This window comes from Mustela nigripes, chromosome 2, assembly GCF_022355385.1.
Source record: "Mustela nigripes isolate SB6536 chromosome 2, MUSNIG.SB6536, whole genome shotgun sequence".
Taxonomy (NCBI): Eukaryota; Metazoa; Chordata; class Mammalia; order Carnivora; family Mustelidae; genus Mustela; species Mustela nigripes.
The window spans coordinates 215366735-215432971 of record NC_081558.1 but is presented as its reverse complement, the minus strand read 5'-3'; the positions used below and the strand labels follow the sequence as shown (position 1 = coordinate 215432971).

At 54.5% G+C, this 66237-nt stretch overlaps 2 protein-coding genes across 5 annotated transcripts in view; one reads left to right on the top strand and one right to left on the bottom strand.

Moving 5' to 3' along the window:
- TMPRSS2 (transmembrane serine protease 2) overlaps positions 1 to 29808 on the top strand; it is a 33966-nt gene extending 4158 nt beyond the window's left edge. For 2 of the 3 annotated variants that reach the window (XM_059392385.1, XM_059392387.1), the window contains exons 2-14: positions 4736 to 4806; positions 6753 to 6975; positions 11663 to 11749; positions 12458 to 12577; positions 17943 to 18069; positions 19216 to 19326; positions 21541 to 21584; positions 22891 to 23062; positions 24220 to 24395; positions 25281 to 25376; positions 27029 to 27171; positions 27609 to 27761; positions 28334 to 29808. In XM_059392385.1, the coding sequence (XP_059248368.1) occupies positions 4792 to 4806; positions 6753 to 6975; positions 11663 to 11749; positions 12458 to 12577; positions 17943 to 18069; positions 19216 to 19326; positions 21541 to 21584; positions 22891 to 23062; positions 24220 to 24395; positions 25281 to 25376; positions 27029 to 27171; positions 27609 to 27761; positions 28334 to 28345 (1479 nt within the window). In that variant the 5' untranslated portion in view covers positions 4736 to 4791 and the 3' untranslated portion in view covers positions 28346 to 29808. Of the gene's footprint in view, positions 1 to 4735; positions 4807 to 6752; positions 6976 to 7199; positions 7304 to 11662; positions 11750 to 12457; positions 12578 to 17942; positions 18070 to 19215; positions 19327 to 21540; positions 21585 to 22890; positions 23063 to 24219; positions 24396 to 25280; positions 25377 to 27028; positions 27172 to 27608; positions 27762 to 28333 lie in introns of those variants that run through there. The other variant, XM_059392386.1, reaches the window with a different exon arrangement.
- Positions 29809 to 34598: 4790 nt separating this feature from the next.
- Positions 34599 to 63684, bottom strand: MX1 (MX dynamin like GTPase 1). Of its 2 annotated transcripts, none has more exons than XM_059392382.1 (15): positions 63602 to 63684; positions 59839 to 59919; positions 58610 to 58721; positions 54589 to 54781; positions 53394 to 53531; positions 50592 to 50746; positions 49773 to 49911; positions 49011 to 49209; positions 47458 to 47536; positions 45781 to 45903; positions 45296 to 45437; positions 42720 to 42878; positions 41071 to 41147; positions 39424 to 39675; positions 34599 to 35260 (listed from the first exon to the last, which is right to left on the bottom strand). In XM_059392382.1, the coding sequence occupies exons 3-15, from the start codon at positions 58697 to 58699 to the stop codon at positions 35030 to 35032; spliced, it is 1977 nt and encodes a 658-aa protein (XP_059248365.1). In that variant the 5' UTR covers positions 58700 to 58721; positions 59839 to 59919; positions 63602 to 63684; the 3' UTR covers positions 34599 to 35029. The 2 variants fall into 2 exon arrangements, with proteins under 2 accessions (XP_059248365.1, XP_059248366.1); XM_059392383.1 differs by lacking the exon at positions 63602 to 63684 and adding an exon at positions 61844 to 62042.
- Between the last annotated feature and the right edge of the window lie 2553 nt (positions 63685 to 66237).

Below are 66237 nucleotides of genomic sequence, written 5' to 3'. Positions count from 1 at the left end.
GTGGCATCAAGCGGACAGACGTTTGACAGAGAAACGTCTTCAAGCGAGAGGAGCTGGAAGGTGGAACAGGTTTTGCGTGGGCTCGAGACCCAGCGCCAGCGTCCCCCATGGTCCCTGCTCCCCAAGGGGCCTTCCTGGCGGAGCACCACACCTGACCTCATTTCAACCCTTGATCAGAACTTGGTACGTGGAGCCTGTGTCTACGGATGTCGGGTTTGGAGCTCCTTCTGTGAGTGTCTGACCACAGGCCATGTAAGATCACCCTGCCTGGCCCCCAGCCAGAGCTCGGTTCTGTTCTAGAATCTTCTGGGATAACATACACGTGGATAGCTCACCTTCCATGGTGGATCAGATGGTTCACAGTTTGGTGAACACGGTTCTGTCCAAGGCAACTCGTCGATATTTAAACTTGCATTGCTGGAAATGTGGTTTTCTGGGTTGAGTCAAATCTGCCTTTCTGACGTGGCTGACCATTTGGGTCCTGCTTTCTTTCGTCCTCTGCCTTGCACAGAATAAGCTAGATCTCTTTTGGACATAACCATTCCTCCAGGGCCAGCAGGTGAACTGTAGTTGCTGTCATGATGTTACTATCGTGTGTGCCTATCGTGCGTCTTGGCCACTGCTGGACACAGTGTCCTTGAAACAACCCTATTCATTGATTATCCCATTCTCTGGATGGGCGTGGGCGAGGTCTTTAACCCTTAGCCGTGGCCTTCGCAGTCTCAGGACTCCTCCCTCCCGGAGGGACCTGGGAGCCTCTCCAGCCCGTGTCCCATTAAGTGTGTTGTTCACCTGCGCCTGGGAGGTCACGCACGTCCTCACCGTGGCGGCTGCTTGCGTCCAGGGGCGCTCGCTCTCAAATTCCATCTTTCTTACTTGGCCTCCGGAACTCAGAAAATATCAGAACACTCTTGTAAGCTACAAAGCTTAGCTTGGAAGAAAGCAAACGAGCAAAAAGAACCCTACCCAATTCCTGCCCTAAAAAGTTTGCAATCGCACCGGGACAATGAGGCATTCATGGAAGAAGAAATGGGGAAGATGCTGGCGGTGCCTCTCCCAGGTGATGTCTCTGTCTGTCTCTGTCTCTGTCTCTCTCGTTCCCGTGTGAATCACCGCGCAGGCTTTCCGTCCGGTTGTCTCATACTTGTTTGTGTGGAAGGGTTGATCAGACCCACCACTGTCCCGTAACTGACGTCTCACAGCACTTTGCATCCGCGACAGGATATGAGAGCATCTTTTCGTATGATGTCATGTTGGGCCGTGGTTGAGACACAAGGAGCGTTCAGGGATCACTTGTTTATTGGACAGGGCGTGTGTGTTGGTGTTGCTTGCTTCGGAGTTTGAAGGAGGGGGGTGCGGGGGTCCAGGACGGTGGGGCCTCGTCATCCTGTCACACCCCGTCACTCCCCCGGCGTCTTGAAGGCGCCCCGTGGGGCTCCGCGCAGCTGCAAACGCGTGAGTGGTCGTGTGCGGTGGGATGGGCGGGGATGAAGGTATGAGGAAGACCCTGGGCCCCCAGATGGGAGTCTGGATCTATGAGATAGACCTCGTGTGCATCGGTTTGCTGGTTTTCAAAATACAGCAAGTGCCTCCTGAGATCCCCAGAGAAAAGACTCGTGGTTGGAAATAGCTTCATCCTGTCGTGGGGCACAGGCAGGATGTCACCGCGCGGTCCTGCCCTGGTTGCGCAGGTGCTCGGGGATGACTCAGCTCTCCGAGAAGAGAGCCCGGAGTGACCGAAACTGCCGTGTAGTGTTGTGTCGTGTGACTCAAGTGGGCCACTTGGTCGGTGCTGGTGTGGGAGCAGGCGGAGGACGAGGAGAGACGAGGAACTTTGTCACCCATTTGCTCTCTCGCCACTTGTAGGACGAGCCCTTTGTAATGGCGGACTCTCCGGAATCAGGGACAGTCGTCCGTGTCCTCTAAGTGACAGGAAAGAGCATTTGGGCGTCGAGCTCTCAGATCTTGGCTGCCTTGTTCTGCTCAAAACCCGGTTGCAGAGATGGGCTTCACTGCAGGAATGCCTGCGGTGTGGGGTCTGTGTGCTTTGTACTGTGTGTTTTTTGGACGCACGACGTTATTTCGGTAAATGGCCTGTTTTGAAAAGGAACCCGACCCGGTGTGGCTCCCGGGCCTGCCAGACGGCGGTGGTTCTCGCAAATCCGGTTCCAGAGGGAGGCACGTCCCCCCTTCTTGCTTCTTGGCCAGAGAAATTACAGGCAGCACGACTCCCATCTCCTGTTCCAAAGTCCGCGGGGGCCCATCTGGGCGCACTGGGTGTTTCTGGCTCTGAGGTTTTTGTGGGCCGTGGGATCTGGACGAGATAGGATTATCCTGTGATTACTTCTGGGTCCTGTGGCTTTTATGGGACAATCTGTGGCCGCAGACGCCTGTGCGCCTTCCTTCCCCAGCTTCCTGGTCTCTCACTGCTAGGGATCGCGCATGAATAGGAAGCGCGGATTTGGAGCTCGGACGGATCAGTCCTTTCAGAAGGCTCCTAAACTGGGAACGCGGCCAGGGGGTCGAATTCTCATTTCCTGAAACTTCACCCAAACCTAGACCTGGTGAGATAGTGCTGAGGTGTGGGCAGGATGCTTTGGAAGGGAACTTCAGGGAGACATGCTACGATGTTCTGCCCCGCGAGGTCCGGCGTGGAGTGGGGGTACCGCCTTCATGGCCGTAAGGAGCAGACGGGGGACAGGTGTGTTAGTAGAGGAGGATCTTTTCTTTTCTCGTACCCAGAGGGTGTTGACCTGTTATTTAAACTTAAACCCTCAAAGCTGTCAATATGAACTCATTCTTTTATTTTTTTAAAATTTCTTGATTTTTTTTGGGAAAAGATTTTATTTCTTTATTTGATAGAGAGATGGCGAGAGGGAGCACAAGCAGGAGTTGGAGAGGGAGAAGCAGGAGCCCCACTGAGCAGGGAGCCCAATGCAGGCTCCGCTGCCAGGACCCTGAGATCATGACCTGAGATCATGACCTGAGCCGAAGGCAGACGCTTAACCCACTGAGCCACCCAGGCGCCCTTCCCCCCCTTTATTTTTAGGAAGTAGGCGCCACGCCCAGGGTAGAGCACGACCCAGGGCTTGAACTCACAGCCCTGAGACCAAGACCTGAGCTGGATTGAGAGTTGGACGCTCAACAGACTGACCCATCCAGGCGCCCCCTCATTCTCGTATTTTAGCTTTCCGTGGGAAGTAGATAAATGACCAGATGCGATTTTATCATGACTTACTCATTGGTGGTTTCCCACGATTGAAAAGCCATGTTCACATTTTTATTGATAGCGAGTTCGTGTGTTTTGTTTGTTTGTAGTTTAACGAGTCCAGTCATAATTGGGCTGGGGGGTGGACAGGAGGCAGGAAGTGGCCTGGGTCCGGTTCTGCTGCGTTTAGCTGCACCAGCGTTTCTGAGCTGGTGGACTTGGGACTTGGGGAGAAACCCCGGAGGCAAATCTGCAGACCTGCACATGCCTCGGTATTGGCCGCCTCCCCTGCCCCTTCGAGGCGCCTCTGTCAGTGTTATGATCAGTTTCCCCGAACAGGAACGGCAGCAGCTCCCTCCATAGGCCATTTCGGGGGACACTCTCATTCCCTGCAGAGGAGACCACTGAGGCACGGGGAACATTGACTGACGTGCCCCAGGTCACAGATCCCAAAGATCACGGGCTCAACCATAGCACTGTGCCGCCTGCTGATGTTTCAGTACCTACTGTGCGCCCGGCACGTTTCGGCGGGCATGAAGCCCAGAGCTTTCTCATCGGGAATGTGGTCTTGGGATGGAGGGTTTGGAAGGCTCTTTCTGAAGCGTTCTTTGGTCATTCCAACACAGCAGCGAGGGGCGGGGAGAAGCCCTTCACGCGCTCAGGAGGGAGAGCGTGATGCCTGAATGGAGGCTTCCATGCTGGTGGTTTTTCTAGAAATGGCTGCCAGCATCTGCCAACAACAGAACCTTCTCTTCATCACTGCCAACCTTGGAAACTGTCAAAAGGGCTAGTTTTGAGGGGCACCTGGGTGGCTCAGTGGGTTAAGGCTCAGCCTTCAGCTCAGGTCATGATCCCAGGCTTGTGGGATCGAGCCCCGCATCGGGCTCTCTGCTCGGCGGGGAGCCTGCTTTCCCCTCTCTCTCCCTGTCTGCCTCTGCCCACTTGTGATCTCCCCCTTTCAAATAAATAAACTCTTCTAAAAGAAAGGGCTAGCTCTGAAATGTTTTCTTTTTTGGATTTGGGGTAGTACGTGAAGAAATGGGTGCGTGCGGATGTGTTTTATGGAGTACTTTTCCCATGTGTTTATTAAGAAGTGGGAGGTTCCGTGTGGCTTATTTAGGAAGGCAGGTGTGGCCTCCCTCTGGTACTAAGCTCCGGGCCACCTGCTCCACAGTGGGCGCCCACCCTTCCTCCCCGGGCACTGTCTGCGGGAGTGAGGGAGGGGGCATCCCTGGGCCTGCTGTGGCTCACTGGACCCCTCCTTAAATCCTCGCCCGATCGGGACCGTGCCCACCTCCACATCTTTTGTGACCCGGATCCAGAGAGGTGCGGGCACCGGCTGCTCGTCGCGGGCCCGTCCTGTGGGGAAGAGGCGGATGAAGGTGACGGCCAACGTTCATGGGGAGCACTGCCCTTAGCCCCGGAGAGAGCTGACCCTCACCCAGAACACCTTCTAGTTCTTTCTCCGTGTGTCTCTTCAAAACAACCGGCATCGAAATAACACAGTGGTACCGTTCTTTCTTCTAGGTCATCTTGAACGTCCAGAATCTTTGCCATCACCCGATGCTGCTGATAACACCGGGATGGCTTTGAACGCAGTAAGTGGTTAATCATTACCTTCCCAGACTTTTCCCTCGCTCCATTACTTCCGCTGTTACTTTCCGAAGTGTGTGCTGGGCTGCGTTTTAAGAGCTGGCCGCAGGGAATGGGTGCGCTCCGGGAAGCGGGTCAGGGCGCTGTCTCCACTGGGGAGGCGGGGGCGGGTCAGGGTGCAGACACACAGCAGCTGCGCCCGCGGAGAGCGCCCCAAGCTGTCGGGTGGGTGTGGGGTGTGTGCGCTGCTCACTGGCCCCTCTTCCTGCCCTGCAGGTGAGTTTCAGGCTGGGCTGTGGGGGACAGCCAGGGGCAGGGGGCGCTGCGCTGGGAGGGAGTGGGTCCCAGGGAAGAGCGGGTACGGGAGGCATCGCCGGCTAGCGGACCCCTGTGCCGCCCTGCGTCCCAGTGAACTGAAGGAGGCTGAGATTGAAATCGCATTGGGCTGACTGTCCCTCTCCCTGGACGCCCCCGCCCCAGCGCCCGACACAACTCCGGGGACAAACGAAGCATCTTCGCTCCCCGTTGTCTCTCACTAGTTCCTCTTCGGCCTGGGAATGCGTGCACACAGCACAGACCTGTGGTTATTAACCAACATCCGCCGTATCTTGTCTGGGAAATAGCCCCCTGCTTTTCCCTCTTCAGCAGCTGCTGGTTTTTATTTTCACTGGATCCATTTTAAATTTCAGATCCCCCGCAAGGGCTTCGCAGGGACAGCCCGCTGTGCCTGCCGCGACCTTCCTGGGGGGACAGCATGTTCTCTGATGTTTCCGATAGAGACCAAACCCATGTGCTACTTTTTTTTTTGGCCTTTGGTGCCCCTTTTAGATGAGAGATTACACTGTTTCTCTTTCTGTCCACCGCTCTGGTTCAGAGTTAACAGTCTTTGGACTTGAAGGAGAGCATGGGTGAGTTATTAAGTGGAAGTTAACTCTGGCTCATTCCTGTATAGTCTCGCTTCCCTGGAGGCCCCACTTAAAATAAAGCATGGCGTTGCCTCGGCTCAGAACACCAGTCCTGTCTGAGCCCCCGGTCAGCAAGAAGCAGGGGGAGAAATGAATGAGTGGGAAGAAGTTTGAAGGGCTCTCAGATGGGGGGAGCCCAGGTGGCCTCCCCGTGTGGCCCCGCCAGTGGGCAGTTAAGGAGGTCAGAAGCAGGGGACACGCAGACTGGCCAGCTGGGGTCGTGCGGGGGCAGCCAGAGGAGGCAGTGTTTGAGTGGACAGAGGGCAAAGAGAAGGACATTCCAAGGACACGGGCGGGGACGGCATGAAATAAATCTGCGGCTGGGGCAGCACCGTCCCTGTCCTGGGCGCAGAGACCGAATGCTCCCCCCCGCCCCCGTAGAGGTGTGGTGCCTTGGGAGAAAGTTCATCGCAGCGGGATGGCATTCAGACTCTCTAAATGTCCGTCAGTCAATGGTGACAAGTGTCCTACAGAAGAAGGAAGTAGAAAAGGAACGTTCAGAATAACGTGCGGGATGACTGTTTCGGTAAATTTCTTACCCTCTGTCACTCAGTGTTCCTCTCTGCAAAATGGGTCCACGAGTCATACCTGCACTGTCGTGGGGGACAGTTGTCCCGTTCCCAGGAGGCCAGGAGTGTAGATGCTTGGGTACCGCTGCCCTCGTGCTCTCCAGCTCAGGGTCTGGCTGTGGACTCCTGCCCAGGCTACTACACATTTTTTCTTTACCTTTTTTTTTCACTCAATCTCAGTGTTGACCGTTTCCTTTCTCTTTATTTAAAAAAAAAAAAGTCAGTAACCAAGCAAATACAAAAACTGTTGACTGTGAATCGAAAGTTCTGGTTGGTTCTTCGTCCAGATGAGTTCAGCGTTTGGCCCGACGAGAATTGCAGCAGGTTTTCAGCTCCGTGTCCGAGCACCACGGATGCAAGCCCAGCCTTGAGGGTGACCGGACGTTTATTTCACTCACTTTTTCTTTCATGGTTTAGGGATCACCGCCGGGAGTTGGACCTTACTATGAAAACCATGGATACCAGCCCGAAAGCCTGTATCCGGCGCCGCCGGCCACGGTCCCCAGTGTCTACGTGGCGTATCCAGCCGCGTACTACCCGCCCGCGGTGCCCCAGTACACCCCCAGGGTGCTGACCCAGGCTTCGACACCCGCCGTCCGCACGCAGCCCAAGTCCCCATCGGGGACTGCGTGTACCGCAAGTAGGACCCTTTTTTGCATTTCATTCCTGCAACAGAACCAGCGCTGGGGGCCATCTTCCCTGGGGGCTCTGTTGCCGACTGTCCTCCCTCTCTGCTGGGGCGGGTCCCAGGCCCCTCCCCTCTCCGCTGCTGTCACAACGGTCACTGCCCTCTCGCCTCCTGCCCGGGGCCGTGGAGAGCTGCCGGGCTGCAGAGCCCTTCCTTTACTGTCCTTAACTCTCCTGGCCCAGCGTGGCCCGTCCCACCCAGGGTGATCCATCTCCCAAGCCGGTCCTCCCTGTCCTCTTCCTGCCTCCGCGGCTTGTCCGTGCGTCCTCCTGAATGAAGGGTAAGCTCCGATGCGGGACCCCCACCCACCCTTCCTCTGCGGTGCGGTTCCCTGGATACAGCAGGTCTCGCTGAAGATGTGTGAGGGCTTCAGGCTCGGCGAATGAAGTGGCTGGTGTGGTTGGCACACGGGAGGATGTCTGGGCTTGAAGGGTCTCGGGGGCAGAGCAGAGCGGGCGTAGGGCAGGGCGAGGGCTCCGAGGACGGATCCCTTTCAGTGCCACATGCTTCTGCCTACCTCTCCTTCATCTGTTCCTTCCCGCAGCCCTCCGGCTTTTTTTTTTTTAAAGATTTTATTTATTTATACAAGAGAGAGAGCACAAGCAGGCAGGGAGGGGCAGATGGAGAAGCAGATCCGCTCTGAGCAGAGAGACCCATATGGGGCTCGATCCCAGGACCCCGGGATCACGATCTGAGCCCCCAGGCGCCCTGCCCCTCCCAGCTTTTTGTGCGGGTCAGTGGAGTGTTGAGAACGGCCCGGTGGACTGGTACAGCCGCCAGCCAGTTCAGCCGGTAGGAGTACTCGTGGCCAAACCAGCAACGTTTTAGCTGATGGAGTTTTCTTTATTTGGCGAGCATGCGTGTGCCCAGGGCGTGCGTAAGGAGGAACAGTAGCGCGAACTTGCATGTGCCCCCAGCACCTCCTAAAGGATAGAAGTGAGTCCTCAACACCTGTGCTGCGGGAAGCCCCGGCGTGCCCCGCCCCAGACCCCGGCAGCCCCTCACCGGCGCTGTCGCCTGTCTTCCTGACCCCGCGGGGCTCTGCGTCCCTCACTCTTCAAAAACGGCTCTTGGTCCTTCTTTCTCCCTGTCAACCGGTTTATTCCCTCAGTCTCCCTCCTCCGCAGTCACCCCTTTTCCCTCTACCCGTTCCTCTCTCATCAAGGAAATCCCCCTCTGTGCCCCGAAGTCCCTCGGGTGGCAGTTGGGGGTGATCCGGCTCCCAGGGAACTCGGCAGTGTCTAGAGATCCCTTGTTTGCTCTAACCGGGGAGAGGCTGGCGTGGCACCTGCCGGGTGGGTGCGGGGGGCCCTGGGGACACCTGTGGTGCACGGCGCGGCGTCCCAGAACTGAAACCGCCCGGCCAAGATGTCCGAGGTGCCGAGCACCAGGACCCCCGGTCTGAGGTTGCCTTGCGGGTCGGCAGGAAGACGCCACAGAGGTATACTTGTCTCCCCCAGAAAGAAGGGCTTTGGTTAGAAACCAAGGGTCCCCTCTTAGACATTCAGAGTTGGAGTTCATACTAGTCAGTGTCCAGCCCAGGCAGACAAGACGAGCCCACTTGCGTGACACCGATGTCACCATCCAGGGGATGAAAGCACGGGACGGAAGTCTGTCTAATCGGATACAGAGAGAGCAAGCACAACAGGGGGAGCAGCAGGCTCGATCCTGGGGCTCTGGGATCATGACCTGAGCCGAAGGCAGACGCTTAACCCACTGAGCCACCAGGCACCCCTTACTTTGCTATTTTGAAAACCATTTTATTGACTTGCATGTACATTTTAGAAGTTTAATGTTTGGCCTTGGACATATTTTTCTAAATTACCGGACTGTCTTGGAGCAGTTTCCGGCTTACAGAAATGAGCGCTGGATTCCCATATACCCCCTCTTGCACCCCCAAGTTTGTCCCATCATCTTGCCTGAGCATTGCCACGCTTGTTGCAATGGATGAGCTGATGCTGATACATTATTACTAATTAATTAAAAGTCCATAGTTTTATGAGGATCACGCCCCTTTAGTTGTATATTCTGTAGCTTTTGACCAAAGTGTAACGGCATGTCCATCATTACAGTAAAACACGGAATGGTTCCGGCGCCCTCGAAATTCCTCATGCTCCGTCCATTCAGCCCCCCTGCAGCTCCCCATCTGTGGCAGCCACAGATCTCAGTCTCCATAGTTTGGCTTTTCTTTCCAGAATGCCGCACGTTTGAAATCGTGCAGTATCTAGCCGTCTCAGATCCTCGAGAGTGTTTTGCGCATTACTTAGTAGCACAAATCCAGAGGAACCCATCAGGAGTGCAGGGGCCGGGCCTTCTGGGGCCTCCCTGCTGTCTGTTTGCTCCAGCAACCGTCCTAAAGGTTCCACGCTGAGTCCCCGTGCTCACACACCCTCAAGTCTGGATTTCGGAGTGCTGAAGGTCACGGTCTGATGCAGATGGTTGACCCTGGCCGAGTTAGGGCCGAGTCCATGAGAGACGGACTCAATGGTGACCACGGTACATGAGTAGTCTGTTGTCGTTAAATGCAACGGCGTTGCGTTTGCAGATTGGCCCCAAGTCAAGTCTGGGCTGACCAGACAACTGATTGCAAGGTGCCTGTCCTCTAAAGGTAGCCTCGAGGGTTCCCCCTGCCTGCGTGCTCCCCGTGAGAGCTGGGCAGATTGCTGTCTGCTCAGTGAGACCTGCAGAAGACTTCATGTAATAGCTCTTGGCTCACCGCAGGCGTTATCTTATCCTAGATAAATACCCAGGTCAGTCTATCCAGGATCAAAGAACAGGAAAGCCCCCCGAAAGGAAGAAATCCTCCTTGGCTAAGGAGTCAACGTTGGGCATCTGCCATGTCCCCTGTTGAGTGTCCTCTGCCTCTCCGCCCTGCCCTGTCCAGCCCTGTGTTCTGATATCGTGGTTCGGTGGCATGTGGCTTTCTCCAGACCAGTGGCCTCTGCCTCCCCCGTGAACCTGTTAGGACTGCAGATCTACGCCTGCCCTTCCCCAGCCAGGAAACACGTTAGCGGGCGCCACAGGCGATTCCTAAGCCCGCTACTAGGGTTTGAGAATGTGGCAGCAGGACGAGAGCCGTGGCTTTGAGCCCGGTTGGATGGGTCTGCCCTGGTCCAACAGACTCCAGAGGCACAGATGGGTGCAGGGGCCCGGCCTCCCCCACACTCCGGGATACCGACCTGGGTGTCCTCCTGTAAACTGAGGGGGTGGGAGGGTCTGTGAATGCCTTCTCTGCTCCCTCCCCTCGGCCTCTCCCCTGCTTCCTCTGAGGAATACACCTGTCTTGGGTGTGGTGTGTCTGACCCTTGATAATCGCTTTTGGCTCTGACCAGCAGTGACCTGTGGGTTTGTTTTGACTGGAGAGCACTGGGGACCGGCTCCAAATGACTTGATTCTTGGCCGAGATGTGAGCCCAGTGCTCCTGCCTAAACCAAAGAGTGGACGGATGTCAGCGGTCCCCAGTGGAACGTTCCACAGGGACAGGAACGTTCTATTTCTGCCATAGAGGCAGCCCCTGGCCTCATGTAGCCGTTGAGCATTTGAATTTACATAACTACGAATGAATAAGTATTTCATAAATGTCACAAGAGGAATTTGAAGCACAAACGGCCACACATGGCACCTGAGGACAGGACACGGGTCTCTGCGGCAGCCTTTCCCTGAACTGTCTTGGGTTAGGACGATTTATTCTGCCTTGAGCACTGTTGCCAGGGAGGTGATCTTTTGGGGACATTGCTATTGTTTTCTTATACTTGTCATCACCGAAACAAGGTATTTTTCCCTCTTTTAGGCATTTTTTTACATGAATAATTTACTGGACTACTCTAAGACCATAACATTTTATATTTTTAAGACTTATTTCTTGGGGCGCCTGGGTGGCTCATTGGGTTGAGCCTCTGCTTTCGGCTCAGGTCATGATCTCAGGGTCCTGGGATTGAGCCCCGCATCGGGCTCTCTGCTCAGCAGGAAACCTGCTTCCCCCTCTCTCTCTGCCTGCCTCTCTGTCTACTTGTGATCTCTGTCTGTCAGATAAATAAATAAAATCTTAAAAAAAAAAAAAAGACTTATTTCTTTACTTGAGAGAGAGCATGGTGGGGAACCCAGCACAGGGCTCGATCTCATGACCCAGAGATCATGACCTGAGCTGAAAGCAGGAGTCGGACGCTTCACCGACCACGCCACCCACGTGCCCCACAAAGCCATACTTTTTAAAACTTACCATAAGTTGGGGTGCCTGGGTGGCTCAGTGGGTTAAAGCCTCTGCCTTCGGCTCAGGTCATGATCCCAGAGTCCTGGGATCGAGCTCTGCATGGGGCTCTCTGCTCAGCAGGGAACCTGCTTCTTCCTCTCTCTCTCTGCCTGCCTCTCTGCCTACTTGTGATCTCGTCTGTCAAATAAATAAATAAAAATCTTTATAAAAAAAAAACTTACCATAAGTAAAGGTTACTTCTTATCATGGCTTCTCCTGTGGGAGATGTAAGATCTCCCGGACATGTTCTTAAAATTTTAAGTCTCATTTTTAAGTGTATGAGAAATTTCTGCTTCATGTGCCATCCTCTTTTAAAAGGAGCGGGTAAGATTTGAGAGTGGAGCTTAAAGAAACTTTGTGACTCTGTCATGTGCTCTCCCCCTTCCCCAGAGGCCAAGAAGGCGCTGTGCATCACCATCTCCCTGGGGGCCGTCCTGGCGGGAGCCGCCGTGACTGCGGTTCTGCTCTGGAAGTTCAGTAAGTGTCGGAGGGGAACCAAGCCTTTGTGGGGCGCCTGCTCCCCGTGGGTGGCCCACCAGCCTTCCTGAAGTTTCTCTCCCCCAAGCAGCTGTCTTCTCTTTCTTCTCTTTGGTGATGGGGACACATGAGTAACCATGGTCATCCGACCGCATGGTCTGGGCTGTCCTGAGTCACTTTAATGTTTCCTGCTGGTCTGTGGGCTGGTGGGCACTGACCCACTCCAGCTGTAGCCAGTGCTGTGGGCACTAGGCATCCCCCGGCACCGGGGAGCACAGAGTCCTGGCCTCAGAATTCAGCCACACCTGTCCCTGAATCTTGGTGGCCGCATCACCAATTACGTGCTGGGGTGTGACTGTCCTGTGCCACCTCATGACCTGCAGCCCGGCCTTTTCTGTCAGCCCTGGGCAGTGCGGACTCAGCTTCAGAGGTCACCTGTGTGGCAGAGAGGACCTGGGGTGCTGTCCAAGTCCAAGGCCATGGGCCCTCCCACTTGCAACAGGTGCTCCGCTGTTGCTGACTGCCAGTGCTGCTGCTTTGCTGTTGATGGTGGCAAGGACACATCTGCTCCTTAGTAACATTGAGGGGGGAAGGGTTCTTCTCTCCTGTTACTTGGGACCCTGAGAGAGGACGCCGGAACTCGCGCTGTGTGCGTGAGGTTTCCTCGGCGTCTCCGGCTGACTGGGTCTCCCTCCCGTCACTCGCAAGTGGAGAACAAATGCTCCGTGTCCGGGATAGAGTGCGGCTCGTCGGGAACCTGCATCAGCCCCTCTCACTGGTGCGACGGGGTCCTGCACTGCCCCAGCGGGGAGGACGAGAACCGATGCGGTAAGTCGAGGCAACGTGTGCACCCGCGGAGGCAGCCTCTGTGCCCTGATGCCCAGACTGCGCCCCGTCCTGGGCACCCAGGGGAGGTCACTGAACCGCGACCCAGATGCTCTAACTGCAGACGAGGACCCAGGCTCGGAGTACACTGCTGGCCCAGCCTCACAGCGGTGGGAGGGGGACAGCGGGCTCCCAAGCGCGGAGCTGGGCTCTGTATTTTCAAGCTGCTCACCTTCAGCACGGTGGGGATCTCTCGTCACAGAGAGGCACCCGGCTTTGGCTTTTTATTATTTTCTGTTAATCGTTAGGAGAGATTTCAGGGCAGGTGGAGTGGATGTCCTGGAAAAGGGTGCGTGTGCGGATGAGATGCCTGTACCCATGGACAGTTAGCCGCGGCGTGACCCTGACCCCGGCCTGGCCCCTGCCGAAGGGACCGTCCGTGGGCTGTTTCCGTGTCGTGTGGGTGGGCGGACGTGGAGGAGCTGGCGTTATCCGCCGTGTGTGTAGCTGACCTCTGCCTCTGGTGTGCAGCTGGCTTATTTCTCCTGATGACCTTGTAGTTTGTCCTCTGGCACAACGTGTGAGCCCGTCTGCCTGGCTGTGGGGCTGTGGCCGTGGCCCTGTGGTACTGCGCCCCTCTGACACGCTTAACTGAGAACCTTTTTTTTTTCCCTAAGATTTTATTTGTTTATTTGACAGACAGAGATCACAAGTAGGCAGAGAGGCAGGCATGGGGTTGCGGGGGAAGCAGGCTCCCTGCTGAGCAAGGAGCCAGATGCGGGGCTCAATCCCAGGACCCTGAGATCACGACTTGAGCCAAAGCAGAGGCTTTAACCCACTGAGCCACCCAGGCCCCCCAAGAACCTCTTGTTTTTAAACAAATTTCAAAGTTGCAGTCCGAGGGAGCAGCAGGACTATGACCAGAAGCTTTTCCCTTCTCCCCTCAGGTTTGCCCTAAGTCCTCCCCTTTATTTAAGCACCGGGAGGCCTGTGGCCGGCGGGGAATGTGGGTCCCCTGCCTAGTCCTGTGCCCTCCAGGGTGAGGACTGCCGCCTTGCATGCTCTCCCTGCCCCGTCTCGGCACCTATGGGGGGCACGTCGGGGGGAGTCCGGAGAGGAAGGTGGGCCCCGGCCCCGGCACCATAGGGCCCCTGGGGTCACCTGTCCCCCACTGGAGCCTCTCGGTCCTGCGTGCCGCGCCCGCGCCGGGGAGTGTCTGTGCTGGGCAGTGACCCACTCGCGCCTGCAACTGAGAACACAGCTGAGTCTCCCCCGTGTGTTGCTGATGATGGTTTGTCACCGTTCTCCTGAGTCGGGGGCATCTGGGCTCGTGGAGCGCGGTTCAGGTGTCCTGTGTGATGGCGTTTGGTGTTTCCACGTGTGGGCACGCACGTGTGTGAGGACAGACTCCAGCAGACGTGCTGTGTGCGAGGACAGACTCCAGCAGACGTGCTGTGTCCTGCAGACCACCCCCTCCCTCCTCTTAATGGTTAAGTTGTGTTTTTTAAAATACTTTGAATTAATGTCCTCAAGCAGATCAGCATCAGCAAGTACCAAAGGATATGCAGGGACACCTCCATGTCCCCCGCTGTGCTCACACACGTGCACACGTACACACATGTGCACACACACACGCGCGTGCCCGTTCACCAGCCAATCACGCTTCTTTCTCAGGCAGCAATAGGTGTTTCTTGCTTCTCCTTCCGGAGAGTTTTTAAGTGGAAAAGCTGACGGGCGGGTCTTGATGGCACAGATGGCACATCCTGGGGACCATTTCTGTGCTCTGGTGTGTGGCTTCAGGGCCCTGGGAGTCCCCTCGTCTCCATGGACATGACACGCGTGTTCCAACCGTAGGAGCACGTCGGGGAGAAACACCCCCAGAAACAAGACCGCTGGGTCAGAGCGTTGGCATGTGTGTAATTTGATCGACCCAGCTGAATTCGGGATTGTACAACTCCCCATCGATTACTGATAGAAAACAAGATTGGTGCACACGGCATTGCGTGTGTCCTCTGTATCAGATCAGAACACACCTTTGCTGTGCGTTTAATTCGTCCCCCCTAGAGCGGAAATTACTGTCATTGAAACGCGCGTCTTCTGACGCTGGAGCATCACCCATCCCGGGAGAGCGTTCCAGTACAGGCGCGGAGCGTTCTTTGCTCAGAGCATACCTGCTCTCGAATATGCGTATGTGTATTGAATTACACGTACTGTGTCCGTGGCCATGGTTTCCGGGACCGTTCGGTGTCACGGGAGATACTGAAGCACAGCTCGGGGTGGCCCGGGGAGCACGCTGTTTCGCACACTTGAGACTGGGTGGGAGGGAGGACCTCAGGCGTTCTCCCCGCGGAGGACGGTGACCGCTGCGTGAGGCGGTGGGCACGTCCGCCCGCTTCACAGGGTGTGCGTGCCGCCTCCAAACGCCGGGTCGTACCCCTCCTGCCTAGGCGATTGTCCTTGGTCGGTTACACCTCAGCAAAGCCGAAAAATTCCTAAGACTGAGGAAAAGAATTTGAACTTAAGACCATCTCCAGCTCTCTGGTGTATCAACTGTCATGTTTCCCCAGTTAGCGTTTTTTTTAAAGTTTTTGTGTGTGTGTGTTTAAGTTTATTTTTATTTGAGAGAGAGAAAGCATGAGTAGGGGGTGGGGGAGAGGGAGAAGCAGGATCCCTCCTGAGCACGGAGCCCAACGCGGGATTCAGTCCCAGGATCCCAGGATCATGACCTGAGCCGAAGGCAGACGCTTCACCGACTGAGCCCCCCCCCCCCCCCCGTGCCCCTTCAAGTTTTTACTCATATGCCAGCTAGTGAGCGTGCCGGGGAATATTAGTTCCAGGTATACCAAGTGGGACACTTGTGTCCACTCCCCGGTGATCGTCCCAGCCGGTGTCCTCCTGACTCCACGTCACCTCTCCCTGTTAGCGTTTGATCACAGAGACACCGGAGGGGAAAAAAGCCTCTAAAATGACCACAAATCCAGAAGGCAGTGTCTCCTTTGCTTTTTGCTGTGCCGCAGAGTCTGTTTTATTTTTAATTTTGAAATTATGTTTAATTCCAGTGACTTCTTAGAAAACTTAGCGGACCTTATTTTTCAGCAGTGTTGAGTGTGTAGAGAGAGGATCGAGCGTCTGGTCCAGATTCCCCCGGTCCACGCCCCACACACATCTGCCCCATGTTTAACACTTGTGCTGGTAGGGGGCTTTCATTTTAATTGATGAGTCCATGATTAATACAGTCTTCTTAATGAAGAGTGAGCTGAGTTCTCAATTCATGCTTGGGTTCTTTCTTGGCATGCGGGCAAACGCATAATGTGTTTGCACTTGGACAGTGGGTTTGAATAATGCATCGTGACCCGTAACCACCGTCATATCGTACCCATATCATACAGAGGATTTTCACTGCTCTGAAAACCATCCGCGCTCTGCCTCTCCACCCCTTCCTCTCTGGGCCTCGGCAACCACGAATGGTTTTATTATCTCCATAATCGTGCCCTTTCCAGAGTGCCACCTGTTGGAATCCTGTGCCTTGTAGCCTTTCCAGATGGGCTTCTGACACTCGCTGTGACAGGCGCTTGAGCTTCCTCCCTGGCTTTTCCTGGCGTGGCGGCTCTTCTCTTTTTAGCGCACAGTCCTAGTCCGTTGTCCGGCTGGAGCACAGCGCGTCTGTCCGCCCACGGAGCACGTGGCTGGCTGGCCCGGGGCGTGTGGGGTCACTCACCCCGGAAGCATCAGGAAAGGATGAGCCTGGGGCTGCGGGCTCCGCAGGGACTGCGCTGGAAGGTGTCGTTCAGGACGTGCAGGGAGCTGTGGCCACAGACGGGCGGCGGGAATGAGGTCTGCCGTGACCGGCTCTCCTTTCACATTCGACATCCCCGGTTCCCGCCCCCAGACCTCAGAGTGCGGTTTCACGGTTTCACACGCTTTTCGACTTTGCATGGCCTGGAACAGAGCGTTTCGCGGCGGGCCCTCTTTCACGGCCCTTTTCAGGGTCGTTTCTGTTAGTTCAGGACCCGGGTCAGGCCTGCGGCCGCACGGGCTCCCACTCTGTGGCTGTGCCCGTCTCCACGCGGCCGCTCACGGGGAACATTCTCGGGATCCTGGATCCAGAAGGCACCGGAATAAAGCGAGGCTTAAACTAGGTCTGTAATGTTCTGCTTCTTTAAGCAAAAGAACTGGGGTCATTTGGGTCAGGCGCTGCTGGATTCGAGGTAGAGCGTGTGTGAGGGCGCCAGGCACAGCTTGGGGCGCCCCGCTGGGACCCAGGGTATAGGGCATGAGGGGTCAGCTTGTTGTTCAAAAGGATCGTTTCAAGGTCATTTTTAAGAAACCCTTTACCTTATTCACTTACTTTTTAAAAAATCAGCGTATCAAGGTGTAATTCACATACCATAAAATTCATCCTTTACGATGCACAATTTGGGGACACCTGGGGGGCTCCATCTGTTAAATGTCTGCCTTGGGCTCAGGTCATGATCTCAGGGTCCCGCATCGGGCTGTCTGCTCAGCGAGGAGCCTGCTTCTCCCTCTGCCTGCCTCTCCCTCTTACTTGTGCACTTTCTTTCTCTTTCCTTCTCTCTGACATATATAAAACCTTAAAAAAAAAGGGGGGGCACCTGGGTGGCTCAGTGGGTTAAAGCCTCTGCCATTCGGCTCAGGTCATGATCCCAGGGTCCTGGATCGAGCCCCGCATCAGGCTCTCTGCTCAGCGGGGGCCTGCTTCCCCCTCTCTCTGCCTGCCTTTCTGCCTACTTGTGATCTCTCTCTCTCTCTGTCAAATAAATAAACAAAACAGATTATACAGTTTGGTGGTTTTTACACGTCCACGCAAGTGCGGCCATCCCCGCATCAGTTCTGGAATACTTCGTCACCTGCTAAGGGAAGGCTGAGGGTTCCCCCCACCCCCGCTTGCCCCTCCCCCGCCCTGGGCCCCAAGCAGTGGCTCACCTGCCCTCTGTGGCTGTGGATTTCCTACTCGGCACAGTTCACAGAAACGGGGGCGAACAGGGGTGCAAGCGTGGCCAGCGCTTGGCTCCTTTCAGGGCTGGGGGTACCCCGTGGTGGAGATGGACCGCACTTTGTCCGTTCCTCCGCGGACGGTCCCTTAGGCTTCCCCGATTCTGGCAGTTGGGATAAACGCTGCTGCTGAACATCCGGGGCGGGTCTCGGCCCAGCGCCTGCATTCGGTTCTGTGGGGTCAAGAGCACGCGAGAGCTGAGAAGGGACAGACCGGGGACGCCCCCTCCGGGGTGGTCCGTGCCTGGGGACCAGGGACCCGGTGCGGCCCCCTCTGAGCCTTTGTGTCGAGGGCTGGGGGCTCGGGGGTGACGGACGGCCTCCCGGAGCTCACAGAGCCTCTCCCCTGCCGCAGTTCGCCTCTACGGCCCGAACTTCATCCTCCAGGTGTACTCCGCCCAGAGGAAGTCCTGGCACCCCGTGTGTCAGGACGACTGGAGCGACAGCTACGGGAGGGCCGCCTGCCAGGACATGGGCTACCGGTGAGTGTGGCCCCAGCTGCGGAAACCCGGGAAGGATCCTCTCCGTTCCTCCCTGAATGTCCCGGCACACCGACGCCGGGACAGTGGTCTCCTGCCCAGGGCTGGTCGGGGAAGCCAGCAGGTGCCCACTGCGTGCCCCCCTCCCCCGCTCCCTTCCTGCCTCTGGTGACCAAGATTCACTGCCGTCCCACTCCGTTACTCGGGGGTCACCAAGGTCCAAGGTGCTAGCTGAGGGTCTTTGGTGGCTCTTTTCTCCAGGAGCCTCTAGGCAGAGTTGAAGCCTTAACCTCCCCCGCGGTCCTCCATGGGACCTCGGTGGAGATGGGCAGGGGCGGGTCCCTGGGGGAGTCAGAGGGAAGAGATCATCCTTGGCCTTCACTGTGCATGCTTGGGGGAGGCACCGAAGCCTTTGAACAGGAGAGAAGGGACATCAGATCTCTATGGAAGAGAATTCAGCCCTTCCCGGGGCCACGGGGAGGGTGGGAGAGGCAGGAGGGCCCTTCCCAGGGGTTCCCAGCCGGAGGCTCACCAGAGCATCCCCTGGAGGGCATGGCAGCCATCTGGGCCCACGGGGAAAGGCTGGGCCATGTTACCTTAATGCCACCACCTCTTCCTTGGAGTGTCCCCATATGACCTTTGTGCAGTCCTAAGGGGTTCGCCAGAGGCCGGTTTTCAAAATTAGTTACCACTTGATAAGAAATTTGGCATCTTAGCTAGCGTACTATTTCCAAATGCCGTTCTCAGATTGCAGTCGGATGACCTAGTGAGGCCCCCCTCACAGCTCAGGACCTGAGGGGAGGTTACAGCCGGACGGCTTTCAGCGTCTGTCCCTTTCCTGAAGTTCCTGTGCTCACACTTCCTGTCCTCTGGTTTCTTTATCCTGACCCTGGAGCTCCCTGATCCTGGGAGCTTAGAGAAAGGCCAGTGGAGAGCTTTTACCGGACACTCCAGGTTGTTGCCGGGCAGTGGACGAGATGGTTCTAACCCAAGGTCACTTGATTTGAACTTGGGGTTTTGTTTTCCAAATGCCCGTCGGTGTTTCTCTTAATTGGAACCCCCTGCAAGAGAAGTCCGATGAGAGGCACAGGACTCGGGGCTGCTTATTGGGAAGCCGTTGTTTTAATTAACGTTTTCTGCCTCTTTTAGGAATAGTTTTTATTCTAGCCAAGGGATCGTGGATGACAGCGGAGCCTCCAGCTTTATGAAGCTGAACACAAGTGCCGGCAATACGGACCTGTACAAGAAGCTGTACCACAGGTGCTGGGCGGTGCCTTTCTCCCTCTAAGAAGATGGGTAACGAGCGACCGGGAGACACCACGGGGAGTCCGTGCCGAGGCTGCTTTCCCTGAGCCGGAATCCCGGGTGTCGCTGAGTTTCTTGTTGGCGGGAGAGGGGAGACCCGTAAGCGGGGCTGGTTGCTCTGGGTTCATTTTTGGGGAGCAGCTCAGGGTTGTTTACTGTTGGTGCCCTTGACGGCATCGGATGACGTCATAAAATGGCGAGTTCTCCGTACCGCTGTCTTTTCTTTTTTTAAAAAGATTTTATTTATTTAGCGGAATGAGAGTGAGTGAGCATAAGCGGGAGGGGGAAGTCGGGGGGGGCAGGCTCCCCCCAGAGCAGGGAGCCCCACACAGGGCTCGATCCCAGGACCCCGAGGTCATGACCTGAGCTGAAGGCAGACGCTGCACCGACAGAGCCCCCCAGGCGCCCCCTTACTGCTTTTCTTTACTCCCTGGACATTAGAGACGTACATGCTACCTGTACAGGGTGTGTGTCCAGAGAAAGCCTCAGGGTCGCAGACCTGGGGACCAACTGATCGCACTTTGCACGGGTGTTTGCCAGTCTCAGCCCAGGAATCCTGCTTCCCGGAGATCGCATCAGTGTCCTGCTGTCTTCCCGGGATCATCATTATTACCTGAATGTTCTCTAACATAAAAGTCACACAGTGTCCTCTGTGCGTAGGCCTTGGTCCGCTCCCAGGTCCCTATCGCTCATCCCCAGGTGGCCAGCCAAGCCGTCTCCTCCCCGTCGGCCAGCTGCCAGGGGCTGCCCTCGACTTGGGAGTCACCATGCCGCCCCTCCTTCCCTTGAGTGGGAGGCTGGCAGCAGTTTGCATTCCTGGTGGCTGCTGACCGCGGTGCATGGGGGCTGACTCCGCCCAAGCTGCCCAGCCTGGCTGTCCCCAGGAATGTGACAGGGTGAGCCCAGGAGGAGGGCTGTGCTCGCCAGGTGCAGGCATCAAAACAGCAGGGCTGTGTTCTGCTAAGCACAGCTGCGGGGGCTCTTCGTAAACGCTGGGTGTCTCCGTTCTGCGGACACTTCCCTGCGGCTTCGGGGCTGAGCAGGGACAGAAGGCTGCCTCCTGGCCACGAGAGCCCCGGGAGCTCACGAGGTGGCCGCCGGCTTGGCAGGGAAGACGAGGAAGTCTGTGGCTGGCATGGGGTGTCCCGTACATGTGGGGGGCGGGTGGAAGGCTCCTTCCTTTGCGTTGATACCCGGGTCAGAGGCTCCCACTGGGGTCCGAGCGGCCGTACGCGGCACCTCCACGGAGAGGACGGTTGGCTTCGTGATTCTCAGAAAACATCTTCTCTTCATGGGAACGTGGCCTCTCTCGGGGTGGTTAAGCCCCGCAGTCCAAGACCAGCAGGACCCGCAGTGTCCGGGGAAGCACGGGGCTCTCAGTGTGAGGGTGGCCGAGGGCACTTTGTACAACAGACTTGAGCTTTTGTTGGATCATTTTGGGGAGGTTCCAGGAAGCAGGGCTTGGCTCTGGACCGGGTGCGGTTAGGAAGCGAGGGTGATTTTGTGATTGGAATCTCAGCACTGCTTCTGGAAGGGGGCGGGCGTGAAGCCGGGCTACGGTGAGATTGGCAGATGGGTGCCATCCCTCCTGGTGGCCAGCAGAGGGGGCTGTCGGCGACCGTGTGGCTGGGACGCGGTTCCTGCCAGCACCTTAGGGCTGGTTCTCTCCCTCACTATGTATAGTTGGTCATTCATCTTTCAGCTGTAACTTCAAACACTTCCCTCCCAAACGAGTAACTTTTCTCTGGTTCCGGAGTCAGTGATCAGCTGCCCTTGCTTTCCGTGTGGTTGTAAAGCAGGAACCCAGAACTTTCCGGATGGCTTCCGGACAAAACCAGGGGCTGACTTCGAGTCCTGGGGATGAAAATTGTAGCCATGTTACAGGGTGCCACTCCGACGTGGTACCCTTCTCGTCCCACTCTACAGATGGGGAAACTGAGGCACGGGGAGGTGATGTAGCCCGCCCAGAGGCACATAGTGGAGACTTGAAAGCCGGGCTTGGACTCGGTGCCCCCATGTAGATCTGGCTCTCCTTATCCGGGTCTTCGGTCGTGGGCCCTTCCACACTGGGGAGGCCGGGCCATGAGAACATTGGAAGAAAATGTTTATTTCTAAGTATTTTGAGGGTTGAGCATCAGAGTGACCAGAGTGTCCCCTCTTCTTCTGCAGTGACATCTGCGCCTCGAAAACAGTGGTTTCTTTGCGTTGTATAGGTAAGTGATTCTCGATTACCCCCCTAAACAGGGAACACGCAGTAGGCTCGGAAATGCCTCCCTGGTGTCTGGGGAGGTGGGGGCATGGGCTGGGATGTGTCTGGAAGCCTTGCGTCCTGCCCGCACCCCGGCTCCCTGCAAGGAACACCTTTCTGGGAAGACGGTGTGCTAGAGGTGCCTTCAGCCTCGGGTCCAGGACAGCCGTCCCCTGAGGACAGGCAGTCTCGGGAACCTAACGGCCCCCCATCTCCTGCCCCCCTCCCGGTGGGGCTGGAGGCCGTGGCTCTTCCCATCCCCGGGTGGGGATTACTTACAGCTTCCAAACCGCTGTCCGTGTGGGAGGCACCGTCCCTGTGCTCCCCTCTCTGGGGTGGCCCGGCCCTGTTACTGGGTCCAAAGCTCAGCTTTTCAGGAGGTGAATCCAGTAGCCACTCCCGGGGGGTCCCGGCCACTGCTTCCCGGCTGGGCTCAGCTCAAGCTGCTTCAGGCCCTAAGAGAGCGTGGTGCCTGCCCCATCCTCCAGCCCTCGCCGTCCGCCTCGTGGGGCATGAGACCCCCACGCTCCAGCAGTTTGCAGGCGCATGGGGGGACACTGACGGAAGCCTGCTCCTCTACGCTGTCGGGGATGGGGACAGGGCAGGGGACGGGAGGGGCTCGGAGACGGGATCCCCTGGGACTGCAGCACCCCCTTCCAGCCTCCCGCTCTCGTTTGGTCTTGGTCCACGGTGAGCTGCTCCCTGTGCTTCCCAGGCCCCCGCTTCACCCTCCCCCTCCCATCTGGAGGCTCTGTCTTGTAAACGAGGCTTTTTCCCCACCGGTGACCCCGGGTTTCCACAAAGGAAGCCTCGTCTCCCTTTCTGGCAAAGAACTTGGCACAAGTGGCACGAGGCCAGGCACTGCGGGTTCACACTCCCTGCCCCCCCCTTCCTCCCCCTCCTCCCCCTCCTCCCCCTCCTCCCTCCCCCTCCCTCTCCTCCCCACCCGCCTTTGCTCTGTTCAGGAACCTTGGGGCCTCTGAGCATTCAAGCAGGCAGGGGCCCCTTGTTATCCAAGATCCCCCACCTGGCTGTGCAGGAGACCCTGACAGGATCAGGGCCAAATGACAGGCGGCATCGAAGGCCGGCAGAAGCTTCCCCGGGGTCTGGGGGGGGTCCGGGGAGCGTCTAGGACACACTCTGTCGAATTCAGACCCAAACGAGTGGGACCGAGAGGCAGCCGCAGGGCCCCAGCAGTCTGGCAGGAGACGTGGATGGAGCCGGCAGGTCGGCCCCGCTGGTGCCCACGGCGCGGTGCTTGTCGCTTTCAGAGTGCGGGGTCGCGGGGAAGACGATGCGCCAGAGCCGGATCGTGGGCGGGAGCAGCGCGTCCCCGGGGGACTGGCCCTGGCAGGTCAGCCTGCACGTGCAGGGCACCCACGTCTGCGGGGGCTCCATCATCACCCCCGAGTGGATCGTGACAGCCGCCCACTGTGTGGAGGAGTAAGTCCTTGGGGTGAGGGGGTCTCGGGCATGGCTTGGGGCTAGGGGCAAGCTCTGATTTCTTGGCCTGTACATGGGGCACGGCACCCGCTTCGTGATGCTGCTGGAGGGTCCGGTGGGCTCGTGCGTGGGCAGCAGAGCCAAGCCTATCCCCCACCCCCCAGCGGGTGCTTGCATGCTGGGCTCTGGGCGGGCTGCCGTGTGGGGGATGCTGGGAGCAGGATCCTTTCCAGCCTGCATCCTAGCTGAGTCCTCGGGAGGCCTGGTCTCTCCTGGATGCCTGTCCTCAAGATGGCACACCGGAGGACCTTGCGTTGCTCTGCCCGGGGTTCCCTGGGCCCCGCAGTTAGGCAGCCTTGGTGATGGTGTTGCCTGCACAGATGGGTGGGGAGCGGGGAGGGCGGCCAGCATTTACAGTGTTGGCCTTTTCCTTTAAACAGAGTTTTTTTGGTTGCATCCGAATTTGGGAGGAAAGTTCATGTAGCAGATCTGTTCTGAGTCAGAGGGAGCTTGTGCCCGGCTTGGGTCCCAGCCTTGCCAACTCCCCGCTGTGTGGCCTCGGCCGTTCACACAAGGTGTTTGACCACCGTGTCCCCTCTGCACCCCTGCGGGACAGGCGAGCCGCCGCCTCCCGGGGCTGTGGGGAGGGTGGACAGAGCGAGGTCTCCCTCCTTCCCTTCTCCCGCCGCCTCCTGACGGCTGCCGGGATCCGGGATTCTCTTCAAGGGAAACCCCTCGATAAGGCTAATGCCCAGATGGCTGTTAGACCTAGAGTCTAGACATTGGTGCACATTTATTAAGCACCTACTGTATGCCAGAAGATGTCCTACCACATAAAGGTAGGTGAGACTCTGTCCCGCCAGAAAGGAGGTGTGAAACCTCATTTTGGAGGCATCCGGCCCAAGAGAAAGTGTCTCAGCACCTGGAGGGTTTGCAGGCTGGTGTGGAGCACAGGAGGGAGGAGCTCGTGGCGACGTAGAGGGGAGGGGCCGGGGGATGGGAGAGCCAGGACCACCTCGCTGGCCTCCCACGTAGCTTCTAGCGGGTCGTGCCCCTCTGGGACACCTGGCTCCGGCGTGTGACTTCTGCAGTCACCACGTGAGTGTTTCATGTTCGCGCTGCCGAGACACTGAGCGGCGTTGGGCTCTGTCCTCCAGACCCCTGAACAACCCCCGGTACTGGACGGTCTTCGCGGGCGTGCTGAGACAGTCTTTCATGTTCTACGGACACGGATACCGAGTGGGGAAAGTGATTTCCCATCCCAGTTACGACTCCAAGACCAAGAACAACGACATCGCTCTAATGAAGTTGCAGACGCCTCTGACGTTCAGCGGTACGCCCCGGTGTCCCTGAGGCGCGCGCCACTTACGCTGCGTCTTAAGGACAGAGGTGGATGACCAACCGGAGGGAGGGGTGCGGAGGGCTGGCTCGCGGGGCGTCCTGCCCCTTACAGAGCGATGATTTCTTCAGCACGCGGAAGTCTGGAAGGGGCTCCATCCACAGCCCCGTGGACATTCGGGGTTGGCCGCTTTCGGTTGCGGGGCCCTCCTGCGCGGGGTGGGACACGGAGTGGGAGCCCTGGAGTCCACCCCCAGAGGCCAGCAGCACCTTTCCGCTGTGACAGCAGTGTGTCCTGTTGCTGGAAACATCCTCGGGGAGACATCGCCTGTAGTTGAGAACTGCTGGTCTAACGTTTGTCAGTACTTTTCCGTTTTCACATGACCCCCACCAAAATAAGACACTTCACAGTTTACAACAGTAAAAAACACACAGGGTTCCCCTTGGGTTCGTGTTTGGCCATTGTAGTCCGTGCAAGGGTCCCTGCGGAATGTTCCAGCCCGCTTGGGTACAGACGAGGCAGAGCCTTGTCCCTCCCCTCGAGGTGTTTGGATTCAAGTTGGGATACGGTTTGGACCCAGAAGGAGCTGGTCGGTGGGGGTGGTGTCCGGAAGGGGCCTCCGAGGTGCAGCGGGGGGGGGAGCTCCCCGAATGTGAATGTTCAGAGGCAGTAATCCCATTTGCAAGTAACTCCAGAGAAGGGAGCACCCCGCCTGTACGAAGGAGGGGTGCAGGGGGGAAAGCGGGAGTGCCAGACACGTTGGGATCTGGAATTTCCCACGAGCGGCCGCGCACAGGTGGGGAAGGGCCGGGGGAAGACCGTCGCAGGAAGCGTTCGGTTAGACCAGACTTGCTCACCGTGTGTTCTCTTCTGGAGCAGACAAAGTGAAACCGGTGTGTCTGCCCAACCCCGGCATGATGCTGGAGCCGAACCAGTCCTGCTGGATTTCCGGGTGGGGGGCCACCCACGAGAAAGGTGAGGTCCCCCGGGACACAGCATGCGGCTTGGAAGGGGGAGGTCCCAGGTTTAATCCTGGTTCTGCTCCCTCCTGTTGCAAGCGCTTAGTGGTGCGAGGAGGCATCTTATGCGTGGTTCGCGGCCGTGTGAGAAGTGTGTGCGGCGCACGTGCACCTCCTCTAAAGCAAGCCGAAAAGTTCCAGGCGGGGCAGCGTGGGGGTGCGTGTCGGGGAGGGGCAGGCCAGCCGGGCACCCAGCGTCCGGTGTGAACACAGATACCGCGGGTGAGCCTACGGTTGTGTGCCCGGCTTCGCGGCGGCCAAGACAGATGAGGAAATCAGCACGGATTTGTGGGGCGCCTCCCATGGGCTGGGAGCACAGCCCAGAACGAAACAGGACGGATAATGTCCGCATTTTCTCGTGGGTGTCTGGGGGCAGAATGTGGCCAGCCAGGAACCAGGTAACGGAATTAGGGCTATCAAACAGGAAGTTGTAACAGCGAGGGCCTGGCTGCTTTGAAGAGGTGGTCAGGGAAGGCTTCTTGGAAGAGGCAACATTGGAGCTGAGATCCGAATGACCAGAGACGAGGGTCGGTGTGGCTGGGGCGCGGTGAGCCGGGGTGAAGGTGTGGGCCATGCGGGGCCTCGTGAGCTATGGGGAGGACGCTGGCTTTTATTCTGCGTGAGATGGGACGCCATCGGCAGGTTTTAAGGGGAAGAACAGGGGCACGGGAGTGACTCATTCGGTTCAGCATCTGACTTGTGATTTCGGCCCGGGTCATGATCTCAGGGTCTTGAGGTCAAGCTCCGCTTCAGGCTCCGTGCTCAGAGAGGAGTCTAACCGAGGATTCTCTCTCCTCCTGCTCGCACACGTGCTCCTTCTCTCAAATAAATCCTATTTTGGAAAAAGAAATGACGTAATCTGGTGGCTCTCTGGGGAGTGCAAAGGATGCAGGCAGGAGGGGGCTGAACCCCAGTGTGGGGAAGCGTGGCGTGGTCCTGCCTGACCAGTTGGCAGCTCAGCCGTGGGTGGTGGGCTGGAGTGGGGGACACCAGTGCACGTTTGGGACGGAGCCACCATCTTGCTGATGGAGTGGATGTCCACAGAGGCGGGAGAGGGACCCAGGGACCCAGGGAAGCGAGGGCAGCTTTGTGCTTTGTGATCTGAGCCCTGGGGGAGCGGTGGTGGTGGTGGTGGTGGTAGTGCCATGGCCTGAGCGGGGGCCACTGGGTGGTGAGCATTTGAGGAGCATTTGAGGTTGAGGAGAGCAGGAAGAGGCTCTGTTTTGGTTCCTGGAGCCCGTGGTGCTTGGAGGACAGCCATGTGGAGGTGTCAAGGCAGGAGGGAAGCTGTAGGGCTCATGGCAAGGGCTCACGCTGGACGTGCAGGGGAGCCGAGAGGTGGGGCAGTGTGTGGAAGCTCCGGGGCCACCCAGGAAGGGTCTGGTGAGGAGGGAGCCCCAAACCGCGTGGCTGGGTGGAGAGAGGAGATTCTAGAACGCGGATGGCTTTCCGGAGCCGGCAGCACCGAGCGCACAGCACCCGCAGCCGGCAGCACCGAGCGCACAGCCCCCGCCTCGAGGCTGACCTGGGGCGGGGAGGGGCCGGCCCGTCGGTGTCCTGTCGCGGGGGAGGGAGGCCCGCGGCAGCTCGTGTGGTCCTTCCCCTCAGGGAAGACCTCGGACGAGCTGAACGCGGTCATGGTGCCGCTCATCGAGCCCTGGCGGTGCAACAGCAAGTACGTCTACAACAGCCTGGTCACGCCGGCCATGATCTGCGCCGGCTACCTGCGGGGAGGCACCGACTCCTGCCAGGTGAGCGCCGATGCCGCGAGGGGTGTGTGTGGGGGGGGCGTCCGCGGGAGGGGGAGGGGCGTCCGCGCTCCCGCGCCGAGCCCGCTCCTGCTCCTCAGGCCCTGGCCATGCGCGGTGCTGAGGCTGGGGACGCGCGTGCTGCCCTCCGCGAGCGCCCCCGGGGGGTTATTTCATCAGCTTGTGGCGGGGGCAGAAGTAAGTTTCTGAACTATTTAAAAGTACGGTCAGCAGCTGGTAACTCCTGCCTGGTGCCCGCAGACTCGTTACCCGCACGTGGTCTCTGCGAATTATAGTGCTGTCCCTTCTCGGGGAGCCCCGAAACCCGCGCCCCCACGCGTGACTCCCACGGGGCGCCCACCTCGACCCCCGCCCTCGGCGCGTGGCCGCTTGTGTGCGCGGGTTGTGGTCTGAACCTCTGCCCTTGCTGCGTCCCCCAGGGTGACAGCGGAGGTCCCCTGGTCACTTTGAAGAGCCGCATCTGGTGGCTGATTGGGGACACGAGCTGGGGATCGGGCTGCGCCAAAGCTAACAGGCCAGGCGTGTACGGAAACGTGACGGTGTTTACGGACTGGATTTACCGACAAATGAGGGTAACTTTCCTGTCCCCCTCTTCCCCGAGGGCTCCTAGTCTGGTGTCAGAGCCCGGAAGTCTGTGGGGGTGTGGGTGTGCAGTCTGCATGGCTCCCTGCAAAGATCCAGGAGCCTTTCCGAGTCCAGAGCCCGCTGTCCCCGGGCTGTCCTGTGCCCTGCAGACCATGCCTCCTAGGTGGGCTCAGCCCGGTCTGCTCCCCAGCATCCCTAGACGACTCCTACCCAACTGCGGTGACAGGCAGAGAGCAGAGCGAGCCAGATTTCTGTGCCCTGGGCTGGGGGAGCAGCGGGAGTTCCCGGATATAAGGAGAGGTGGTGATGACGGGAATTGGGGTACAGCTTCCCTGGGAGCCCAGGAGCAGGGCCCACAGATACGGAAAGTTGAAAATTTCCTGAATCAATCCAGAGGGGCCACCCAACTCCTTGACCTTCCTACGACAAATATCTATTGGTCCCCCTCACTCGCTCATTTGGTTAGAAGTCAGTCTAGCAGAAAACAAAAACAACAACAATTGGCTACCTTTTTTATGGCTGAAGAAATAACATCATTTCTTTCTTCCATTTGAAACAGGCAAACAGCTAATCCATGTGCCCTGTGTCCTTGGCACTGTGTCCGTGAGAAAGTGAAGGGGCCGGTTCTTCATTCTCTGGGCACCGTGTATTTCTAGAAATGATTGGAAGGTCCTTTCATTGTTATTAAATAGTGGCTTTGTCTGTCTTTGGCGCTCTCCACAGTTCTGCACAGGCCACAGGCCCTTGCTCCCTGACCCCTCGTCTGAAAGGGGTGACAGGGCCCAGCGGGGTGTGGGCACCTAGGGCCAGTGCAGAACAGGGGGTGGGGGCCTGCCGTGTTGGGATCTTCCTCCCGAACCCACTGCGGGGACCACTTCTGGATGCACCTGGGGCTAGTGACTTCTCAGCTGCTGGGTGGCTGGCAATAGACAGGGAGGAATCTGGGGGGGACGGTCAGGGCAAGCTTCTGGGGTCACTGCCGGTTAGGGCTACCCCTGGCCAACCCACAGGGGTCTTTGCTGATCATTTTTTAGTGCCTTCTCAGCAGCCCCGGGTGGTGGCTGGAAACCAGGGGACCAGCCCTTCATGGCTGAAGACAAGATTGCTCCTGCTCGCGAGGGCAAGAGCGTAGACAGAGCCCTCAGAACAAGGAAAGCCATTGCAGACACGCCACCTCTGAGCATGGCTGGGCTGGTGGTCACTGCGCATGGGGTGGGGCGCCCCTGAGGGAGACCTAGCCTTGCTCTCCAATCCCCTCTTCCTTGGAGAATGGGGTGCCCTGCCGACCCTCTGGAGCCTGCTAATCACATGCAAATCGAGGTCACCCCAGGGGAAATCAGGGATGCATGATTGAAGATACACTGTTGCATGTCAAGTTTCTACGTGTTACTACCTCAGTGCTCGCGGAGTCTTGGCCCACGCCTCGGAAGTAGTTGCTGCGTTTGGCTCTTTGAAGTGATCGTCCTTGCCAAGCGCAAGACAGTGGCCAACTTGAACTGCTCTGCAGAGCGTCCCGCACACAGGTGCTGAGCAGCAGTGCCTGGGCCAGCACCGCAGAAGAGGAAGGGGCGTTCCGGACTCCCCGAGGCCCCTGTCGCCCTTCAGGCTTCCCAGGGAGGGAAGGGCCGTGGTTTGCCGAGTGGGGGCTTCGGGGCTCCGGGGCTCTTGGCTGTGAATACTGCTTTCCAAGGCTCTGCGTTCGCTCAGGCCTGCTGGTTTCCCAGAAAAGAAGGAAGGATTCTACCGCTGGGGCTTCACCTTGAAGCGGAAGGTCGTGGGGCCCCGTTCCCGGGATCTGCGTGCCTCCTGGGCGGCAGCATCTCGGGGGCCTTCCCAACCCTTGGCACTCCGCCTGCTCCCCAAGTCAGATGTTCCAAAAGCACTGTCCTGGTGAGAATGTGTTCCTTCCTTAACCTCTTTTTCTGTGACCACTGTTTGTCTTCTTTGTATCTTCTTTTGTATCTTTTTTAAACTGTAAATTCAGTTGTGAAATATTGTACAAATAAATTATGCATTTTTTTTTTTTTTTTTTTTTTTTTGCCAAACGTTCATTGAGTCTTTGGAGATCTGGGTGGCACACAGAACCAGTTTGCCTCTCCTTGGAGGGCAGTGATGCTGGGTAGGTGTTGCACAGCAGAGGCAGGGGCGAGGGGGCTGGTCTGAGGGTGGAGGTGAGGCACGGGGTGTGGGCAGATGTGGTCGAATGATTAGCTTCATCGGCCCTCAGGGCTGGCCTGTCGGAGGTGACCCGCGGTATCTCCTGCCTGGGCATCACCCGTGGCTCCAGCTTCCCTGAGACTCAGGCCCTGAGACCCAGCTCCTTCATCCAGACCTCCCTGCCCATTATCCTACACAGCCCTCTGCAGGGTCAACCTGTCCAAAAATGCATTCAGCGTCTTGTCCCTTACAGCTGTCTTTCCGAAGTCCCTTTCAGTTCTTGGGGGCAGCGCTACCTCCTTAGCTCTCCTGGACTCCAGCCCCATGGAGTTGGGGACTGAGCCAGAGAGAAAGACTGGATGAGTTTTTTCTCTGCCCGAGAACAGAAATGCATTCACATCTTTTGCATGGCGCAGATCCTGTGGGTCCTACATACACGACAGGGGACTGTGTTCATTATATCAAGATGTGCTAAAATTACAGAAAAAGTATTAAAAAGTAAAATAGGTTTTTTTTGTTAGGCAACACGCTTAAATAGAGCTGAGTCTTTTAGTCATGGTAATCACGTATCTGAAGACCAGCAGGAACGCTGGTTTAGTGAATAGCAAATCATTGCCTCCAGGGGACAAACGGACTGGATAAGGTGCCCAGGAGCCTCCCGTCTTTGTCAGCTGGTCTCTTCATGACCTTGTTTTGCAGGTGTCTGTGTAAAGGCACTTCACTGAATACACATTGACGCAGTAGCACGGAGCTCACGGCCAATGGCACCAGGAATCCTCGAGAAGCTTAGCCACATGCCCGCTTGCCCGGTGAATCACATCACAGCCCAGGGCTCAGGACAGCACCTAAGCAGCTGTTTGAAACCGCGAGAGTAAACAGTGAAAATAAAATGCTGGGAACGTGGCACTAATCAGACCCCAAGGAACGCTTGTGGACCGCAAGAGCTGAAGTGAGAGGGCAGGGCTTCGCCTTGCCTGTGCTCGGCTCAAGCGGGCACGTCGGGCCACTCACGTTTTTGGCCACTTTGCACACATCCACCAAAGCGTGCGAGTGTGGAGTTTGAAGCTGCAAATAAATTTTATCAATTAGGTGGATTCTCAAATAAAGGATCCACGAATAACGGGTCACAAGTCCTCCGGTGTCCACACAGGCTGGCAGCGGACGATCCTTTCAGTTCTAGTTTCCAAGCCGGAGTGTGCTTGTGAGTGGTTTTACTTGTGGATGAGGCTGGTTTCACTTGGAAGATCTAGCCAGAATGCTGAAGCTAGGGAGAGGCTGGTATTTAGTATTAAAATCTTCATGGGGCACCTGGGTGGCTCAGTAGGTTGGGTGTCTGCCTTCTGCTCAGGTCATGATCTCGGGGTTCTGGGATCGAGTCCGGCCTGGAGTTCCCTGCTCAGCATGGAATGGAGTCTGCTTCTCCTCCCTCTGCCCCTCTCCCCTGCTCATGCTGTCGCTCGCGCTCTCGCTCTGTCTCTGTCTCAAATAAATAAAATCCTCAGAATAAAACCTTTATAAATAAAACCTTTATAAATTTACTTAATATAAGTAAACCCCAAATACTAGTCAGAGGAAAGTGAAAACAGCAGTATTGATAAAAGTGAGTAATTTGGTATCGCCCTTGCCCCACAAGGTCGACAAGAACCCTGGTTCGGATGCATCTTCTCTCTCTTTCTCTCCGCAAGTCTACACACTTATATACGCTTACATGACCAATCAGCGAGCAGGGTACAGGAGGGAACGAATCAGGCTGTGCACCTAAACGAACAACTTTGCTAGCAACCAATGCTGTTTCCTTCCTCTTTGGGTGTTTTGCTGAGTCTCACGCGGCCATCCTCACCTGGCAACTAGCCAGGCACCATCTTTTAATGGCAGAGGCCGCCCTGGCCAGGGGCCTGCCTCTGACAATTTGGGTTGGTCATTGTGTTGCCCCTGGCTGTGCGGGTGAGTTCCCAGCATTGAAACCTGTACCCCCTTGGTGTGCCTCCAGCTGAGTTGTTCATGGGGGACAGTCCTGCCTCGAACCCAGACTCCAGGCTGGTTTTCAGCCTTTTCTCTGTTTTCCTGTGGCTCACCGGATCCCACTCTGCTTTCCCTTCCAACCGAGGCCTCGCCCTGAGCCTGGCGTTGTAAGGTGCTGCACGCGCCCCTGGATGGAGCCAAACTCCACGGGGCCGGCCCTCCGCCGCCGCCCCAGACTGCGGGAGGGTGATGTTCCGTGCGACACACACCAGAACTCCTCCCCGCAGTAAACCCGGTGTTCTAAGAGAAGTACCAGAATAAAGTGACATTTAAAAAATTCACTGGTGTCCCAGCTTCGTTTTAAGGAACCAACCCCATAAATGGTTATTTGCTAGAAGCTCACTGTGACGACGGAGACCGAGCTTCTACCCAAGTGAAATCCCACAGAATGGCTCAGGGCTTTCTTCCCTGGGAGGAAAAGACTAGGTCGGACAGCTGAAAGCCAAGGTCCGTGTGCCTCTTGCTGCCCTCCCTGCCGCCTGCTGGGGGATCTGCCGCTTGCATTCATTCCGGAATTCCCTCTGAAACGAAAATTGACGTTTGAGGGGCTTTTCTGGCTGGGGGGTTGCTTTTGTCTTTGCTTTTCCTCAAGGACAGTAATCAAGGGCTCAAGCTTCTCAGAAGACAGTCACGAATCCACAAAGTCCTCTGAACAAATGCTCAGTGTGTCCCAGGCTCCACTTCCGCTCACAGCGTTTATTAAGCACCTACGGCATGTCAGACCCGCTGTCCTGGAAAACCAAGGCTTCCTGTTTCAGTCCGTTCGACTCCATCCAGCTCCTCTCGATGCTCTGCTCCAAACTCAGCCCCAGCCCATGGGGTGCGGAGCCCCGGACCCGACTCACCTGAATTGAGGGTTCCTGCGTGGGGACTGTAGGTATTCTAGCATGTTCTTTCTTCACAGATAGATGGCCTTTCCTGTTAGTGCTCTAGAGGGGGCAGCAGAATCTGGAGAGAGAGGCTCTGGTCTGGCAGTGTCCCTCATGGGTGGGGGGTAGGGATGGGGGACGGGGAACAGGGAGGGCACTTTGGCGCCCCCGTCTGAGCCTGGCTGTCCTCTGAGTGAAGAAGCCACACCAGGTGACTCTCTCTCTCTTTGGGAAAGGGGACAGTCGACTTGGGAGTAGGGACAGTCCACTTGTCCCTTGTGGATGGCAGGTCAGGACAAGCCCAGGGGAATCCCTAGACAACTGCTGTTTGGGGCCGAAATGAAAGTGATTCCAAGCACCTCCTGAGTCCGAGGCAGGTGTGCTCCCCGCCGGAAATTCCATTCTACGGAGCCCATCCTAGCTTTCTTCCTCCACCTCCTCTTTCAATCTCCAGGAAAATCGGAACCACAGCAAAAGAAGACCCCTGAGCAACACTGACATCTCCGGGCTCCGGGGTGCCTCTGGTCCCTGCAGAATCCTCCCGTGGGGGGCAGGGGTGCCTGGTGCAGGAGACGTTACTCAGACCCCGCAAGAAGCTGGTCTGCATCCCTGTGCTAAAGGGACACAGGCCTCGCACCACCTGCTGGAGGGGACCCCACACCCCCCACCTGCCTTCACTCTTGCAGGAGTCTATTTGCATTGGTAATAATGTTTCCTCTTAGCAGGAAGGAAACCTGTCCCAGCCTGTGGTCAGCCATGAAAGGCATAAGGTGCTGCCCCGTGCTGGGAGCTGATTGAAACTGGTTGAACCTCCCATGGTTCTCCGGACAGCCCCTCTTACAAGCAAATTCTCAGACTGTGCCAAAGCACTGGGCATCCTAGCATCCCAACGGTCAGAAGGGACCTGGGGTTTGGGGCTGGTTGGGAGGGGAACATGTCACCAGTCAGCTACCCCGGCGAGGCCGTCATCTGGCTGGGCCCGAAGCCCCCGCTGCCTGGGAACACACAGCTCCTGGGGCAGGTACTCCGTTTCTGGACAGCTGGCAGAAAGTGCTCCCACCGCCCACTCTGGTTGTGCAGGACATGTCCCCGGAGAACATTCTCTCCCGCCCTCCTTCGGACGGCTCTCCTGTCGGCTTTTACGGGACATGGAGGCAGATTCCCTTGTGTCCGGCCTGGGCACAGCCTGCCATTCCGGTTCCTGCGCCCGAGCCACTTGCGGCCAGGTGTCTCTGCAGGTCCCCTGCCCCAGACCAAGGAGAACAGTAGATGCTGCAGGGCTCCCCAAGGACAAGTCAAGGTCAAGGCTTTTGCCGCCTCCCAGCCATCTGCAGGAGACCCTGCCGGGCGCTTTTTGCCTGTTTGTGAAGTACTCACCCCAGCGCGTCGAGTTAGCCAACATTCCCGCACCTCCCAGGGGGGGAAAGAGGATATTTTTTTCTTGCGGTAAGAACGTTAAAGGGCTACTCTCTTAGCGAACCTCCAATGCCCCAGACGGTATGGTCAGTGTGTTCACCTTCTCACGGGAGGCCTGGGCCTCTGACCCCCGTCACCCAGGGCCTCTGACCCCGTCACCCTGGGCCTCTGACCCCCGTCGCCCACTCCTCCTGTTTCCTTCATTTCCCGCTGCTTTACCGCTTGTCCTCATCTCGCCGGGGCCTCTCGTGAGCAGCCATGCTCTTTGCTCGACCAAGGGCCCGGCGTGGGCGCCACGGGGGTCTCACCCGCTATCATTTTCAGGGTCCTCCCCCCAGAACATGAGGCGTCAGAAGCATGTCTGGAAGAAACGAGTTTATTACAAATCAGTGAGATACAGGGTCTGAGAGTGCCTGTCCCAAGCTCTCCAGATGCTCCCGAAACATCAGTGGCATGAAAGCAAGGTGCACAAAGCAGGAACTAAGCTTTCTACGATGCTGCTTCGCATGCACTGGTCCCCACGGGAGACACAGAGGTTCGGGGGAACAATCCAGAGGGTGGAAATACATTGTTCCTAAGCGGGAAGGCAGCGGTGGTGGCAGCAGTCCTCCAGGCCAAACCACGACCTACGTCCTCTTCCTAGCTCTCTGCCCGCGCAGGGACAAGCACAGAGCGTGGCTGGGAAGACTGGCTGCTGCCTGCTCACGGATCTGTGGCATGGGTTCAAGGGAGAGCGCGGTCCCGCTCCCGGCAGAAGTGCCCTGGAGACGCGGGCGGGTCCGGGAGCTGCCTTAACCGGGGAACTTGGCCAGGCGGCGCCGAGCCTGGCCCAGCCGTGCCAGCCGCTCCTTCAGGAACTTCCTCTTGTCGCTGGTGTCACTGCGCTCCTTAAGGAGCCAGTTGTAGGTGTCCTTGTCCTGGAGCAGCTGCAGCATGGCCTTCTGCAGCTTCTGCCCGTACACTTGCAGGATGAAGTACTGGATGATCAGGGGGATGTGGCTGGAGATGCGTGTGGTGGCCTCCTGGTGGGGAAGAAGAGGTCACAGTCACCGTCACGGAGGGCTGAGGCGCCAACGGCAGCCTGTGAGCATCGGGCACGGCTGGGCAGGTGAACGCCCCCAGCTGGGCCTCCAACCCAGCAGTGTCCTCTGGGGAACCCCCGGTGCAGGGAGCGCCCCAGGCCCGACGCCGCCTCCCCCGCCCGGGAGTCCCGAGCACTCCTGTTCCTTCTGATCAGAGAGGATAAAATGGGCTTGTAAAGGGTAAATGCACAGACTGAGAACAAAAACTCCAATTTCAACGGATTTGCAGCTCTGCTGGAAAGATTTTAAGACTTGGTTTTTAATCCACATGAAAATTATTTAGCAGAAAAAAGGGCTGGGCTGTCAAAAGCCACCGAGGGGCGTCCTCTGCTGTGTCTGCGTGTCCCAAGTCAGTGTCAGCCTTCCTCCTCACTCCTCCCCGCCTCCTCCTTCCGTAGGCCCCACCTGTCACTGAACGCCTCCTGAAACACGCTGATGTCCCTTCCCCGGCCCTGTGCCTCCGTTCCTTCCTCCAGAAAATAGTGAGACTCTGAGCACCTGGCCCCACGAGACAGTTAAAAAGATTAAACAAGCTGAAAGGGAAAAGCTGGAAGAGAGGCCAGGCGTGGACTAGGCGCTCAGTGAAGGCAACCCGAGAGGCCATGCAGCAGAGCTGGGACACAGCTCTGGGCTCCAGGGTGACAGTTAGCGAGGGATGTGGCCTGCCACCACAGCACGCGGAGGGAAGGGGACAAGGAACCATCAGGAGATCCCCCAGACCGGCCGTGTTTGTGGGAAACCATCTCTCCAGTAATGGAGAAGAAATTTCTGAGTGGTGACAGTCAGCTGCCTTGGCCCTCACCTACCCACGGGGCCATTGTGCCAATCCCTGACCTGGGGACATCTGCACCAGGGAGTCAGACGGCTGCAGGGACACCTGCGTCCTGACCACAGAACAGCACAGGCCCTCGTGCAGCAAAGGGGAGTTGAGGACGCAGATGGGGTCAAGATCGTCAGCTGATGTTAAACTAGGGAGAGTATCCTCCATTTTCTGGAGGGCCGGGTGCAAAGGAGGGAGGCCGGCCGCAGATTCAGACGGCGGGCGGCCCGGCAGGAGGTCTGAGATGTGGCATTGTTGGCTTTGAAGATGGAGGAGTGGCCACGCACGGAGGACCCCGGGCGGCCTCCAGAAGCTGCACGGGGCCAAGAGACAGATTCTCCCCTGGAACCTCAAGGGGGAGCACAGCTCACTGAAACCTTGCTTTTAGCCAGGGAGGATCATACTTAAATGGAGAAAAGTATCATTCTCGTTAGATTCAGATAAGAGGAGGCTGCCTTCTGACTCCGCGGCTGTTTCCAGTCGCATTAAAAGGATCGGAAGCCGGAGCTCCAGGTGTGAAACTGGAAAGGGAAGGGGGAAAACGCACAAGAATCAGCTGCAGAGACCATATCGACAGCAAACAGAAGACGAAACGGAATATGTGTGCCCAGTCTACGCAAAGAGAGCGTTGAAACACGTCCGAGGCTGCCCCAAAAGGAGATCTTCAAGTGGAGACACCCTCGATGATATTCCTGGACAGAGAAATCTCCCATCATGAGGATGTCGAGTCTCCCTGGCAGACCGGTCAAGGAATCCAAGCGCCGTGAGCACGTCGGCCCCCCCCCCCCCCGTCTCATCCGGAACGGGATAAGCGAATCTGACAATTCATACTGAAATGAACAAACAAGAACGGGCGGAGCATTTCTGCCCAAGGCCAGGTGGGCCCACAGTTCTCAGCAGCATTATCCGGCCCGAAGGGGCAGACACGTGAAATGTGCACAGCCAGATGAGCGGATAAACCAGATGCGGTCGGTCCCTACGATGGAAAGTCACTCGACTCTAGAAGGAAGGCATTCTGGCAAGTGTAAGTGTCCCAGCAAAGACGAGCCCTGAGGACATTATGCCAAGTAAAATAAGCCAGACACGCAGGGACAGAGGTTGCACAGGTCTACTTACACGAGCTACCTTGAATACGAAAATCCACAGAATTGGAAGGTAGAATGGGGGAGGATCGGGGTGGCAAGAGGCGAACTCCGTGTGTCATGGGGATGAGATGCGGACCGTCCTGGAAGCAGGCAGGGGGTCAGCTGCACGACAGTGTGAATGTGCCTGAAGCCGCTGACCAGGACACATAAAGACAGTTAAGATGGTAAATGTTACCTGATGTATATTTTACCGCACTATTTGGGGATATCAGCTGCACTAAACATTTAAGACTTGTATAAAAAGCTGCACATGTAATCATGTCAATACCGACTTAGGAAAAGGAAACCAATAGAAGAGAATTCGGGATCTAGAAAAAGACCCCAGGACACAGAGGAGGAGGGTGACTGATTAAAGGCATATTATGCACCAGCAGGCCTGGCATAGGGTCTTCAAGTGATCGTTCAAGGACAACCAACAGCCATCGAGGGCAAGCCTCATTCTGGACACCGTGTAATTCCAAGTGGATCACAGTTTAAATATAAAAGTTGAAATGATATATTACTTTTAATGTATAGACTTTGTTTCTAAATCTCAGAGACAAAGGCCAGCAGCATTAGTGGAGACATTTTGACAAAAAGTTTGGAAGCCCCACAAGGAAATAACTATTAAGCCCAACTCAGAAATCTAGAACACACCAGCATGGTCTAAAACCACCAAAAAGAAAGTCACCAGGCAAACGAGAAACTCTAGGGTATTTGCACCACAAATCGCTAAGCTCTGAGACCCTGTTCTGCAGAGAATTTCTGCCGGAAGCACAGTTTCCTAAATAGGAGACAGAAATAGCTCTTGCGCTGTGAAACCACACCCCACCTCACTGTAGTAACAGAAAACACAACAAGAGCTTATGTTCGACCAGTCGCCATGTCAAGAAGCCAACAACTTCAGTGGAGACCAAACTGCCAAGTGCAGGCCGTCTGTGGGGGAGAATTCATCAATGTAACGGAGTGTGCTACTTTCGTAGATCACCGTGGCCTGGCCAAATCGCTCAGTTAATGCAATCAAATGCTAACTTAGATATTTCTAGATTTTGTAAATGTGTTAACATCTCCAGTCAGTTGACTCTGAGTAAGGGAGATTATCTGAGATCACAAGGGTGGGCCTCACCCAATCAGCTGAAGGCCTTAAGCGCCAAACAGAGATTTTCCTGAAGAAGAAGAAAGCTTTCCCTTGGACGATGTCAAGAAACCAGAGAAGGACCTCTTTTGGGGAGAAGGGAGGGCTCAGGACGGGGTGGGTGGGGGACATCGTCCACCATCAACTCAGTCTCCTCTCGGGATTCTGTCTGTGCATTGCCTCCTCTAAACAACTCTGTGAGGCCCACGACCAGACAGGGAGTAGGCGTAACTGCGGAAGAAGCCAAGGTGCATGGGTGCCTCCTGACTAGCCCTTCACAGGACTCACTCATGTGGGCACACGTCACAGCGTCTGCAGGCAATGGAGTCTGACCGTCTCTGTCCCATAGCAAGGGCATCTCCTGGGAGCCCATTAGAGACGCACAATCCTCACCCCACCTCACACCTGCAATCCACATCTGCATGACAGCCAGATCCCGGGAGACCTGCGTGCGCTGTCGAATTCGAAAAGCCTGAAAGCATCCACATACTGACTTGATGGAGATCTCTGGTAAACCGAGAGATGCCTATTTGCTTTACCTGTCCAGACCCTGACCCATCTCTGCGGCTCTCAGGTGGACGTCCTTCCCCAGCATGAACGACACTGCTTTCCGCATTCGTTGAAATGGACAGCAGCCACCAGAGCATGTGTCTCTGTGAGTCGCTTCTACTGGGAACACAGCCATTGCCCACTGACGTTGAGCAGAGGGTCCTACCCATGCTTATCTCACTGAAGATTCACAAGAACTGGGAGGAAATACCACTTTACCGAGAAGAAAGCTGAGGCTCAGAGAGTTCAATTAACCTGGCCAGGGCCACACAGCCTGTCCATACCAGAAGTGGGTGGCTCCGAGCCCCGGCCTCTGCTTACCTCTCTGAGGCACAATGTCTCCACGGAGCTCCCAGAAGGGCCTGGAAGACGAGCCGACCGGTGGTCACCGTGCATAGACCGGTAGGCCAAAGAGGCATTCACGAGACAAGGACACAGACTGAAAACCGGCCTTTGGAGGTGCCCACGGGCTTACCTGATGGTACGCCATCAGATGCTCAAAGATCTCAGACAAGGAGATGTTTACTAGAGAAAATTCTTCAGTGGTCATCATGCTGTTTATCTTCTGGTTCTTCTTTCCCTCTTCCGACTCCTTCTCTCGGACCCTCTGCAGCGCCCGCTGGTACACTTGGTCCTGGCAGTAGACGATTTGCTCCATTTGGAAGTGAAGGCGGATGGACTTCTCGGCTTCCTCTTCTAGCTCAAATTTAATGTCCTCAATTTTGGACTGCAGCAAGAGAGAAGCACAATGAAGGTCCCTCAGAAACAGATCACCGGCGCAAGGAAGGAGGTCCTCCGCAGAGCCCATGGCCAGCTGGCTCCCAAGTAGGCCAAGACAGCACCCCACACTGGCTTGTCTAGGATGGGGCTCCCACCCTGGCCGGACGCGGAACCTCCTAGGAGCCTGGACGCCCCTCCTGAAACCCAAACGGGCTGGCTTGTGGGCCCAAGGTCTCAGCTTCTGTCTTTCTCTTTGGGGGGGCTTTCCCATCGAATGAGGACTATAGGCCCCATCAGAGAGCTCGTGGGGATAAGAGCGGGGCCAAAAATTTAAGTCAGTTCAATTCTGCATGCTTCATGTCCCGACAGTCTGAAGAAACTGGCTGGGGCGTCGATCTCTCACACAGACAGGATCTGGACTCCCCGGAACTCACACTCAGGGCCACCAAGTGTGACGCGAAGTGCTAGGGGCACCCCAAGGCCCAAACATTTTCTTCCATGCTCATTCCAGAGGTCCAGGCAGCAGAAGTAGACCACCCCAAGCCCCCCAGCCTGTGCAAGGCCAAGCTCATCTTCCCAGCGATGCTGGGTGCTGGGGGGCAAGGTGTGTGTTCCCCCAAATTCACAGGTTGAAAGCTTAATCCCCAGTGTGATGGCATGGGGGGGTACTTTAGGGGGTCAGGCCTGGCCAGTGAAGCCCTTACAGATGGGGTCAGCGCCCTTGTAAGAAGAGACAGCAGAGTGCTTTCCTTCTCTCTCTCTCCCTCTCTGTCTCTCTGTCTCTCTCTCTCTCTCTCTCTCTCTCTCCTGAGGATACAAGGAAAAAGCGGCCACGACAAGCCATGAATTGGGTCCTCAGCAGACGTGGGATCTGAGCACCTCAGTAGGAGCCCCCCAGCCTCTGGAACGTGAGGGTTCAGTGACTATCACGTAAGCTGGCCAAGGCCACGCTCTGGGCCACGCGGGCCCGGGCTGAGCCGTGGGGAGCCCTGTTTCTGAGAGTGGACCAGGGAGGTGTGACTTCCTCCTGCCTCTTCACTCTCCAAAGACTCCGGGCATCCCTGCGGCTTCCACAGTGAGTTTCAAGGTTCAAGCCATTGTGATCAGAGGCGACGGGGTTCCCCGGGGACTATGGGTCTCCTTCGTTTGAGTGGTTTTGAGGATTTGGTTTCTATCCTCCGTCTCACTCGTTCACCGGCCTCACTGCTTCCGACCAGACCTCACCGGCAGGACCACCGGTCAATTCCACTACCGAGCGGGACTCTTCACTTCTCCAAACACCCAGTAAAGTTGAGACGGTCTTAATGCAAGAAATCTACTTTCCAGCATCAGGCTGACATTATTATTATTATTATTATTATTATTATTATTATTATTTTAAATAACATGCGGTCAGTTTTACCTTGGTAGTTCGGTAGAGGTTGAAAAATTCATCAAAGTTTGCTTTTGAAATACCCGTGAAGGCGGCCTGGACCATATCTGAGGAAAAAACAAGATTCATTCATCATCGCACATTGCCAAAAAAAAAAAAAGAGGGTGAAATATCCAGAAATGAAGTTTCCTCCCCTCCCTCCTGCCGTGTCTTCCCATTCTGGGACATACACGTGCCATTTTTGCTGGAGGCTCTCTGGCTTAAAGTCTCTGGTGTATTTCGCTGACATTTAAACTTTGCAGCCTGGGGCGCCAGGTTGGCGCAGGCGGTTAAGATTCCAGCTCTAGGGTGCCTGGGTGGCTCAGTGGGTTAAAGCCTCTGCCTTCGGCTCAGGTCATGATCTCAGGGTCCTGCGATCGAGCCCCACATCGGGCTCTCTGCTCAGCGGGGAGCCTGCTTCCTCCTCTCTCTCTACCTGCCTCTCTGACTACTTGTGATCTGTCTGTCAAATAAATAAATAAATATCTTAAAAAAAAAAAAAGATTCTAGCTCTAGGTTTGGGCTCAGGTCCTGATCTCAGGGTCCTGGGATCGAGCCCTGCATTAGGCTCCACATCCCACAGAGAATCTGCTTGGGATTCTCTCTCCCTCTGCCCATCCCCCTTCTTGTGCTTTCTTCCTAAAATAAATAAAATCTTAAAAAAAATTTTTTTTTCACCCTAAACAAAGATAGTTGTAAAGAAATATAATCTCTGGTAGGCTATAACTATATAAATATTTTATAGTAAGACACAGCACTGTCACATCACTGAGCTCTAAATGGCCGTGTTATTTATTTGAAAAAAAAAACACATGAATGTGGTCTTATCATCAGAAAATTTACATTTTTTAAAAAGATCTTATTTACTTATTTGACAGAGAAAGAGAGACAGCAGGAGAAGCAGTCTCCTGGGTGGTAGGAGTATCTCTAGTTCTAACAAGGTGACCCTTGGTGGGCCCTGGACAGTTTCAGAATGGGGGGCCTGGTCACCAGGAAGATCAAGCCTGGAGGAGAAGCCTGGAACTTACAGCGCCCCTTTGCCACCCCTGGGGAGGGGGGGAGGGGCTGGGGTGGAGCTGATAATTGATTATGTCTTTGTGATCATTGATTACACCTCCTTTAAATCCCCTAAGTGACAGGGTTCAGAGAACTTCCAGGTTGGCAAACACACCCATGGGCCAAGAGGATGGTACCCCCCGCCACAGGACAAAAGCACCCACCCTTGGGGCCCTCCTAGACCTCCCCTATGGATCTCTTTCATTCACATCCTTTACAGTAAACTGGCTAAGGTAAGTACATCCTTTAAAATAAATCAGCAGAGATAAGTAAAGTGTGTTCCTCATCCTGTGAGCTGTTCTAGCAAAGTATAGAGCCTGAGGAGGGGGCTATGCGAACTCTAATTAGTAACATGTCCATCAGAAGCATGGACAAGGTGGAGAGGTCCTGCGGGTCTGAGCCCTTAAGCTGGAAGATGGGTGCTAACTCAGGGTCAGAACTGAATTGAAATGTTGAACCAGAGAATTAATCGGGTTCTTGGGAGGTTAAGAAACACTGCAGGAGGAGAGCTGTGGAGGTCGGCACTGTGCAAGCCTTTCCCTCCCCTGGAAATAAAATGCCTAAAAGCAAAATCAAGAACTCACCCGTCACCGTGTGTAGCATATCCACAGCAGGCTCCTCCAGTTCTTTGATTTGCTGTTTTATGATAATCTCAAACGTCTTGTAATTGACAAACCCTGGCAGCTCTCTGCCACGATACCGATTTTCAAATTTCTCTATTTGTTTATATATAGCTTTGTAACCTGGAAAAGAAGGATTTGGAGTTATTTTACCATCGGAACCTTGGGTTTTTTTTTTGTTGTTGATTTGTTTTTGTTTTTTAATACAATATCATTCTGGACTTTCTGAAAACACAGAGAGGCAAGGGGAAAAAAATCAAATTTGATTTGCAAATGGAAAAAAAAAATCAGGGTTTGCAGTAAAAAAATGGATCTCAAGACCATTTTCCTGAAGTCATCTCAAGGCGGCAAGTGTGGAGCCAGCATGTGAGGTCAGAGGACAGTGAACCGTGGGAGGAAGGAAGGAATTTTCTCTTGGGGAAGAAATTCTATAGCTGTTTACCGAAGAAATTGTATCACCATCCAGAATCCGTGACTCATCACACATCCAAGTATCCACGTACAACAGCAGGAGTAGAAATTGTTCATAGATCAGAGGAGACAACAGAGTAACCAGAAACATCACATCACTGTTTGTTACATAAAACACTTTGTTTCTTCTTTATACTTTTGCAATTTTTAAAATTCTCAACAAACTGGACTACGGAGGATACTTCCACTGGTGCACGATGAGAGAGCTCTGGTTTCTCTTTTTGAAGAACTAACCAGGAATCGTGGTCTGGGTCTCCTCTTTTCGTCAGGAGAAATTTTCTCATAGGCATTTTTTTTTTAATCGTGATATACTTCACATACTAATTCACCCTAATAAAGTGTAGAGTTCAGTGATTTTTAGTGCATGAGGGACATGGTGCAACCATCCCCACCAGCTAATTCTCAAACACTTCCATCATTCCAAGGAACCCTGTGCCCATCAGCACATGCTCCCCACTCTCCGCCCCCTGCAGCCCCTGGAAACCACTAATCTACTTTCTATCTCTATGGATTTGCCTGTTCTTGACATTTCATATCAATGGAACCAAAGATCCTGGGGCTCTCTGTGTCTCACTTCCTACACTTAGCATGATGGCCTCAAGGCTCATGCATGTTGTACCAAGTTCAGTGCTCCATGCTTTTCCACGGCTGAGTAATAGTCCATGGTCTGCTGTCAAAGGCTGAATTGTGACTCCCCAAAATGGGTATATTTCAAGTCCTAATCCCTAGCACTTCAGAAATGTGATTGTGTTTGGAGATGGAGATGATCAAATCCCATCTGACTGGGGTCCTTAGAGGAGGAAAGCAGGACACAGACCCACACAGGAAAGTCACAGGGAGAAGGCGGCATCTACAAACTGAGGAGAGAGGCATCTGGAGAAACACGTGTTAGTCATCCTAGCAGGTGTGAGGGGGCTCTCCTGTGGATTTGGTTTGCGTCCCTCTGATGGCTAATGACACTGAGTCTATACCCGTGCCTCTGAGCCATCTGTACGTCTCCTTTTAGAGATATGACCACTCTAATCCTTTGTCAATTTTTAATTTGGATGATTTGGGTTTTTTTTGTTGTTGAATCCGAAGAGCTCTTTGTATATTCTGGATATGGGGCCCTTACAGACATGCGATTTGCAAATATTTCCTCCCGTTCTGTATGGGGGGGGAGGGGTGCCATTTGACACACACAAGTTTTTAATCTTGATGAAGTCCACTTTGTCTGTTATTCTGTTGGTCATCCATGCTATAGGCGTCCCGTCTAAAATCCACTGCCTATCCAAGGACATGATTCAAATCTACACTTTCCTCTAGAAGTTTTACCATTCTAGGGCTCACATTTTGGTTTCTGAGTCATTTTGAGTTTATCTTTGCATAAGGGGGTACTTAGGGGTCTAAATTCATTTACCTGCATGTGGGTCCCCAATGATTTGCAACTGATCATTTGTTGGGAGGAATTTAGCATCTTAAAAAAATAAGCTAATTTCTCATGGGCTATGTACTGTCATAAACTTGCTGAGGGATGGCTGCATGGGGGGCTGCCAGAGGTCATCTCCTTGAAAGGGACAGCAGTCCCTCCCCGATGGAAGATCACATCACACAGTGGTGTGCAGCCATCTGTGTTATGGGGTTAGCTCCAGGAGCCGCGCGGGAGCTGTGCGGATGGGGCGAGGACGGCTCCATTTTCCCAACAAGAAATGCTGTTATTAATCTCCTGCTGCCCTCTGCACCTCCTCCAAGGAGCAAGCAGGACTGAGAGGTAGGGCCTTGAATTGGGTAAAAAATGCATAAGGTATCTTCCTCTGTCCCAAGCACAAAGCCAAGAACAGAGGTCAAAGGGAAATTCTGGTCAGCAGAAATCAGTCATGGTGTGTCCTCCGCGGGTGTCGTCTGAAATCCACAGCTGACCCCTGCTGGCCCGAGCTCAGGCGGGTGGGCTGGGTCACGTGTGGTCTCCACGCCCTGCGCCCCGGCGCCCCCATCACCAGCGTCCATACCAACCGCACCCCCTGCCCCCCTGCAATCCCCCCTCCCACTCCAGCCCGCTCTCCAGGTCACCGGTGGCACCCCGGACTCACCTTTCTGGAACGCCTTCTCAATCACAGTGTTCCATTTGTGGAACTCGTTCCGGATTTTGGTAAAGAGCCGACTGTCATTCTCCCCCACTGACTCCTCCCCTTCGATTAAGGAGTTGATGTCGTGGCTAAAGGCATTAATTTTCTGCCAACAAGGAGAGCATAAGGGTAAGTGGAGGTATTTCAAACACACGTGGGGGCGTGGGGAGGTCTCGTGGAGGCAGAAGGCAAGTGAGTCTCTCCTTGCCCCCTTCCAGGGGCAACAGACCCCCACACTCTGCCCTGACTGCCTCGGGTCTCAGGGAGCACATGTGACACCTGTCACTCCCTGCCCACCGTCCCTTCGCCCCAGCTCCTCTCTGGGGCCAAGAAGGCAGACCGAGCCTGGGTCAGCTTTCGGGGAGCAAGAAGAAAGTGCATGAGGCACAAGATCCCTTTCTGGACAAAGATGTGTGACTCCTGGACTCGAGGCAATGTGCGACACTCACGTCTATCAGAAAAAACATCTTTTCGTGCTCGTCTTCGGGCACATCTGAGCCGTACTTTTGTAACTCCTCCGTTATTTTCTCATGATTTTCCTTTATCTGATTTTCAAGCAGGGGCAGAGTTTTCTGAGGAAAAGAGAAAATAAGGCACAGACATGAATACGGACCGGGAAGGAGCGGGAGCTCACAGGCGTCCCTCCGCAGGGTATGCCCGACTGCCTGGCTTCCTCCTGAGAGAAGATGGGGGGCGTGTTAGCAGGTGCTGATGCCACCAAGCCCTCCCCATGTCCCCGCTCCCCTGGGGGACAGCCTCAGGGAGGCACAGAGGCTACCACTCCGCGTGGAGCCTGCCGCCGTCGGAGAAGGAACAAGTGGTTCTGTGATCACGTGACCACCACTCTGCCCGCAGATTAGAAAGAGCCGCTCGTCTCAGGGGCTCTGAAAAAGCGGCCATTGGAGCCATTTGAGATCCAACCACTTTCCTGCTGTCCACAGATGAATGGTACTGGGGGCTTCTGTGCCTGACAACGTGGTGGACAGTGGGCACCAGCTCCGTCTTCCACCACAAACATCAAAAAATGCTAGTTGACATGGGGAAGACACCGCTGGAAATGCATCGGTGGGTGGGCAGGGGCAGGACGGACACCCGGAGGCATGGCTGGGTGACGTAGGAGGCCGGGGACGAGCAGAGCAAGAGGAGAACCAGATTTGGCCTCACGGGGCATCTGTTGCAAAGAAAAGGACTTGGCTGGGGCTAAGAGTAAATCCGGCGGGCTTGCTGGAGGCAGGGAATCCAATGAGCCGGCATCTTCCTTCTCCATAAAGCCGGGACCCCAAAGAGCCAGGCTCTTGCTGTGTGGGTCAGCTAGGAACAGCCCCGCCCTCCCTCCCCATTCTCGGGGACTGCACAGGAACCTGAACCTGGAGCTGAGCAGAAGAACATAAAATCAGTACTGATAATCTGTGACCACGAGCCAGCCCTCAGACAGGTGTGCCGCCCAAACCTGCACTCCGTGAGGCGTCAAGCAGAGAATCGGCAGCAGGCCCTTCCGAGGGGCTGGCAGGAGCCAAGGCCGCCTTTCCCTGGAGAAACAGATTTCAAATCTGGGGTTCTCTGAGTGGCCAAAACAGCCCAAAACAGGCCCAGAGTCAAAACCCGAAGCCAAGTCGTCATGGGGGGTGACCGGCAGAATCCAGGGCACCAAGGCCTCTGACCTGGGAATTATCAAGCGCAAAATGCAAGAGAGACGTGTGCCAAGAAATCTCTTTAAGGGATCGCAGATGGGAAACCGCAAGAGATTCTATCCATACAAGTTCTGAGAAAAAACCCCAGAGAGACCTAAAATATGAAACACTACGATCATCTCAACGACCAAGGCGTTATGACAGCAGCTGGTAAGGAGAAAGGGAACGTGGGTGCAGGGCCCGTAAGATTTTCACTTTTAATTAGGCCATGTGGATATCGTCTGCGGGCTCCCACCCAACGTGTGGTCCTCTGACGAGCAGCGTCCACAGCACCCGGGAGCTTGCTGGAAAGGCAGAGCTGCTCTGGAGACCCACTGACCCACTCCTGCAACATCGCCTGCCCCCGGGATCATCAGTGGGTCACTCAGCCTGCGCGGCAGAGCTTCGGGTTTGCGGGGTTCTACTCAGAAAACGGACCGCTCTGCCCGTGCTTACACAGATGTGCATGATGAGCTCAGAGGTCAGCTTGTCCGCCAGGCAGGGGACTGTGGCCCTTCCTTCCTCCAGAAGAACCCTGCGGACAGAGCAGAGGAGACGGTGCACACATCCACCATGGCATGGCCAGAAACTGCAAGTCAGCTTTCTGCTGCCCACAGAGTCAAGTGACTTCCAGTGGGCACCCAACCGATGGGCCGCACCGGTGTGCACGGAATGACGATGCCCCCGTCGGACTTATTTCGGACACTTTGAGTGGTAGAGGGCTGTATGCAAGTCTTGAGCCACTGTCCCGTATGCCTCAAATGAATGTGACACGGCATGTTAACTGACTGCAATGAAAATTAAAAGTTTAATGTGAAAATGGTGTGGGGCGCCTCGGTGGCTCAGTCCATTACGCATCTGACACTTGGCCTCAGCTGGGGTCTTGATCTCAGGGTTGTGAGTTCAAGACCCGCGTTGGGCTCTGTGCTGGCCATGGAACCTACTTTAAAAAAAGGGGGGGGATAGGGGTGCCTCAGTTGTGACTCACTCGGGTTGTGAGTGCCGGGTCCTGGGATTAAGTCCCGTGTCTGGCTCCCTGCTCAGTGGGGAGCCTGCTTCTCCCTCTCCCTCTGTTTCTCCCTCTTCCCATGCTCTCTCCCTCTTTCTCTCTCTCAAATTAATAAAATCTTTAAAAAAACTAGTATAGGTGACCCTTTCCAGCTGATATATTAAGCGTTTACAACCTCCGGCTATAAAACCTGATCTTTATAAAAATGCACGTGGTCGCCTACCAATAAGTTTTCATAACACACACACACACACCCTTCTGGGTGTAATACGTGCAAATCTACGGATACGTGGTGGCATAGGGCTTCACAAAAACACACTGGTGAGTACCTACAGAGGAGCGTGGCGGACACTGATGTAGGGGACACACCTGTCCCTAAGACCAGAGCCTAAACCACAAGATGCTTGGAGGAAGGAAGGCCTATTCTCGTTCTACCCAAATCTGTGTTCGCTGAGTGATTACAGGATTCCTTATATTTTAAAAGACTTTTTTCAGACGTTTATTTTACAGGGCAGCAGGGAACCATGATTTTACAAGTCTGTTTGTGAGGGTACACTCACTCACAGCTGAGTATCCGTTTCCACACCTGTCAATTTTTTAATTGTGGTAAACTGTACATAAAACTGACAATTCCCTGCTGCGCCACTGATTGATAATCAGACTAACGCGGACACATTTGATTTGATTTGAAAGGCCACATATCATACATCAAATACATGTACCTGGTCAGCTTCTGGGCTTTCTGATTTTTCCCCCCTATTTTACGGCACTTATGTTTTTATTTTGGCAGCAGCACCACACCAGAGAAATGACTGTAGCCAATTCCCTCCTTATCTAATCCTTGAAAGGCATTTCTTGGTAACTTTGTCAGTTCCTCTTCTGGTCTTCCGGGGGACTCCCACGGTCACTGCCAAGGTGCAAACGCTGCGGATGTCTGCTTTTGGGCAGCAACCCTTCTCCCCAGGTTTTGGTTCGCCCTCGCGAAAACACGGCCGGGTACCTGAAATGTGGGTGGTCTTCAAAGAAGTCTCTCTCTTTCTGCAGAGCCTCGGCCAGGGTCACCTGGTCCTGGATGTCCTGCTGGCCCCGGCACTTGACAATCATGTAGCCCTTCTTCAGGTGACAGACAAGGTTCTGTGCCACGTCCACCACCTTGCTTTCGGTACCTCTGTCCACCAGGTCAGGCTTTGTCAAGATTCCTGTAAGCCGGAGTCTTCCGATTAGAGGCCACGCACCGCTCCCTCTCAGCCTGCTCGAGGGCACACAGCAGGACCACCATACGGGCAGAGCTCCTGGCCAGGGACCGAACCACTGCTTGGGCAGCGCAAAGATCACGTGCCCCCGTGGGCAGCTGGGGGGGCTGGCTTCACCCAGGTCACGGGGAGGCCGGCTTCACCCAGGTCTTGGCCCTCATACCAGAGGCACAGCAGCATGTGTAATGACCTTTTACTTTTCTTTCTGCCCAACGGAAGCGTTCATTCTCTATTGGGCTGGTTCTCAAACTTCCCTGTGCCGTAGAACCCCCTTCTTGAGGCAAATCTTAGAATGCAGGGTCTTGGGCTCTGCCCTGAGACCCTCCCTTAGGGCGTCTGGTGGGCCTTGCATTGCTAAACATTTTTTAGCTCTTTCTGATGCAGGTCAGGGAGGCGTGGCCCACACCTGGAGAAGCACAGGTCCCCCCAAGACTGGCGGCCTCATCTGCTAAGCCCACCACAAAGTGAAGGTTACCACCTACGGCTGTTAGGCTCTTCAGTCTTCTTACCTATGGTCCTGTCTCCATCAGGGTCCACCTCCTGAGCCATGCTCAGCGCCTCTGTGGTGGCGATGTCCACGTTGCAGGGGACCACCACCAAGTTGATTGTCTCCTGCCTGAGGATGTACTTCCTGATGAGCTGCTTGGTCTGCGGGAAAGAGAGAATGTATGAGAACAAGGACAGGTCCTGACCTTGCACTTGCTTCGGGACCTCAGAGTCCCAGGGGTAGCTCCTCGAAAGAAATGAGCCCACGGCACGAGCCTGGTGGCATTGCCCAAGCCAGAGTGATGAGAAACCAAGTTCGCAGCAGCAGAAACAGAGCTCCGGGGTCAGGGGCGGGGCGGCGTGGCGGGGGTGGGGGGACCCCCTGATCTTAGCTCATGAACCACCTCCTAGGACTCCACAGCTGATAACCATAGGGAAAAACAAGATGCCCAGACATGCTTGTCTGTGCCCTAAATCTTTAACCCCTTGGGTGATATTCGCCAGTAAGAAGGTGTCATTATTCTTGTTTCTAATGCTTTCTCTCCCTACATAAAACCCCTTCCTAACACACATCGGCTTAGATACACCACCCGACGAAACTAATAACTAAATATGGGTCACCGTGGATACCCCACACATGTGTAGAATGGATTTCTGGTTCTCCCTATCGGCCTCAGTCTCCCCAGGAAGCCTCCATCGGACTCCAGCAACTCAGGTGGTGGCCATGGAGACCGCCACGCTGTCCCAATCCTCCTCACACTTCCTGATGTCCACTCTCCCGACTCAGCCCCAAGCCCACTGGTGTTTGGGGCACCACTCCACCCTCCGGAACGAGGCTTTACCTGGCGTCCGATGTCGGCCGGCTGATTGCCCACAGCCACCCTGGTAATGCCAGGGAGGTCTATAAGGGTCAGATCCGGGACATGAGAGGAGCTGACCTCCAGGTTGATGAGCTCATGACTGATCCCCTGTCCTTCCCCAGCAATGGCATTCTGGGCTGGGGAAAGGGAAAATGAGAAAAAGTCAATACAGCTTCGAGCAGAAGCATCTCCCTACAGCCAGTCCTCCCGCGCGAGTCCCGGACAAGGCATACTGGGAGCAGACGCCCCATTCTGGAGCTAAAAGGAACCTCAAAGGATAACTCAGTATCTTCTTTCCAGTGGCCAGAACTGTCTCCAGAAAACATTTAGTGAAAACATCTCTCGGGATCACCCCGACTTGTACCGGTCCAGAGTGGGGCAGACACTAAACCTTCCCTTTGACGCCATCAGGAAATTAACAACAAAGTAAAATGAAAGCAAATAAAAACACATGGGAACTCTTGAAACATGGTCTGGGGACTTATGGGGGGGAATTTTTCTTGTTGAGAAATTGATGAGCATTGGTATTCCCATACAGGATCTCATTCTGCTTCTGACTCCTTAATGATGAAAATTTCAAGACATACATGTATTTCTGGGGGGTCTAGGGGGCTCAGTCAGTGAAGCGTCTGCCTTCAGCTTGGGTCATGACCCCGGGGTTCTGAGATCGAGTCCCATAGTGGGCTCTCTGCTCGGTGGCGGAGTCTGCTTCTCCCTCTGCCCGTCCCCCTGCTCATGCTCGCTCCCTCTCTCTCTCTCTCTGTTCAATAAATAAAATATTTTTTAAAAAAGATAAAATGTATTTCATCAGATTGTTAGCTAACACCCCTGGACTCCTTTCCACAAATCCAGATGCCTTTTTGGCTCGTTTTATAGCAATCAGGAACTCGGGGACAGGAGTGACGGTGACAACGGCGTGTATGTCACCATTTAATACCCATGCCCCCAGTATCCACTGACCGGACACGCGGTCATGAGATTAAGTCTGGCCTATGGGATAAGTGTGACGAAGTCACAGGAAACCTCCAGAAACTCCACTGGGAAGACAGGAGAAGCTCCGTGTTGGTGTCCCTGGAGCCGCGACAGGGGCTTTCCGTGTAGATCAGGCAGCATCGGGACTGATGGCCACACACAGTGGAGAAACGACAAGGGAGTCTGGCTCCTGACACTGGAACCCCCAAACCAGCTCTGGGCTGCCTGCCTCCAGACATCCACACGCGAGAGAAACAAAACGGGCAGATCACTCAAACCCCCGTGTTAGCGACCCACTTGCCCAAATGGCTTCCAGATTCCCTGCCATCACTGTAGGCGCGCTCTTCTACAGGGCGACCTTCTCCCATCCAGAGAGTGTCCCACAGGACCTCCTTTGGCTGACAGGACATCACAGAATGGGTCCCAGGAGAGATCAAGAATTGGAGCATGGAGGCTTCTTCTCCCTTGCCGCTGGGACCCCCCCCCCCGCCCCCCGCCACGTAAAAAGCCCATTCTGGACTCTGGAGGAGGACGGCCACCACATGGAGAGAAGGCCTGGTCGTTCCAGCCCTGGGCTTGGGTAGGTGACCCACGCCATCCTAGACTGCCAGCCCCGGTGAAGCCAGCTGGAGGGGAAGAACTGCCCCGCTGAGCCACGGAACCGCGAGAAGCAAACAGCTCCAAGCCACGAGGTCTGGAGATCGGGTTGTTACGTGGGAAGGGCCAACTGGTATACACGGTGGTTTTCTGCCCCAACGATCACAGAGTAACATTCTATTAAACATCCTTCAGCTTCGGTCAAACGGTCTATCAATGCGACCTAGTGCCTCCACCTTCATAAAAACCAAACTCACTTTTTTCTGCTGCTGAGTATGAGGTCATGCGGCTATGAACCCACTTCCAATAACTGAACCTTAACGGTGACAAATGAGGAAGAAAGTCAGGTCAACAAGGGGAAGGCCATTTATTCACCTCACTCAGTCCTAGCAGCAGCCAACAGGTCACTCTGGTCCCGACCGACTTCAAACGCTATTTCTCCTTTCAGATGCTCTAAGAAGGCTGAGTGATCGGTGTGGTTTGCGTTCACTGAGAACCCCCATCCGTCAACCTGAGCTAGGATTATGCACCCACATGCATTTCACTCTTGGAAGAAAAGGCCCAGGAAAAGCTTCTAAAGAGGGTTCAGGTCGGGGCGCCTGGGTGGCTCAGTGGGTTAAGCCAGTGCCTTCAGCTCAGGTCATGATCTCAGGGTCCTGGGATCGAGCCCCGCATCGGGCTCTCTGCCCAGCAGGGAGTCTGCGTCCCCCCCCCCCTCTCTCTGCCTGCCTCTCTGTCTGCTTGTGATCTCTGTCAAATAAATAAATAAAATCTTAAAAAAAAAAAAAAAAAAAAAGAGGGTTCGGGGATGGTCCAGAATGCCTTTTCTCCAGGTGAACATGAGAGGGGCTCCCTGGGCCTACACCCAGCTCCTTCCTCCATCCCACCTGCAGAGTGGGAGAGCCTTTGAGTAAGGGACAGATACTCCTTGTTTAAATTTTAAAATTCACATCACTCTCAGATCCTTACAAACAGAGCAACGAATGCCTGAGGTCAGATTCTGTCCAAAGCGCTGGTCTTAATGGCGGTCAGAGAAGAGAAGCTACCTGGGAGCTGGGACCTGACGCAGATGTGGTTGGGGAGGGAGGGTTCCCAGGGGAGCAGGACGGGCCCAGACAGGGAAAGGTAGGATCAGTAACAGATGGACCCCCTCCCACTTCACACAGGTGACCAGACATCCAAAGAGGCGATGACGCACGGACGCGAGGCCCTCACCTTTATTAATTTCTGCTTCCACCTCCGAGGGGTCTGAAATCTCCTTCTCGAAGTCCTGGTAACTCACTTTGCCCCTCCACTCGTCCTGGTTCGTGACCTTCTTCAGTTTAAGCACCAGAGGACATCTTGTAACAATCCCTGGAGACCATGTCCACATTAGTCCTGTCCTTTGCTTTTAGGGGTCTTAGAGGGTGGCCTTTGATGTTTCCATAATCATCCAGGCAGACCACTAAAACCTCCTGGTCTCATTCTCTGATACTTGGATGCTTTACATCTGGGTGGCCTTAGAAATATGCATCTGGACTACACAGCCCAGGTAATTTTTTGCTCACTAATGCTTGAGAGTCAATACTCTATGCTTCTCCCATCATCTCAGCATTTTGCCATCAGCTCCAGTGACATGCCAGTGTTTTGGAAACCGCCAAACTCAGGCAAGTGTCCTCCATTATCCCCCAGGATACACTGTCCACTACCATCAGGAATGCCTATGGCTCTCACCAGGCCCCCTCACCACCGCCCTCCTGCTGTAAATTTCCAGATCCCACCCTCTGCTACATCTAACCTATATTTCAAGGCCCATCTCAGGTCTGCCGCCTCCCCTGGAGCCTTCGTTATCCCTTGGCCTTGGCGCTCAAACAGCACCACTGACCAGAGCACCAGTCTTTACCTCCCACGAGGAGGGTCACTTCTTGAGAAGGGATTCAGGACAGACACCCACATGGTTCTGGGTGCCCAAATACATTTATGTAGACCTGCCACGAAGTGAAGTTTACATACAATACACATAAAAATGTGCCACATGACGGTGTGTGGACTGAGTCATGTCCCACCTCCCATTTTCATCCCTAACCCCAATACGACTGCATTTGGAGATGGGGCCTTTCTTTAAAAGGGTAATTACGGTTAAATGAGGTCTTAAGAGTGGAGCCTTAACCAATATGACTGGCATCCATCCAAAAAAGAAAAGAGATCCCAGACATGTGTGCACAGACTAAAGTCTGTATGAGGACACAATGATAAGATGGTCACCCGCGTGAGGAGAAAGGTTATGGGAGAAACCAACCCAGCCAACACCTAGATTTTGGACTTCCAGCCTCCAGAACTATAAGAAATAAATTTCTGTTTTTTAGCCTCCCAATCTGTGGCATCTTGTTAGGGCAGCCTGAGCTGACTAATACACAGGACAGGTGCTTACCGCTGCCTCTGGGGAGAGCGACCCCTGACAGAGCCTCCAGCACGGAGCTCTTGCCCGAGCTCTGGTCCCCAATGACGGCGATGGCAGGCAGGGCCAGGTCCTGTTCCACACCCAGGGCCCGCAGGGAGTCGATGAGGTCGATGCAGGGGCGCACCTTCTCCTCATAGTGGTTACACAGGCTGTTCTCAGGCTCCTAAAGGAAGCAGAATCAAAGAATTCCATCATGGCCTGCAGATCATTTTCTATCAAAACAGACTTCAATCAGCCAAATACCATAGGTTCATGGAGCTCACAAAAGAGAACGGGAAAGGAGCAGAAAGAAATATTAAAAGAAATAATTGATAAAAATTTCCCAAACTTGAATGATTAACCCAAAGACCCAAGAAGCTCAATGAACCCCAAGCATAGGAAACAGTATCAAGGCCCATTTTAATCAAATTGTTCGAAACTGGTGATGGAGAGAAAGTGATTCAAACAGCCAGAGAACATGTTAGGCACTGAAGAGCAAAGATTAGATGTACACATCAGATTTCTCATCAGAAATAATCAAACAAGAAGATAGTGGGAATAACATTTTTAAATACTGGGGGGAATAATCCATCAACCTAGAACTATACCTAGCTAAAATATCTTTTTAACAAATGAAGACAGAAACTTTTTCAGACATAAAAAAGTGAATGAATTCCTCACCAGCAGATCAGCACCACAGGGAATATTAAAGCCCTTCTGCCAGAAGGAAAATGAGACTGAATGAAAATCTGAATCACCACAAAGAAATCTATGTCAGAAATGGTTACTATACTTTTTTAGAATACCTCACATATCTTTAAAAGACATATGACCAAATAGAAATAATAAGAACATATGTTTGGGGTTTGTAATAGAGTCAAATTAAAATTCATGATAAAAATAGCATTAAGGCAGGTTTTGGGTAGCTCAGTCGGTTGAACATCTGCCTTTGGCTCAGGTCATGATCTCAGGGTCTTGGGATCGAGTCCCATGTCAGGCTCCCTGCTTCAGCAGGGAGTCTGCTTCTCCCTCTGCCTGTGCCCTTCCCCCCATTGCTTGTGTATTCTCTCTGTCGCTCTCAAATAAATAAATAAAATCTTCTAAAAAAGAAAACAGCACGAAGGCTGGGAGGGGAGAAATGGAAGGATATGGTTTGGAAGCATACGGTTCTAAGGTTCTTGTTTAAACAGGAAATCACATACTCCCACTTCAAGGTAGACTTGATTAGTTAAAGATGTATACCATAAACCCTAAAATAGGCATATTTAATACACCAATAAATGAGATAAAAAAAATCATAAAAAATAATCTGATTACTTTGAAAGAAGGTAGGAACAGAGGAAAGGGGAAATAAAATACAGATAGATCAAGGAGAAAGCTAATAGCAAAACAATCTTCTCAAACTTAATTACATTAACAACCACAATAAATATAAATGGTCTAAGTACGCCTAGAACAGTCAAAGTGATTTTGAAAAAGAAGAATAAAGTAGGAAGGCTAACATTACCTCATTTCAATATTTATTTATTTAAAAAGCTTCAGTAACCAAACAATGTGATATCAGTATAAAAAAGGAGAAAGAGATCAATAGAACAGAACATGTATTTCAGAAATAAACTGACATTATCTATGGCCAACTGATTTTTGACGAAAGTGCAAGGGCAATGCAGTGGAAAGACAAGACTTAAGACAAACGGTGCTTGGCCAACTGGGCATCCACACACCAAACAACTTTGTACCTATCCTCCACACTATATAAAAAACTATCCTCCAATGGATCATAGATTTAAATGCAAAACCCCAAACTACAGAACTTTTAGAAGAAAACAGGAGAAAAATCTCTGTGGCTGTTGATTAGGACCTGTTTTCTTAGCTATGGCCCCCAAAGCACAATTCATAAAAGAACCATCAATAAATCAGACTTCATCAAAATCAAAAACATCCAATCTTTCAAGAAGACCATTAAGAGAATAAAAGTAAGCCATAATCTGGGAGAAAATGTTTGCAAAACAGCTATTTGGCAAAGGACTTAGGCGCAGAATATATAAAGAACTCTCAAAACTTGACAAGAAAACAACCTGATTAAGAAGAAAATATGAGAATGGGCTTCATAATATACCTAAGTTTTAATAGTTCCTTTATATCATGGTCAGAAGCTATTTATATTTCGTTCATCCACAAGCCCCTTGCTGTTGAGAGCTAACAGATTTCCTTCCCCGGGCCCCCCTAATGCTAACCTGCTCTTAGTAGTTCTCCCTCCTCTCCCTCACATTTCTGGATGTCTGTATGTCCCCACTTGTCCTCCTCGTATATTACCCTGACCTCAATCTCTCTCCCTTAAAGCAACAGGCATGAAGAAGAGCCTCCTGGCCACGTCTGCAGCAAGCGCCTGCTGCAGTTTTTCTCTGTAGCAAGCTTCCGAAGGGTCTGGAGCTCACCCCCCCAGGGACAGCCCCGTGGTGGCCTGGCTATACCTTTGTACCCACCAGTCTCCCACTTAGCCTTCCTCCTGAGTTCATTTTTTGTTTTCATTTTTTTTTTTAAGATTTTAATTATTTATATGACAGAGACAGACACAGCGAGAGAGGGAACCCAAGCAGGGGGAGAGGCAGAGGGAGAAGCAGGCTTCCCACTGAATGGGGAGCCCAAGGCAGGGCTTGATCCCAGGGCCCTGGGATCGTGACCTGAGCTGAAGGCAGACATTTAACGACTGAGCCGCCCAGGCGCCCCTTGTTTCCTTTTCCTTAAATCACCCATTCACAAGAGTTTATACAACATGAATAATAGTGATATTGCATGAAACAACTCCCTGAATTAAGAAAACACATAATCCAAAAAAAAAGAAAACACATAATCGCAGCACGCCGGACAGTCCCTGTGCCCTCCCCCATCCCCTTCCTGGGGTTACCCCTCCCCCCCCGAAGGTCCCTCCATCCTGAGGCTCTGAGAACCACGTTCTTGTTCTTCTTGATGGTTTTACCACCTACTTGAAGCCATACACGGCTTCCTGTTGCCTGACTTGGAACTTCACGTAAATGGGACCACACCACACATTTCTTCTGTGCCTTGGCTCTGTTTCGCCACTATGGTGTTTCAGGTCTCAGTGCCTAGATTCCCACTCCTAAAGAGGATCCTGCCCCACGAGCATCCTGCTACCTACAGATGCGTCCACCATCCCCGCGCACTTGTATCGATTCTGGATTTCACTATCATAAACAACACCCCTATGAAGATGGCTCTCAGCGGGTGTCTGTAGGAGTGTCTGAGTGGTTCTCATACCTGACCACAGACAGGATCACCTGGAGGGCCGGTTGAAACACAGCCGGTAGGCCCCACCCCTGGAGCTCCTAGTTCTTTAGGTCTAGGGAAGGGGGATGCTTCTGGATGATATCTACATTACAAACACATTTGCATTTCAGACTTCCCTGAGGATGCTGGTGTGGGGGCCACACATTGAGAACCAAGGTCTCTAGCTAGAAACGGAATCGCTGGATTACAAGACACGCACATTCAAGGTGACCAAGAAAGGCCAAACTCCAGCCAAGCACGAGGGTGTGGGTGGGGTGAGTTCCTACTGCCCCACAGGCTGCTGGTTACAGTCCGGCAAGGGACGTGATACTGGGGACCTTCTTATCTTTCTATGTCCTTCTATGTGGCTTTTAATATTGTTTCAGATATTATTTAGCATTGATTATGAAGATGGGGTCAACCCGAAAGAGGGTAATGATCCATGACCTTGGGCACAGAGCCCAGGCCAGTTCCTAAGGGAGCCCGTCAGCATTCAGCATCTCCCCTGGCTTCCCAGGCTGAAACTGCATCCCAGCAACCAGTGTCGGCCAAGGCCAAGTGTCAACACCACGCTGGGCTGCCACAGGGGCCCCGGCCGAACAGAGGAGGGATCGCACAGGCAAGCATGGTGGGAGAGACAAGGCAAGCATCTCGGGGCTCGACAAGGACAGCCCCCAGCACAGCTCCTGTCCACACGGACAGAGGTGCTCAGGCAGCAACTTACCATGTCTGGATTTTTCTCTGCCTTATCGGCAAGTCCATTCAGTATCAGACCAGGGTCTGAGTCAGTGATTTTTCCTGTAGAATTAACCATCTTCTTCCTCTATCAGTGCAACCTACAATTAAGCACATGAGGGTTAACACAAATCTGAAGCCGGCACCTTCAATCCCGAACCACACCACTGGACACACTGGGGGCTCCTCAACTCTGCAGGGACTGGGGAAAAAATGACAAAGAGCCAAATGACAGATGGGAACACACCTGCCTGCCTTCCGGCTCAACTGTCTTTAGGAATGTGCTCTCAGACCCCTGAGGAGTCCTTCCAGCTAGGTATTTCCCGTTACAATTTTAGGTTGAATACTAAAAATCTTTTCGCCACACATTTAAATAGTGGCAAAGAATGAAATGATGGATGTGTTTTTAAGATTCACATGTAGGGGTGCCTGGGTGGCTCAGCGGGTTAAAGCCTCTGCCTTTGGCTCAGGTCATGATTCCAGGGTCCAGGCTCAGCAGGGAGCCTGCTTCTCCTTCCCTTTGCCGCCCCCTCAACCCCAACCCTGCAGTATGGGGGCGCACATGTGTGCAGTCTCTCTCTCAAATAAATAAATAAAATGTTTTAAAAAAATAAAATGAACTAAAATTCACATGCAAAAGTAAAATTATTATAATACCACTCCCAATGGAGCTGTGAGATTCTGAAACTTGGAGAAATTTGATAGTTGAAAAAAAAAACAAAAACGCCCGAACTTGAAGTTCTTTCAGTCTGCCGTCTTTGCGCCCGACTTCATGTTTCTATTCCACTTCTCCCATATGAGTGTATCTTAAGGTTCTTTATTTTATTCTGGTTTTTTCCAGTTTTATTGAGAAGTAATTGACACTGATCGCTGTGTAAGTTTCAGGCGTAAACATGACGGTTTGATTTAAATATTTTCTGTATCTTGAACCTATTCTGATTACCACAATAGGTTTGGCTAACATCCGCCTTCTCATACAGATATGGTACAGAGACAGTATCATTTTGTTTGGAAAGAAGTTAATCAACCACTTTAGCATACTCGTCTGTATCCAAAAAACACATACGTACGTAATTTGGAATTCATTTTTTAAAATATCTGGGACCACACGTCTCTAAATATTACATTTTCTATCCCTAATAACCTCGGATAAAAGTAAGTGAAAAAATTTCCATAACTTGAAATAAATGTTATGAAAAATAAAAAGCACCTGCTTACCTCCAATACACCTCCCTTTTAACTTGACGACGTATCGCTGACTAGTTGAGGCAGAAACGCAGAGTCGTTCTCCCACACCTCCTTGAAATCATGCAAATTTTACAAATTAGACCACAAATGGGTGAATAAACGTGAGTGCTCATCAAGGGAAGGTCCCCTGGCAGAGAACCATGTGCAGGGGACGCGCATTGAGGCAAGGCCATAGTTCTCGGAATCCTTTTGGTAAATCTTAAATATTTTAGTTCTAAGATAGATGCATAAGGCAGAGAGCCTTACTGTAAATTTACTGCCCGAATCAATGATTTTTTTTAAAAAAAGATTTTATTTATTTGAAAGATATAGAGACAAGAGCACTAGTAGGCAGAGAGGCAGGCAGAGGGAGAGGAAGAAGCTGGCTCTCCATTAAGCAGGGAGTCAATCCAGGACCCTGCTGGGATCATGACCTGAGCGGAAGGCAGCCGCTTAACTGACTGAGCCACCCAGGCGCCCCTGAATCGTGACTTTTTTTCGGATGCTCTCTGTGCTTTCCTTCATGAGACCCTCGTCCAGGAGCTCTGCAGTTCTTCCTTTAATTTGGGGGGTAGTTGAGGGGCACCTGGAAGGTGCAGTCAGTTGGGTAACCAGCTCTTGGCTTCTGCTTGGGTCGTGATCTCGGGGTATGGGGATCGAGCCCGAGTTGGGCTCCGCAGCCAATGTGTGGGGTCTGTTTGAGATTCTCTCTGCCCCTCCTGCTCATGCTCTTGCTCTCAAATTAACAAACATAAATAAATAAATAAATAAATAAATAAATAAACAAATAAATATTGAGGCAGTTGAGAGAACTAGGGAGGGGACGTGTTCCTTTCATCACAAGCAGGAGAAAGGTTTTTTGGAAAGCAGTCAATTACAAAGAGTATTTATGGAATAGAGCAATCTGGAAATTTATTTCCTTACCCCCTTCCTCCCCCACCATGCCTTTGGAAATGCTTTGGGTGCTCAGGAGGTCCCGGATTGGGGCCCCAGGCTGAAGACCGCAGCTGCCTCAGTTGGCCCTCATGCACCGAGAGAGGTGACATCGGTGGTCCCCAGGGCTTGCCCTGCCATGACCATGGGTTCAAATTTGGTGAATAGAGGATTTTGCGAATATATGCCCCTCCTCTGTGTCATATGATGACAATTCCTTGAACTCAAAGTCTTATCTGTACCTCTTAGATGTTTGCACCCTTTCAGAGGTCACCTTTGAAGATCAGTTTGGATCTCAGGAGCAGGGCGATCTCAGGAATTAAAGCCCGTTTCTTACTAACCCATCAGCATCCCGCTACCGCTGTCAGACCGAACTGAATGCGTTCACTCATTTTGGCCTCGATGGAGTCAAGCTCTCAGCCCCAAACCGCTCATAAAATGTCTTGTGTTTACAGACAAGACTTCGGGGCGTTCTGAGGTAGACACGCCAACCCCACACTTCTGTCCACACTCATCTTCCTCACCCCCTAGCAGCCAGGGAACCTCTTTTCTCACTGCCAGGGTTTGGGGCAGGAAGTAGAGAAATGAGCTAGGGCAGGTCTGTCAACACTCCATGTCCTCTGTTCACGGAGGCGGCTATCCGCTGACCTGGCATTTTGGGTTCCAGAGGGTAGAAGTTTGCCAGCGGCTTCCAAACCTGGACACCATCCCCCAGCATCGTCACTGGGGAATCTCTGTGGCAGGCAGTAGGGGTGGCCTCCAGGGGTGCTCAGTGTGTCACTTCCCTTGTGGGAAAGCCTCTTATTAGGTCCAATCTCTAATTAGAACCACCTACCAGGGGTGCCTGGGTGGCTCAGTGGGTTAAAGCCTCTGCCTTCAGCTCAGGTCATGATCCAGGGTCCTGGGATCAAGCCCGGCATTGGGGTCTCTCCTCAGCAGGAAGCCTGCTCCCTCCCCCCTCCAACGCCTGCCTCTCTGCCTAGCCTGCCTCTCTGCCTACTCGTGATCTCTGTCTGTCAAATAAATAAACAAAACCTTAAAAAAAAAAAAAAAAAAAACCTACCAATGCATCCTGCTGAATGCCTGATCCAAAGTCCGAAACTTGCCCAACAAAATTAAGTCCAGTCTTAAAAATAATCCTGGCAGAACTTAAATTTACTTCTTCTCTTGAGAGCGTTCTGCCTTCCAAAAACCCAGACATTTACTTTCTTTTCTTCTTCTTCTTCTTCTTCTTCTTCTTTTTTTTTTGTGAGGGAAGGGGAGAATATCTAGTACATTAGACCTGATGTTCTCTACCTAACCATGCTGAGCTCAGTGCCCGGAGGTGGGGGGAGGGAAGCCAGGAAGAAAATGGCGAGGGGGTGCTGTGCAGATGACAGGGGTGGCTGGCCATGGCCAGCAGCTCTGCTCCAAAGTGGAAAGCTGACACAGTTAGACATTTTAGGAGCCATTTGGGAGTGACAGCTGGGGGCTAGCATCACTTGACCCTGCTTCTGACAAAAATCCGACTTAAAATTTGACCAGGTAGTTCCGGGAATCCCACATGCACAGCTCAGAGGTCGTCTCTGGTGGGGAGGGCCGGTCTCCGAGCCTGGTTCCCTCTGCCAGGTCCCAAGACTGTCTTACCTTCCTCCATTCTGGAAAATTAGCAGGTCCCCACCCCCTCAGGCCGACCCCACTGCACAAGCCACAGCAAAGGGAGACCCTGGGCAACCTTCCACCCCCTGGGTTGGGGGTATGTTGGGCAGGGCACCTCGCCAGAAGCCTCGGTCCTCCCACCTGCCCCTCGGTCCCGTGGGCGGCTCGGCTGCTCAGAACGCCCTCTAGCGCGGACCCTCCACTCTCGCCTCCCCGTGGCCCGCAGGTTAGCGCAGACCCTCATCGACGCAACCCCACTGTTGTCTTGCCTGGTTTGCACTCCTTAGCAACGTAAAACGTAACACAATTAACACCTCACTTAAGTAGTGGGAGGTCAGAAGGGGTCTGTACCCTTCGATCCCCCTCAGTCATCCCCAGGACTGTGAATTACACACCCCAACAGAAGAGAATCATCAATTCCGGCCCGACCGGGAAGGAGGCTCACTGCGTCTCCTACAACAGATCGGCCACTCCTGCAACCCGGCCAACAGGAGCCTGCCACCACCCTGAAACCCTTGCATTTCTCCAGGCGACCTGGGGTCCAACAGCCCCTCCCAACCCCCTTCCAGAAAACAACGCTCCTGTCCTTTTGTTGGTGGGACGTGTCTGCACTTTGGCCAGAGCCTGTGTGTCCCGGATTGCAGATCTCGGCCATTCCCCCAATAAACCCAGTGTTGCTGGCAAAAATCAACGCTTATTTTGAGGGCTAAGGGCAGGACATATAAAAGAATCCAAGCGGTGGTCCTCATTTGAGGTAGGCTTGCAGACCCCGCAGCGGTGGATGTGAAACTTTCTCAGTGCGCACCCCTTGACTGGCTCCCTGGGAGACCCCCTTGGCCGCCATCCCCTCCGCCTGCCCACCTCCCCCAGCAGAAAAGCCCCCAGGTTTGGGCGGGTGGCAGTGGGGCGGAGGGGGGGGGCGGCGTTTCTGATGAGTCATCAGGAGGCTTAGCAACCTGTTTGCTGGCGAGAAGCAGAATCAGGCGTGCTCGAGCCCAGCGCGCGCCTCCATCACGGCCATCGTCAGCACCATCAGCGTGACCAGCTTCTGCAACCCCCACCCCCCACCCCACCCGGGCGCTGGTCTCCGCAGCCATCCCCCTCCACCCCTACCACCCCCTCCCCCAGCTCGCTGGAAGGTGCCGGGACCCAGGGGTGCCCGACGCAGGAGCGCGACACTCACCGGTCCCCCGCACAGCCGCGAGTGCCCCCGGCAGCCCCTCCGCTTTTATGCAGCGCCAGGCGCCGCCCCTCACTGCCCGCCCGCCCCCACCCCCGCCGCCGCCGCCGCCGCCGGGGCCGCCGCACAGAAACGAAACTCCCCTGGAAGCGAGGGAGGGGGGCCGGCGCGGCGCAGAAACGAAACCGCACGGCCCACCCCGCACGGCCTCCCCTCGACCGCCGGGTGCCTGTCCATCAGGGTCCCCCTGCGGCCTCTGCGTGGCGCCCCGGTTGCACTCCAGCCCATCCCCGGGCCGCGCCCTCGCATCCCTGGGAACTGGAGGGAAATGCAGATTCTGGGGCCACGACCTGCGGAATCAGAAACTCAGGTGCGGGGCCTCGGAAGCCAGTTTGAGAACTGCTGCCTTATGAGCCTTGAGCCATCCAGAGCCGAAGGCAGCCGTGAACCTGGGCAGTCCCTTAACGTCTGGGCTTCCAGCAGGTGCACTAATCACTGGGGGTCTAGATTCCTGCCAGCGGTTCCTCTGGATCGTTCCGGCACCTGCAGGGATTGGCAAGCATCCTACGTCAGTGACCCACACCTGCCCCCCCAACACTGCTCTCCCAGCCAACTTCCCCTCCCCATGCAGAAAGCTCTTATCCTTACAAATAAAAAAATAATAAGTTATTTCACCACCACAGGATAGGTTTATTTGGGAACAGCACAAAAAATTGTAAATCAGGACAAGCAAGCTACAGCAAAACCACAGGCAAGTGCAACAGACGAGGGGAACATTATGTTGTGGAGAAGATGGAGGCAGCTGGTTGGGGCGGTTTTGAACAGAAGTCTGCTGGAGAAAGGCAAGCATTGGGCCGATGGCGGCTTCTGGCTGGCTGAGTTGCAGGGGTGGCCGATGGCTGGTGGGGGATGCACCCCCCTTCCCTGTGGGGCCGTGACGGACGGTTCTCACCTGCTGCAGAGTCTCCCACCGGGTCTGTGATTCACGACCATTCCTGTCACCGGCTCCCAGTGGCACGGCTCCGCTATCAGCCTCCCCACCCAGCATCCGGAATCCACTTCCGCGAGCTTCTCTTTATTAATTTTCACTAGACCCGCGTCTCCCTCCCGGCCCACCTCCAGTCCTCTTTTGAGTCGGGCGCATCTGATTTCTCCAGGAGGGAGGTGGATGGAAGGTGGAATTGAGGACAAGCAGGCCCAAGGGTGACCCTCTGTGGGTGGAGAGCACCATTCCCCTTTGGAAGGGGCGGGCCCCTGCCTCCATGCTCCTTAGCTCGCTCAGAGTTGCAGACAACAAGCTCCCCAAAGACTGTGTTAGGAAGGGTCACTCCCGGTCCACTCACAAGCCCAGAACCCGCCTCAGCTCCAGGTCAGGGCAAATGTTGGTGGGAGGGAAGGGGGCCCCACAATATAGCTGAAGTCCCCTTGCTCTGCAGGGCCCTGTGTTGGGGTTCTGGGGGGAGAACAGAGGCTCTTCCCATCATCAGTGCGCGGACACGGGACAGTGTGAGCAGGCCCCGGAAGAGACAAGAGGTGCCTCCGACCAACGACAGTACTTCTTCAAACACACGGCTCTCTCCCCAGCCACACTTTGAGGAATGAACGAAATCAGACAGGACTTGGGGCATATGTGACAACAAGGTGGAACGAGTTAATAATGCCAGGGTGAGGACCGGGGTTGGTGGGTGAGCTGTCTGCTGTGCAGACTGAAGGTGCAGCTGGCCTGGGGCTCTGGGTTGTACTGCCCTCTTCCTGTTGTTTCCTGGGTCCGTTCAAAGGCAGCTGACCAAAACACAGCATCCACAGGAAACGAAGGAGCACACAATCCCAGGGACGCCACTCCCTGCGGCCAGTGCTGTCACAGCTACCAGGCCCTGTCAGGTCTCGCTGGACCTTGTCCAACCCTCTCTTCACCTGCGGGCCTGGCCCTGACCCGCCAGGGACGGCCACGTTGGGGTTCATGGAGAGCCAGGCACGCACCCAGGCGCGACTCCCTATCTCCACACCGGTGTCAGCGCCCCAGGGAAGCGGCGGGGGCCAGCTTCCATGCGGCAGGGGGCCCCACAGCAGGGTGGGAGCAGGTAAGATATTCCAAAGGTGTGCCAGGCCTGTCCACGGCCAGCCTCACCTGGCTCAGCCCCCCCCCCCCCCAAGGTAACACCTTGCTCCCTACGCACAAGCCCTCCAGCTCAAGGGGCTCCCCCTCCTACCCCTGCGCGCTGAGCATTTTCTCAGCCCACAGGCTCCGCCGTCTTCCCCAGACCTAGGGCACCGGCTCCCGGAGAGCCCCGGGTTCCCTCCCATCCCCAACCATGGCACGGAGCCTCATCACACTGCCTTGACCTCTGTGAACGCCGCCAGGCTGTCCGCAGGGCAGGCAGCACCAGGCCCTGGGATCTAGCAGAGTTCGCGGCCCACAGCATGGTAGATGTTTCTAGAAAGAACTACCGGAAGAATGATGGTGGGAGTCATCCAGCAGACAGGGCTCTCTGGTGACCCCGGGGAATTACCCCAAGCACCTGCTGCCCGACCTCGCGTTTCCTAGACAACTCGGCTTCAGTTTCGGTTTCCCTGCTTCTCGGACTGCAGAACGCGACGTCAGAGAGCGGGAGGAGGGGGCGAGGCCGGGGGCGGGGGGG

What these genes read in the sequence shown, in the direction of transcription:
- MX1 (XM_059392382.1), bottom strand. Translation starts at nt 58,699, where the DNA reads ATGGTTAATTCTACAGGAAAAATCACTGACTCAGACCCTGGTCTGATA. An exon ending in CAGAGAAAAATCCAGACATG is followed by an intron (nt 54,782 to 58,609) that starts GTAAGTTGCTGC and finishes TGCTTCCTTTAG; the next exon opens with GAGCCTGAGAACAGCCTGTG. An exon ending in ACCTCTACCGAACTACCAAG is followed by an intron (nt 39,676 to 41,070) that starts GTAAAACTGACC and finishes CTCTTGCTGCAG; the next exon opens with TCCAAAATTGAGGACATTAA.